The following is a 70,145-nucleotide window of genomic DNA, read 5'->3' as shown; positions in this document are numbered from 1 at the left end:
ATACTGAAATTGTTCTGCTTTTCTATCGTTCCTCTTTTTTACAGAGCGTGTGTGTGTGTGTGCATGTACCCTGTGTGACAACAACATTGTGTAGATCAGATGTTGTGTAAGTCCTGAGCCTCTGTGACTGAACATGTTTGTGGAGGTTAGGGAAAGTGGAGTACAGCCTTCAGTGATCCTCTGAAACGATGCAGCGCCTCCTGGGTTTGTCCCTGTTTCAGAGCGTGGTGTCCTGCACTGGTCAGCTCTACCACCTCTCGCTCCTTCATCTTTGTCCTCCTCCTCCTCCCCTGGCTTTGATGCCGTTCTTCACCTGAGGGTCATCTGTGAAAAAAAAACTGAGAAAAGTGTTTAAATTCATGGACGCAGATTTAAGTTGTTCCCAGTTGGTGCCCAGTCGAAGAAAAAAAGTCAAGACTGGGATCAGTCTCACAGTGTCGTGGTTGGGAGCGCTGCGCTCTACCCATGGAGCTAGCGTAGCGGAACACAGCTGGCGGCCTGTGAAATCTGCAGCGTGTTGTTCACGCTTCACCATGATCTCTCTATGAACTCGTTAGTGTGGTCTGTTTATGTACGGCAAGTGCTAATTAGTTGAACCTGTCTTGAATTGGTGACATTAGCCAAGCTTGGTGCCCCTTTGGTGAAACCCATAATCGCAGCTTGAATTGTGCCTAACGTAAGTCAGGATTTAGAGCCTAAGCCGAGCTTTACTGAGCGAGTTTTATGAAACAGCCCTTTGGACATTATTAGCCTATGTGAGGTTGCCGCTGGCTTGTATGTCATCAAGGTGTGTTAGATCATTTTGAAAGTGTCAGTTCAGCATAAATTATTTATTTTAAGTCCATTTTTAACACATACCTTTTTGATATCAACAAAATTTGCAATAATGGAAAGTCGATGTGCTATGATGCTCTGTGATTGATAAACATCGAGCAACAACAGTGTGTCCTTAATTTTGCAGAAGCGAAACAGCGCCCCCAATATAACGCTGGTGGTCAAAAAGTGTATTGCATCCCTACTGTAAGAGGCGAGCTTATCATTGAGAATGAATGGATGAATTCGAAGCCAGGGCCCTTTGGGCCAGCTCGGAATAGTCCGAAGTCTCACGAAGGTTTCCCCACACGATTTTCCCACAAAAACTGGCTTAAAATGAAGTGTTTTCCTTACTTTTTCTGTCTTGATGAGACGATTGCTCCTGTACAAAAACTATGAGAGCACAATAAAAAAAAAACTGACCTATGTTTTTGTAAATGCAAGTAGCCTATAAGGATGGGCTCTAGGTTATCTGGAGCGCTGTCCGTGGGGCGCGTCAGATGCGTGTCCATTATGCGTAAGCACACAGTACACACCCCCATGCGCGTTGCCTTGTGAAGAAGGACTTGTTTTTGGACTACAGAAGCACATTATAGAAACTGATCCAAAAAAATATATCAGACCGCAATGTGTGTGACACTGTTATCAATTCCCAGTGATTCACCAGTTGTTTTTGCTCAGTGTTGCTCTATGGCACGTGCACATGAGCGTGCACACGCCTGCTGTCACCTTTTTCAAAAAGCCCGAGTTTGCAGCCCAGTCAGGAGGCGCCCTGGTCATGGTCTCAGTATCATTGATCTTTCTCTAGTATTCTGGTCTGGACTACAGTAGGCCTAATCTTAAAAAAATGATGACATTGGGGTCCTGGAAATGTTGTTAAGGGTCATGGAAAAGTCATGGAAAAGTCATGGAAAAGTCATGGAAAAGTCATGGAAAACCTGTGCGAACCCTGAAAGCCGGAGGCAAACAGATACACTCAAAACGACTGTCGAAATAGCGGGACCAAAAAGTGCCGGATTGGCGGGATGTCGCAATAGAGGGGCATCGGAATGACGGTTTGTCGGAATGACGGTTCAACCCCATGGAGGTTATTGCGGGCCAGTCTTGGACTAACTTTGAACACACAAGTGGCTGTTTTCCTTCCAGACAGGTAATCTATTGTTCCATTTTCCTATATTTTGTGTGTACGCTTTTGCATTTCGACGCGTGTTACCGATAGTCACACGATTGCTGTTTTGTTTGTGGTGTAGGACAAAAGGCCGAGTCACGCTACAGCAGTGCCCGTAATGTCAGCCAACATAAACTGTACGCAACTTGTATAATATACTATTTGTATGTGATGTAAAAGTGTAATGATATACAGTGGGGAAAAAAAGTATTTGGTCAGTTTCACATAGACATTGTATTGGATTTTGGCCAAATACTTTTTTTCCCCACTGTATATATCAACCAAATAGTGTATGTGCTGGCCGCTAGCGTAACTGTGTTGACAAGCTTTGTTCGTTCGTAGCTATGAAAAGCTAGTTGAAGTATGTTCCGGAGTCAGTTTCACCTCCACGTTTGCAGCGTTTTTTGACTGAGGTCCGCAATGGTGTGTTTTGAATGATAAAGATTATGAAATGAAATGTTCTGTTTGGAATAGTAGGTGCTACAATGGACATGCTAATGGTTGAGAAAGAAGCTAGCTCGTCACCGTCTGAGAACTTCGCCATTCTATGCTGAAAACAGGTTCATGTCCAAGGATTAAAACCTCTTACCCCCCCCTCCGAAACCAAGTGCATATTTTTTGTCGTGTTTTTGTTTGTTCGTTGTGTGTTTTCGTCATGTTTTTGTTGCTCTCGTCTCTCACTCTTTTGTTGTGTTGTTGTTGCTTTTTCCTTCACTCTTTTGTTCTTTCTTTAGTGCCTTTTTTGTCACGTTTTTTTTTGTGTCACTTTTTAGTGTGGCTTTTTCATCACTTTTTCCATTGCTTTTCTGTCGTCCTTTCAACACATTTTCACTTTGAAATTTGCGTAATGCAAACTCTAGGAAATGTCCTCGGTTCTGGTGGGGGTTAAGAGGTCAACGCCCGTTGTCGCAACTCAGATGTGTTGTAAACGTGAAAAGAGAGGGTGTGGGAAGCCATTATGTAAGAGTGTGTGGTTTTTTTTATGTGCCTAGCCCCTTCCAAAATGTAGCATTAGAGGTCAATCTCATGTGTTTTACTTAAGCCAGATTTCACAAACATCTCATGAGCTTATCTAAGCAGCATTGTTTGTTTTGTTGCAGCTATGAGAATATGAAAGTGACATCCACAGCTATGAAGCATGGCATGACTGCTGATTTGCCACTTCTATCAGCATCATGTCTTTAAAGAGGGGGTATTCTGCTTTTCAGTCACACAGCACCAGTCTATATCTCACTACAATGATGACAAACCTTCTGTTGGTCTGTAAATGCAGTAAATTAGAATAACTGCCTTGTATAAAATGTCTCTCTCAAAATGGCTGTAGTGAATGTCTTGAAATAGGCCTCTGTCTCTTTAAGAACCTCTGACCCTTTCCGACACGCCCCCTCCACACGCTGTCTGTGGCATCAGTGGGGAGGGGGTTCTGCTGAGGAGCAGTGGTTGGTTACTCGGCTGGTGACCAAAGCTCGGAGGCGTCTCCAGGAGGTGGGGGCGTTCCGAGGAGGACTCAGGCAAACCTGTCCCTAAAATTGCCGCCATCAGAGTTTTTACAGATTACTCACAAATACGTGAATGTGCCAAGACAACACTTCAGGCATGTTTTTAATGAGGGAGTGACATAATAACATGATGGAAAGCTTGAGAAAGTCGATTTTGCATAATACCCCCCCTTTAATCTGGATCACATTCAGAATAGTGAGTCAAATAGGGCACATCTTCCACAATATTCGTTTTTCTCTGTGTTTTAAAGCATGTGTATTTTTTTCAGTGCAGATGACTTTGCTCTGGCTGGTGTTGGAGACCTTGAAAGGGGTCCAGTTGACGAGGCATCCATGCAGCAGCTGGATGTAAGGTATAAGGCCTTTTACTCTGTTTGAACACATGTAATGTCTGTTATCACATGTCTGACACTCTTTGTAAGTACAGTGCCTCTCGAAAGTATTCATACACCTTGAACTTTTGCACATTTTGTCATGTTTACATTCCTAAACATAAAGATTTTATTTAATTTTTTTTACTGAACGTTCACACACCAGTAACAGACAACTGTGAAGTGAAAGCAAAATGATACATGATTCTGTCATTTTTCAAAAAATAGAAAAGTGAAAAGTGGGGCGTGCATAAGTATCATACAGCATTTTCTGAGTGCATTAAATCACCTTTAAAACATTTCTAATGACTCCAGAATGTTCACACCTTGGCCTAATGGTTAAATAGAGGCCACCTGTGCGTAATCTACTCTCAGTATAATTTCAGCTGTTCTTTTAGGCCCTCACAGCTGTGGTCGGAGTGTGTTGGTCACTAAACAACATCATGAAGGTCAAGGAGCACCAGAGAGGTCAGGGATAAAGCTGTGGAGAAGTTTAAAGCAGCGTTAAGTTATACAAATATTTCCCAAGATTTAAACATCTCCCGGGGCAACTGTTCAATCCATCATTCAGAAATGGAAAGAGTAAAGCACCACTGCCAACACGGTCGCCCATCTAAAATATTAGATCAAACAAGGAGAGCACTGGTAAGATATACAACCAAGTGCCCCAAGATAACTCTGGAGGAGCTGTGAAGTCCTGCCGCTGAGCTGGGGGAATCTGTACATGGGACAACTATAAGTCGTATTCTTCACAAATCTGGCCTTCATGTACGAGTGGTAGAAGAAAGCCATTATTGAAAGGAGGCCATAAGAAATCCCGTTTGAAGTTTGCTAGAAGTCATATGGAGGACACAGCTCCATGTGGAAGAAGGAGCTTTGGTCAGATGAGACAAAAATTAAAGTTGCAAAACGTTATGTATGGAGCAAACCTGACACTGCTCATCGTCCTGAGTGCACCATCCCCAGTGTCAAATATACGGGGGGGGGGGGGGAGCATCATGCTGTGGGGCTGCTTTTCCTCAGCGGGGACTGGGGAGATTGTAAGAATAGTTGTGATGATGGATGGAGCCAAATACAGGGACATTTTGGAGGAAAACCTGCTGGAGTCAGCAAGAGAACTGAGGCTGAGGTGGAGATTTACCTTCCAGCAGGACAATGACCCTAAACACAAAGCTAAATCTACGATGAAATGGTTCAATAAAAACATATTAATGTGTTAGAATGGCCCAGTCAAAGTCCTGACCTGAATCCTATTGAAAATCTGTGGAATAATGTGAAAACTGCTGTTCACAAACGCTCTCCTTCTAATGTGACAGAGCTGGAGTTGTTTTGTAAAGAGGAATGGGCTAAAATGTCAGTCTCTACATGTGCAAATCTTGTACAGTCAAACCCCAAGACTTTCTGCTGTTATTGAAGTAAAAGGGGGTTCCACAAAATATTAATTCATGCTGTATGAATACTTATGCACACCCCTCTTTTCAGTTTTCTATTTTTTGAAAAATAACAGAATCATGTATCATTTCGCTTTCACTTCACAGTTGTCGGTTACTTGAGTGTGAACGTTCAGTAAAAAAATCAAAATCAAATCTTTATATTTAGGGTTGTAAACATGACAAAATGTGCAAAAGTTCAAGGTGTATGAATACTTTCGAGAGGCACTGTATGACATCGCTGGACTTGCTGTGCAATTGATTCTGAGGCGTCTAATGACATCAGGAACGCGACGTAAGTATTTTGAAAACTAAATACAATTTGGTCATTAGTTTATTCATTTACATTTTGTATTCCTTTATTTTAGCATTGACTGGTTAGATGTTCAAGAGACTGAAGTGGGCTGTCACGTGCTATTGAAAAATGTCCAGCATGTAGTACAAACAGCCGCACGTGAATGACAACCATCGACAATGTTACCTCCCCTGCACCCATCACCTGCGGTCTGCCCCAAGGGTCAGTTTTATCGCCACTTTTATTTTCTTTGTACATGATACCCTTGGGTTCAATTCTGGAGATGTATAACATTAATTATCATCTATGCTGACGGAAGCTTTATCTTCCAGTCTCACCAAATGATGCCTCATCCCTGATCACCCTCCAAAATTGTCTGGCTGAAATAAAAAGCTGGATGTCCGCAAATTTCCTACAGCTAAATGAAAAGCGTTCCTATTTGGACCAAAATCGGACGCCCTCACTGTTTCCCTTGGCTCCATCTCTGTAAATGGGCAAAATTCTGTCAGAAATCTTGGTGTTTTTATGGACTTTTTTAAACTTTGAGAAGCAGATTTCTTATGTTGTTAAAAATAGCTTCTTCCAGCTCAGACAGATAGCTACACTAAAACCAATCCTAACACAAAAGAACCTTGAAACATTAACACATGCCTTCATTACTAATAGACTGGACTACTGCAGCTCATTGTTCTCAGGCCTTCCATAATATTCTCTCAGCCGGTTACAGTTAGTCCAAAATGCAGCAGTAAGACCAAAAAGAGAGATCACATCACACCCATTCTCGCCCATCTCCACTGGTCACCTGTCAAATTCTGGATCCATTTTAAAATTGTACTGTTTGTTTTTAAATCATTTCACGCACTTGCACCAGAATACATCACTGATCTCCTAACCCCTCACTCTGCCCCCCGGTCACTCAGGTCACTTGGGTCCCCAACCAATATAAAGCCAGGGGCGATCAAGCCTTTTCTGTGGTGGCCCCCAAGCTCTGGAACGACCGACCACTCCAATTGAGATGGTGCTCCTCCGTAACACAGTTTAGGACACTTTTTCAAACTGGCTTTTGACTCCCCCTGAAAGTCTCACTAATGTGTTTATTTTCTTGTATTTAAAACTTTCTTGGGATATGTAGTGTTTTGGAAATTGTGTTGTAATGTTTGTCTATTTTTAACTGTTTGCTCTGTAAAGCACTTTGGTTGGACTGTCACGGTTACTGAATGTGCTTTATAAATAAAATGACTTGACTTGACTGATGGTGATAGTGACAGTGATGTGCCACCAATTTGTGTTCGGTATGTCAACAGTTCTTACTAAAGAAGAACTATAAAACATTACATCATTTTTTTCCCTATTATTCATTCTCACAGAAGTGGTGGTGCCTTGGCCGACTAAATCGACTTGAGGCAATATGAAGAAATGACCATGGAGAACACTGTCCATGACGTATCGGGATCGATCACGAGGAGGAGGAGGAGAGATCAGGAAAGCTTCCAGATGAGGGGTCCATCCTTCTTCACTGCAACGTCTCCGGTGTCAGTCAGTAGTCTTATTACCGGGTATTATTACTGAAGTTGTTCTGCTTTTCTATTGTTCCTCTTTTTTTCCAGCCACATTGGTGGACACTCCTATACAGAGCAGGTGAATGTGACATAAATAAGCTGTTACTGTATCTTTTCACACATTTAAGTAGTAAGAGCTTTATTTGTCATTGTACAATAGCACAACGAAATTGTGTAGATCAGATGTTGTGTTAGTCCTGAGCCTCTGACTGAGCCCGCTCCCATTCTGGGCCAACCTGAGCAGCATGTTTTTGGAGGTCAGGCAAACTGCGGTAGTGCCTTCAGTGATCCTCAAACAGTGCAGCGCCTCAGAGCCGGTGCTGGCCCTTCTGGGGCAGCACAGGAGCCGCACAGGAGCCGCACAGGAGCCGCACAGGAGCCGCGCAGGAGCCGCGCAGGAGCCGCACAGGAGCAGGAGCCGCGCAGGAGCAGGAGCAGCACAGGAGCAGGAGCCGCGCAGGAGCAGGAGCAGCACAGGAGCTGCACAGGAGCAGGAGCCGCGCAGGAGCCGCGCAGGAGCCGCGCAGGAGCAGGAGCCGCACAGGAGCAGGAGCCGCGCAGGAGCAGGAGCAGCACAGGAGCAGGAGCCGCGCAGGAGCAGGAGCAGCACAGGAGCTGCACAGGAGCAGGAGCCGCGCAGGAGCCGCGCAGGAGCCGCGCAGGAGCCGCGCAGGAGCCGCGCAGGAGCAGGAGCCGCACAGGAGCAGGAGCCGCGCAGGAGCAGGAGCCGCGCAGGAGCAGGAGCCGCGCAGGAGCAGGAGCCGCGCAGGAGCCGCGCAGGAGCAGGAGCCGCACAGGAGCAGGAGCCGCGCAGGAGCCGCGCAGGAGCAGGAGCCGCGCAGGAGCAGGAGCCGCACAGGAGCAGCACAGGAGCCGCACAGGAGCCGCGCAGGAGCCGCGCAGGAGCAGGAGCCGCGCAGGAGCCGCGCAGGAGCAGGAGCCGCACAGGAGCAGGAGCCGCGCAGGAGCCGCGCAGGAGCAGGAGCCGCGCAGGAGCAGGAGCCGCACAGGAGCAGGAGCCGCGCAGGAGCCGCGCAGGAGCAGGAGCCGCGCAGGAGCAGGAGCCGCACAGGAGCAGGAGCCGCGCAGGAGCCGCGCAGGAGCAGGAGCCGCACAGGAGCAGCACAGGAGCCGCACAGGAGCCGCGCAGGAGCCGCGCAGGAGCAGGAGCCGCGCAGGAGCCGCGCAGGAGCAGGAGCCGCACAGGAGCAGGAGCCGCGCAGGAGCCGCGCAGGAGCAGGAGCCGCGCAGGAGCAGGAGCCGCACAGGAGCAGGAGCCGCGCAGGAGCCGCGCAGGAGCAGGAGCCGCGCAGGAGCAGGAGCCGCACAGGAGCAGGAGCCGCGCAGGAGCCGCGCAGGAGCAGGAGCCGCGCAGGAGCAGGAGCCGCACAGGAGCAGGAGCCGCGCAGGAGCCGCGCAGGAGGGGAGCATGAGGTGAAGTATGAGGCGAAGTGAGCGCTGGGAGACAGCTGAGCGGGACACGAGCAGAGAAGCACTCGCGCTTTAGAAGTGACAGGGGGAAGGCAGTCGGTCTCTCCTGCTCATCCCCTGCAGACTGCTCCGTTTTGGTGTTATATGCGGCAAAGTAGGTGGAGAGTGAGTGAGTGCTGTCAGAGCCTGTCCCCGTAACAACGCGTTAATTAATCAGTGAAACAACACTGTAGTTTGACTGAGATGCGGGGCCCTTGTGGCTGGGGGTTCCTGTGCACGTTGCGTAGTTTGCATATAGGAAAAAACGGCTCTGCAGCGCCTCCTGGGTTCGTCCCTGTTTTAGAACGTGGTGTCTTGCACTGGTCAGCTCCTAAACCTCTTCCCTCTCCTTCTCATCTTAATCTTTGTCCTCCTCCCCTGGCTTTGACTCTCTTCACCTGAGGGTCATCTGTGAAACTAACCTACACAGACACGGGGAGAACATGCAAACTCCACACAGAAAGGCCTCATTCAGGTGGGAATCAAACCCGGGGCCTTCGAGCTGTGAGGCACGAACGCTAACCACTGCGCCACTGTGCTTATGTTCAGTAAATGTAAATCCTGCCTGAAAGCTGTAGTGCGGTTGGATGTTGCATTTTGTCGGAAATACAGCTCTCGATCTTGTAAACTGAGTGAGTTAATCATTTAAATCGACGTCTGCAAATCTAAACAAATTTTGTGGATTATATTTTAAAGTTCAACATAACCGTGCCGGACACATTAGACTCCAAATTCTTTTATATATTTTGCTTTAAACATAAAATAATTAGTTAATTGTTGGGTTAAAGCTCCTGTTGAAGCTTGCACATTTCTCCATGATATAAATGAACACATAGGCTACATAAGCACAGTGTATCATAGCTCACACTATTTCATCACCGTGCCATCAAAGCTGAACTTCCTCATCACACTCTGATCAGACACATTTGACATTGTTTCGGCGTCTTAACTCTATTCAGAGAAGAAGAAACGCAAATAACCAACAGTGAATAAGTTGCTTGTTAAGTGTATCTTGTTTTTGTGGCAGGGCGTCCGAGCCACTCTGAGGCGTGTGACACTAACACATGTTGAAACCTCTGTCCTCTTTATTTAACATAAACCTCTGTTGAAAGGCAATCTTTAAACTAAACGTAAGTGTGAGAAGATCTCTGAGCAGGATCAACGCAGGCAAAGCACCGGGCCGGGTCCAGACAACAGACCAGGTCGTGTGCTGAAAGGTTGTGCTGATGAACTCACTGAAGTCTCACAGACATTTTTTACACGTCTCTGCTGCAGGCTGTGGTCCCAACATGCATCAAATCAAATACCATTATTCCGGTACCAAAAAAAGTCACCATCCTCCTGCTTTAACGACCACCGCCCAGTAGCACTCACTCCTATTCTTATGAAGTGCTTCGAGCACCTCGTCATGGACCACATCAAGTCTGTTCTGCCTCCACCCTGGACCCAGACCAGTTTGCTTATCGGTCCAATCGCTCAACTGAAGAGGTGGTAAATAAGTTACATGAAGGCAGGTAAACACTGCCCCGCCCCCCGAAGTTCCTGTTGCTGTTTAACTTGCAAGAAAACACATCAACGGGCCGAAAAAGAAATACTGAGTGACCGTCTATAATTGAAAATTGTATGAAAGCGATTTGATAATGAGATGTGTCGACACATTCTTGTTACCGATATTATTGATAATATCAACTAATCTTTGCAGCCCTAGTCGGAATAATGATAAAACATATTTTAGCCAACATCTAATTTGCTAAATTCCACACAAAAAAGAACAAACTCCTGCTTTGGGAGCTTAGCTTTTCAGCACCGCAGCCCCGGGACAGCGCCTCAAATCCGTCGACTGTTTTATTTTATTTTATTTATTTTACCTTGTGTATTATTATTATTATTATTATTATTATTATTATTATTATTATTATTATTATTGTTATTATTGTTATTGTTATTGTTATTATTATTATTATTATTATTATTATTGTTATTATTATTATTATTATTATTATTGTTATTATTATTATTATTATTATTGTTATTGTTATTATTATTATTATTGTTATTATTATTATTATTATTGTTGTTATTATTATTATTATTATTTTTATTATTATTATTATTATTATTATTATTATTATTATTATTATTATTATTATTATTATTATTATTATTATCATTATCATTATCATTATTATTATCATTATTATTATTATTATTGTTATTTTTATTATCATTATTATTATGAAGCACCGGAAGTACTTTTGCACTCGTGTTGCTAGCTTGACAGCGCAGGCAGCGAGATGTGACTCGGCCCGTTCGTCGGTGGGTCTGTGTACTGCTGCTGCTGCTGCTGCCGCTGCTGCCTCTGTGTGTGTCCCGCTCCTCTTCGCCCTCCCAGAACCGATGGACCTCGGTGGACGCTCTTAGGTTTCCCCACGCGTGTTCGTCGATGAGCAGCGGACCATTTCTGCCAGAGTATGATCCGATCCGTCCTCTTCTCTCAGGTGGGAACGAACGTGTAGCCTCTGCTGCCATCTCTGAGTGATGCTAAAGATGTAGCCTCTCGCCTCCTCCTCCTCCTCCTCCTCCTCCTCCTCCCCGCTCTCTCCTCAGCAACGGCCGCACCTTTAGCTGGCTCTCTGTCATCCATCCATCCATCCATCCATCCTGCTGTCGGAGGGACTTAGCTAAGTGATTGTTAGCGCTGTTCATGGTCGAGTAGCGTTCATGTCAACAATAAGGAGCGGGACTATACCGACCAGTGCTTGTCTTTTATCGATGTGTGTGGCTGTGTATCATACTCGCTCTGTTGACAGGAGGACGTTTGTTTTTGGAATAACAACCAAAGATCAACGATTTAAATTCCAGCTCAACTATTACATGTTACTCGCACAAGTAACTTTCCCTTTAGTCTCAAATTATGGAATTACCTTTTGTTTTTAATATAATACAGCGGATGGTTAGCCTGTGTGTAGTAGACTAGCAAAACATGCTGTATTAACCTAGAGTATGTACACTGTGTTTAATTTTCTTAAACCTCATAATCCCCGCCTGAACCAAGCACATTTTTCTCCTGTTTGGCATTACCCAAATCTAAAATCTTCTTGGAAAAAATCATCTATATAGTGAGCATGAAAATGCAACAAAAAAGCGATGAAGGATTGACAAGAAAAAGATCTGTTTTGTAGATCTTAGCTTTCAAATGAGGCGTTACACTTGCCTGTAGGCTCTAGTCAAGAAGCTTTAAGGGGATATTTCAGGATTTTTGACATAGGGCCTCATTTCCTAGTTATCCAGAGTGTTGCTGATTCCTGGAGAGATTTTTTTTTTCATGCAGTTCTTATATTTGAAGAGTTTAGTGGTGCTAGGCTAGTGCTAGGCTAGCGCATGTGTATGGTAACTAGTAGCCTGCATTAAAAACCTCTTCAAAATCATGGGGTCGTCCTCCAAACGTTGCCATATCTGATTTGTAGAAAGCTCCTTTGTGAATTCCACGTGTAGTAATGCCGTCTGCAGGAAAACTACTGTAGATCCGGTAACCGAGCAGATCACTCCGCCGCTGTGTAATTACAACCAGGAAACTAATGCTGCTCAAATATAAGTTCTTTTAAATGCAAAATGGTTATATTTAAAAAAAAATATCCGGTCAACAGACATTTACATGGTTAGTCTGGTGTTGTAAGTGATTTGCCTCAGGTGCTCTGTGCTTGGGTCAGACTGTTTTCAATTCGGGCTACTAGTTACCATAGACATGCACTAGCCTAGCACTAGCCTAGCATCACTAAACTGTTCAATTAAGGACTGCATGAATAAAAAAAATAAAAAAAAATCTCCTGAAATCAACAACACTCTGGATAACTATGAAATTAGGGAATGTATGTCAAAATTCCTGAAACATCCCTTTAAGATTTGGATAATGCTGAAAATGCACTCGGTTAAGGTGGGGGTTAAGAGGTTAATTTTCCCTGTTGCCAAGCGTGGTGTCCAGTAAGGTAACACTAGTTAGCCAAAAGACAAACCAGTGGAAAGGAGTTGCATTCTACGATTATGTTTTTTGTAAAAACATAATTAGGGCTGCGCAATATATCGCGATATCATGTGAGGCAGTATTAGTATCGCAAAAAGCCACAATATATCGCAACATCAAGTCTTCATCGGCCTGAGATCGACACAAACAATGCTTTGAACTTATAAATGTGTAAAAGTTTAGTTTTAATGAAACATTTCCTAACTTGGTTCATTCTTAGTCTTGTTTTGGTCCTGATGTCGTGTTTTTTTTAAGTCTTTTGACGCAATTTGCTAAAAAACGTATTACTTTGTGTTTTATTAGAGTGGAGCATATCGTGTTGAAATGGTTTAGTGAAATAGCGTAACGATATCGTTATCACAAGTTTGCACAGCCGCATCGCATATTGCAATCCACTTCAATGTCTAAACATAATGGTAGTACATGTATTTTTAAATAGTTGCAGAAGAATCTGTGCACTGGGGGGTGGGATATAATATTTGTGGTACAGTTCAACCTCACCCAATTTCCAACAATGCAGTGACTCATTGTTTGTCCCTAATCTTTGCGATGTGTTTTGTAGAACCTGCACCAGAATTGCTTTCTGAGCCTGGCGTCCATGGCCTCCCCCTCGCGCAGCAGCCAGGCCCAGCAGCGCTCCAAGGATGTGGTGCGGCTCAGCTTCAGTCCGGAAACCTATGCTGTGTCCAACTCCTTACTGCTGGGCCTGTCCCGCTCCACCAGCGACACTGACCTGGTGTCTCCTGATGCCCGCTCCACACTCACGGCCAGCGCCTCACACTACACCGTGGGACAGGCTCAAGAGCTGGTCATTACATGGGACATTAAAGAGGATGTGGACGCTGGGGACTGGATTGGAATGTATCTCCTGGGTAATAGTTCACCTGTCCTCTCTTTTTAATAGTTAAGAACATCTGAATTCTTGTGCATCAATGTAATCCTTGATGTGTTCATGGCTTACCTGGAAAGTCTTCAGACAGACATCTGTATGTTGGGATAGGGGAGATTTTAATATCACTTATTAGACTTATAGACGTATTGAGCCTGTGGCTTTGACCTTTAATGCAATATAGAACTGAATGTGAACCGCTGATAGTTGACCTGAAGTTTTTCTTTGTTTTGGAAAAACCTTTCTAGAGACTCCGAGTGAACCTTGCGTTTGTCGATCGGATCAATCTCATGACAGAATCAGTTACAGCAGGGGTGGGCAAGTGTGATTGGTGGAGGGACGATTTTTAACACCGTCAAAATACCAAGGGCTGAACCTTCCAATTATGGCCGAAGTAAAGCATCCTCGTTCACATATGACCATGGAAATAACCTGGCACGTGACATCTAAGACTAATGTCTTTTGTGAATTGTCCCAGATTCAAATATATTTTGCCAGCCAATTTGAAATAAATACATGTTTACATATTTAGAGTATGTTAGCAGGTATTTGGTTCTCAAAATCATCCAGGGGGCCAGAGGCTCAATTCCGGAGAGCTGGATTTGACCCCGGCCCCTGGGCCTGGCTTACAGTATAGTTTTACATTTGTTGATAACATGCACTTGTATGCTGCTATGTACAATTGTATTGGTTTAGCCGTGCGATTGGCTAAACCGTGGTGTTCTAGATCCAATCAGCAATAACAGTCCGTCCTCTTGCAGTTTGTACCAGAGTCTCTCCAGATGGATATAACTGCAGGAATGTCATTTGCTCTGTAATATCAAAATGGCTTTTTTTTTACTCCAGTTAATTCAGATAACCACATGAATGCAATCTTTCCCTAGCTCTACATTACAGGCACCAGAGAAACGACAGTCTTGCAGCTGTGAAGTCATTTAACTGAAATGCACTTATGTATCAGAGCGATTAAGGATAGAATAAGGCAAAGATCACTGCTCTGTCTCTGGTGTCTGTCTGTGAGCCTGCAGTTGAAATGGCAGGAAGGAGGGCGGCGTTGTGGCATTTATATCATTTATATGGGCAGATTGGCAGAGGCATGGGGAGCAGACTGGTTGAATTTACACTCGAAGTTATAAAAAGGAGGACATTTTTTATTTAATTTTTTTAATGCAAGGCGATGTATTTCAATTTTAATTTACAAGTAATAAGTATCTCTCATTAAATGAATTTTCTTTTTCCAGATGAAACGTCTTCTGAAAACTTCCTGGATTATAAAAGCCGAGGGATCAGTGGTTCTCAGAAGGGACAGATTGTCTGGAAATTCGACACGAGCATCCCCTTCCCTAATGGTAAGTGTAAGCATGTCTGGAGCTGGGCACCGCTACATTTTTGTTTGATACCAGTACTTTAACGATATTTGGTTTTCGCTCCCGATGCTTGAACGATACTTTTTCCTATTCCTTTATTAAAATATTTGTTGTCTTGAACCAGAAAACAGAATAACAATGTGTGGAAGATCTGCAAATCTTCCAATATAGGGGTTTATCTCCAGTGTCAAGAAATTGGGAAATAATTTGGGTAAAAATGTTAGAAAATTGGGAGAAATTATTGCAAAAAAAAAACAAAAATGGCGTGAAAACAATTTTGGAAAACAATTGGGCAAAATTTGGTAAATTTGGGGAAAATAATACCAATAGCATCAAATTTGGGATCTGAAGATGGAAGATATTTTTTCGGTGCCTGCATTTTTCCGATTCTGCTAGTACCTAAACTTTTTTTCTGATACCCTACTGATATTGTTCAACGGTCCTCAGCCCTCATCATGACACATCGTTGAAACACAAAGAAGAATTTTCATTGACTGAAGAGTTGAAGAAATGTCATTGATGATTCTAAATGTTGTGAACTGCAAAGGGCTTACCGTAAAAACTGAAGGAAAATGTTTACTGACTTGGTAGTTTGCCTGATTTAGTCGCTGTAGTTGCATTCTCACTCCCTCGTCCTGTCCGTGTGCCCCCAGTGGAGACCCAGGTGTGCTTCAGATATTACCACGGCGTCACTGGAGCTTTGAGAGCCACCACTCCCAGCGTCACCATCAAGACCAGCACTTCTCCAGTATGTGCCAGCGGTTCATTTATTCATTTTTTATTAATTTCAATCGCTTCAGTACAAATGGGAATAGTAACAGTGATAAAGGGCATCTTGATTAATACCATAACATGATATGAATTGTTTGGGACTCATTTATTGACTGTCAAGAGAGAACAAAGATATTTTAACCTGTTAAGCCCGGGGTTTTATTTATTTTAGTCTCAGATCTTGGATCTTGGCGTTTGGTCACATTTGAGCCCCGCCCACTCTGAGTCACTGTGATCTGATTGGCTGCAGAGTTATACTGTAGGTCACACACCGTGAGGCACAGTAACAGGACACTAAATAGTGAGCTCTTTGTTTTCAGTAAAAAGTCTGAGGCCTCATTGCTCTTCAGTCACAGACTGAGAAGTGAAGAAGGAAGTCATGGAGATTCTGCTTTAGAACATTTCTCTTCTGCTGGACGTAACAATAAAAGATTGACATTCAAGTATTCCTTAGTGATAGGTGTGAAAATCCTGAATTTATGTGTTTAAAAAGTCAGTTAATTATTACTCTCACTCTAAAAAAATATATCATATCTGCTGTAGAGTCAGCAGATGGACAGATGTTACAGAAGAAGCTCATGAGGTTCATTTCTTCAACAGTTACTATAGTAACTATTTTCTCCAAAGTAAAAGTAGATCTACCACAGTCCTGTCCACATCTGTCATGGTCCACCATCACCCACCACGACTCTGAGGAACTGGAAAAAACATGACTCTCCCAGCAGATACAAATGACAAGTTTTTTTGTTTGTTTTTTCTACAGTGATAGTACATACAACTAATTCTTTAGATACAGGATTTTCACATTTTTTTGTATAACTGTTTGATAATTTTCATATCATTATGTTTTTAGTACATATTTGTGATATAACAGAAAATGATATAACTCTTCTATCCAGCAGAAGTCTGAAGTTCTGTCTAAAGCAGAATCTCCATGACTTCCCTCTTCACTTCTCAGTCTGTGACTGAAGAGCAATGAGGCCTCAGACTTTTTACTGGAAACAAAGAGCTCACTGTATTTAGCGTCATGTTACTGTCACTCATGGTGTCTGACCTAAAGTCTCACTCTGAAGAAAGTCAATTCACATTACATTGAGAAGGTTGGAAGGGCGCCCCCTTGTGTCCAGTGGCGTCCAACTGCCCGGAGCAAAACTGGCCCCCGATCGGGTGCCGTTAGGGTTGAAGAGGTTACTAAGATTTTCATTTCGATACAAATTTAGAAAGTTGAATTGTAGATTGTGTAATCCTTAGTAATTGTGTTCTACATGTTATTTACTTTGTTTCACTCCGAATCATAAGCAGATACAGTGTGTGTAAAAAATGTTCTGCTGTGATTGTAGGCGACGAAGCCTGTGGTGAGTCCAGAGGCGAACGCTGAACAGGGGAGCAGGAGGCTGATCAGCTTCAGTCTGTCAGGTATCAGTGCAGTCGGCTCTTCGGAGCCAATCCCATCTGACCAACTGTAGACACTGTCATCAGAGAAAGAGACGAGTTCAAAAAGAATGTGCTCAGATGCAAGTGAAAAGGCATTTGGCTTTGATGTACAAGAATCGTATGCTTTAGAAGCGCTGTCCTGAAAAAGGAGCGACTTGCATGTGACGATGGATATCTCTGTTTTAAATAATAAAATCATGCCAGAGTTGGGCCGGATCCTTGTGCAGTATTGAGCCAATGTTGGCTCGCTCCACACGCATGAAAGTGATTTATGTTTTACTGGCCCAGAGATGTTTCCATCTTTGACAGATTTAATCAGTCCTGTTAATCAATGTTTGTTTACATAATATTTGATTTGAGATGATGTCTACTTTAACCGCAATGACTAGCCATGGGTTTGTAAAATATGGCCATTGTCACATGATCAAAACCCAGGAATGACCTTATATATATTACATTTATTTCAAGTTACATATTTGCTACAGTTGAAGATACTGTCCTCGCTCTCATGTCCATTTTTTGCACTTGATTGGAGCCAGTTCATTGTTGCGTGGTGTGCTCATGGGCACACTACATAATCCGCTTTGGAGCCAGTGTGCAGTCAGAAGAGAAGCCCTCTTTATTTTAGCATCATCTTTATCTTTATCTCTCCAGAATTGTCCAAAAGGCTAGTATCCATCAATAGGCCAGATGTACAGAGGGCGATCTACAAAAAAAGTACAGGGTTCAAAGTAAATCATTATATCATCAAACATACTGTATCATGTAGAACGGTAGCAACTAACAAAAATGCATTACATATCATTTGTTGATTTTAATTTGGTCTTATTTCAAGATGTTCAAGCAATGGGAATAAAGAAGGGGATGTTTTTCAATCCCGACCCCTACCTGAAACTATGCATCCAGCCGGGCAAACACAGCATCTTCCCCTCGCTGCCTCACCACGGGCAGGAGAAGCGCTCTGGAGTGACCTGCAACACCGTCAACCCGCAGTGGACCGCAGAGGTGCAGCGTTTGATTGTTTAAGTATCGTCACCGAACCTTTACAGCCTCCTCTTACCAATGTGTGTGCGTGTGTTCAGAGGTTCAGCTTTGTGTCTCTTCCGACTGATGTCCTGGAGATAGAAGTCAAAGACAAATTTGCCAAAAGTCGACCGATCATCAAGCGCTTCCTCGGAAAGCTGTCTATCCCGGTTCAGAGGCTGCTGGAGAAACACGCCATCGGGTAAACGCCGCGTTGATGGCTGAGAGATTTGCCTGTGTTAAAGTTTTCCGTGTGGTTGCAGTGACCGTGTTGTGAGCTACTCTCTCGGACGGAGGTTACCGACGGATCACGTGTGTGGACAGCTGCAGTTCCGCTTTGAGCTGACCTCCTCTATACACCCAGGTACTACATAGGACTGTCCAGCAATAAATCGTTATGGAGTATGTGACAATATGCGTATCGTGTTGAAAATCTGTATCATGATACTCAAATGTTTATCTAATCATAGTCTTTATTTAGAATGTATCACAACATGTCCTCTAACTACTCCGATAAAAAGCCTAAATAACACATTGAGCTTATTCAGCAGAATAAAAACCTCCATTATTTTTTCTTAAAATTCTGAATATCTTGGATTATGGTCACTCACACTGTGATACACTTAAATCGCGATACATATCATGAAATCTGTATTGGGATATGTATCGTATCGGGAAGTAACTAGCCTAGTACTACGAAACTTTCTTTCAACACGGAGGTTGAGACACTTCTCTCCGTGTGGGCCCATGGCATTTTCATTTCTGATTGTGATGCATCCACATTGAGTTACGCTCGCTGTTTCTATTCAGGAGACACATCTGAGCACATTAGCCATATACTCACAGACATACAACCTCACGCGGTGGAGAAGTTTAATCAAATACCTTGTACTTCACACTGAGCATAATGAGTTGACATAGGTACACACAGTCATAAGAAAAACCACCACATACTTCATTTACTGTTATCCAAGGCAAAACATGCATGACAGATTATGACAGATTATGCTTAAACACTGCGTACATGACACTACCACAGTTTTAGAATTACCATGTAGCCTCTTCATCAGCCGGGTCCTCTTCAGTCTGTCCAAGAGAAGGTCTAAGAAATAAAGGTTGATTTTGCATGATATAGGCCTTTTAAAAATGTTTGCTATATTCATGAAAACGCAAGTTTCTGTACTTGATGTGTGTGCATTTTCAAAGCCCATCCCTGAACCTGTTCTAAGCAGTTTTTCCACTCAAACTGCATTTATTGTAGCATTGATTAGTTTACATGCTGCTAGCTGAAAATGGTTGCTTGTATCTTGTATTTACCACGTCTAAATGATCCTGCTGCCAATAGAGGGCACTACAAGCAACGAATGATATGCATCAAGTGTATTTTGTAAATAAACACAATCATTTAAATGATAAATATAATGTGGAATAGCAATACTGAGGTGGTTAAAAAGCACAATTATCCACAACTTCAATGTAAAAGGATGTGAGGACATAGTGTGTGTTTAAAACATCATGTGTGACACTTTGTATTTCCAGATGATGAGGACACGTCGCTCATCATGGAAACACCCGGCCCTGAGGCCAATGCAGAAGACCCTCCGCACCAAAGCCCTGAAGATGATACAGTCAGTGTTGGGGCAGACATCACCGAGCTCCCGGCGGACGGCCCTAAAACTCCCAGTCCTCAAGAGTTACCCGCTCCCTCTGCTGAAACCCCCCCTGCACAATCAGACTGTGTACAACAGGCGGTAGACCTAGCATTAGAGGGGGATGAGGAGAATATTGAAATAAAGGAGCCCCCAGACACGGACATGCAGGTCCAACAACAACCAGCGACTGGTGAAGGGGAAGCCGAGGGGCAGCAGTCACAGGCCGTGCCCCAGGAAGAGCAGGTGACAGTGGAGGCTAACGAAAACGAGACAAAGACCGAGTCACATGATGACGCCGTTGATAAAGGCTGCACAATAGAAGAAATCTCAGACAAGTTTGACGAAGTCCAAGAGACAAACATCCAGGCACCTACTCAAACTCAAGGAAACCCCAGCCCTGTGTCCTGCGGCTGCCAGTCCCTCTTCTCAAACTACAGCTCCCACACTCCTTCAGGACGCAAGGCACGCCCCTGTTCCCTGCCCGTGTCCGAGCTGGAGACGGTCATCGCGTCGGCCTGTGGAGAGCCCGAGACGCCCCGCTCGCACTACATCCGGATACACCACCTCCTGCACAGTCTGCCCTCGGCACAGGCCTCCAGCCTGGAGGAGCCGCTGGAGGGGGAGAGTCCACACTCATCCCCAGCATCGCAGACCCCCAAACTGTCAGAGGACGCTCCTGATGAGGACGAGGACGACACCACTCAGTCCCCCTCTCAGGTGAGACAGCTGAGCACTGCTCTACAGCCTTTGACTAAAGGGAAGGTCATATTATGGTTAGGGATGGGACGATAAACAATAGTATCGTTAATCGCGATAAAAATGCGGCAATTAATCGATCGCCACATTTTTTGATTATTGTGATTATCGTGCTAGAAGATAATCGCTAAATCCATCAGACAACCAGTGCCGGTAACTTTACTGGAAGTGGGTGCGTCTCCATGGAGATGTGACTAAAGTCAGCAGTATTTAAGATTTCAGTAGGTTAGTTCGGAATCCAAATCCATTCTTTGATCACCCACTGCAGAAAGAGCATTTTCTGTGTCGAGCTGCTCATGAGCTGCATGTTTTGTATTAATGACAACAGTATAGTCCAAAATGTGAGTCCAATGTGTGTACTTACTTTATGTGTCACTCAATGTGACATTTACTGCAGACAAAGAAGAGGAATATTTATTATTTGCCCAATCCCCATCATTTCTGCAGTTTCAGTGATTTTTTAAGGCAAATATCGTGATAATATCGTTAATCGCAATTATTTTGGCCAAGATAATCATGACACCAAATTTCATTATCGTCCCATCCCTAATTATGGTATGGTAAGATTATGCAAAAACACACTTGGAGTTAGGTGTGGGCCATATCGTATCGCATAATATTCTTTGCATGTGTACTCCAGCTGATTTGGACTGAAGTCAGGACCAGGAGATTGCAGCTAATGTTCCGCTCAGCTCCACTCAGCAGAATTAACACTGACTGTGTAGGACACAGTAGATCATATTTGCTCGGAAATTAGCATGGCGCTAAAATAGAATAAAACATCTTTGAATTAATCTTGCCATCAGGGGTAAGGCTGGGATTTTGAAGTAATTATATCGTCAAATATATCGTTATCATGATCTTATGATATAGATTTTTGGCCATACCGGTATGCCCTACTTGGAGTTTTCCCATCTATAATATCATTATTTGACTTTAGCATGTTTACACCATATCTGTGGAAACAGATGGTCCGGTTATGACGCTTATGAATCTCAACCGTCCATTTGATTGCAGAATAAATTGTAAAAGCTGGTGTTTTGCAGGTGACTGAATGCTCTGGCCGCTGCTGCCGCCGTACTCTCCCCCGCAGCCTGTCCATCGAGCGCCTGTCTGAGCTCAACCACCTACTGGAGCGCGGCGAGGGGAGAGGACGCCCCTCCTGCCTGGACAGCGAGGAGGAAGTCCCAAGCAGCTCCAAGACAGCCGGGGAGCACGAGTGTGAATTCTGCGACACGTCCTGCTACAGCACTTCTTGCTACAGCACCTCCTGTTACAGCACCTCAGCCCAAAGCCACTCTGTGTACGAGGGCAGAGAGCACGCCCGCCTCTCCTCCGCCGACTCCAACCGCCTCTCGGGCAGCACCGTCTTCTCCTCCCAGGACGAGGAGGAGGAGGAGAACAGCACCTTTGACGAGGGGCAGGAGGGAGGAGCAGGCAGAGCGCTGGCCCAAAAAGAAGCACGGCAGGGGGAGGCTGGAGTAGCCACTGTCCCGGGCGTGCAAGGCGGTCCAGGGACTAGTGACAGACATGGAATCGGTGAGTTTCAAAATCAACATTTCATTTTTATCGTGGAAATTTGAAAGAAGTTCAGAAGCATTAACACCTGAGTGAAGACTGAATGACAGACTTAGTGAGTCTGTCTGTGATGGACCTGAAGGACTTTTTCCCAGTGCTTGTTGGTCTCCGTCAGGGCTGCTCTTTGCTAGAATTTGTAGGCGCAGCCTGGAGTCGGAGGGTGTCTGATTTGTGAACCTCAGGATCTCATCTCTGATGTTTGCAGAGGATGTTGATTTGTTACCTTTATTGTTGTAGAATAATATCCCAATAATTTACTGTAATTTGCTGAAAATAACTAACACATCACCTTTAACAAAAGCACCAAAGTCAACGATAAAGGAACTAACAACCAAACAAACAAGTGTCTTAACAAAACTAAAGTCACTAAAATTGGCTAGCCTAGACAGGACCAGCATGCACTGGGGCGGTTTGCAGCCGAGTGTGAAGAGGCCGGGATCAGCTCCTCCAAAGCTGAGGCCATGGTTCTCCACCGGAAAAAGGTGGCTTCCCCCTTCAGGTCGGTGGAGAGTTCAAGTATCTCGGGGTCGTGTTCACGGGTGAGGGACTGATGGAGCGTGAGATCGACAGACGGATCGGTGCAGCGTCAGCAGTGATGCGGTCGCTGTATCAGACTGTTGTGGTGAAGAGGGAGCTGGATCGGGCCCGATCTTGTGTCTCAAAACGTATACGATAGTGTGACATTTTGCGCTCAGTAGGAGCGCACTTTGTGATCTTGCCACTCCAGACTTAGTGCATTTCAGTGGGTGGAAATACACATTTTCCTCCAAACAGATCAACTCCGCGTCCTGGAGAGGGGTTGTGGCCCGATCCGCGCCACAGCGGATGCTGTAGCTCTTTTTCTCTCCAGATGTGAACATTGTTTAGCTCACGATGGGGTAAGTAAAGTTTTTAGTTTGGGCTCTCACTAACTTTAGTTTAGTTAGTGAGAGCCTAAGGCTTAAGAGAGAATGCAAGGCAGCGCAATGTAAACGAGGAAGTGAATGTCAGCGGTGCTCCCATCAGTGCAGTCACCTCCTCTCGTGACACCCCCTCACAAGTGGCAGAGGCGAATGGCGCATATAGCTCCGCCACGAGCCTGCGCCCCTCTGTGGGCCACCACAAGATCTGGCCCTTTGTCTCTTAGCTGACCTGGTGTTGCTTCGGGATCCCCTCAGAACAGCTGGAGGATGTGTGTGTGGAGAGGGAACTCTGGACATCTCTGCTCAGACTGCTGCCTTTGCAGCCCACCCCGGATAAAGCGGAAGAAAATGGATGGATGGATGGATGAACTCAAGGAGAGAGATTACTTTCTCATTCTCGCTCAGTATTGATCATCAGGGCATTGTGGATTGGAAGTAAAGGACTGATGGAGTGCTATTTGGAGATTGGTTGGCTTGTGGAACTCCTGATGCAGCTGAAAGGTCCTTGGCAGGCAAAGTAAGTTATGACCCAAAGGTTTTTTAGAGGCTCCTCTGTCCCATCTCTGAGCTGTTTCTGCGGATCATTGGATTTCCCCTCTGGCCACTTTTCTCCAACATAAAAAAGTGCTTCAAGTAAAGGAGTCTAGACAGAGTTTGGTGATTTAGTTTCCATTGCTCTCTCTACTCGTATTAAAAGCAAATACATGTAGCTTTAGCTGTTATTCAAATTCTTAGTTGTTGTGTGAGAACCGCTGTTGTACACTAGAGTACACACACAAAAACATACACACAAACTGCAACAATGAGATGTTTACATGCATATTTCTTATGTGTCACACAAAACTCCCACCTCTACTGTTCAGTCAGTCTCAGGATAAAATACAATAGTTATTCATTCCACTCTGTCGCCTCACCCACATCTTTTTACTTTCACATCATCCTTTCCAACGTCATTCATTCGTTTCTTAAAAATGTGTCTCTGACCTTGTTCTGCTCTCCTATTTATCCACTGCCAATCTGTTAAGTAACTGTCCTGGATGGCCAGCTTTTTCCTTCACGCCTACTAAAGAATGAATGAAGAATCATCTATCGAATCACACCTCTTCTCCAGCACAGATAGAGGTTCTCAGGTCTTTGAGGTCGAGTTAACCCAGTGCCTGTCTCATGTTTGTCCTGTAGGCTCCGACTCTGTCCCTCCTCTTTGTCACTTTCCAGTCCTGCGCCCCGGCCATGAACTAAACCATTTCTCTCCTGCCATTGAGACAGCCTTGCCTCCAAGTAAGCACCTGCCCCAGCCTGGAGCTTACTGCTTATTCCCTGCATGCCATTCTCATTCCGCCAATTATTTCTGAAAAATCATTTGACGTGCCTGAGGACGTGGTATACTTTTTTAAAAACTTGGCAGAGAGCACATTCAGTTGGTTTATTTTTGCAATTAGTTTCTGGAATTGCTCTTTAAGAATGAGCAACCCAGTGCACTGTTTCTGCTTTCCCCGATATCTTGCTCCTCGACTTTGCTGCCTCTTATGTAATCTTCAATAACAGTGCTGCTGTGTCTTTGTTTCGTGTCCTGAAACGCTGTGCCGCTGCAGACTGGGAGGCCCGTGTGGACAGCCATGGCAGAGTGTTCTACGTGGACCACGTGCACAGGACCACCACATGGCACCGGCCCAACCACTCAGACTGCAGCAACAAGTGCACCCACGGCCTGCCGCGCTCCGGGTCCACACAGCAGATGGAGCAGCTCAACCGCAGGTAAGGCCATAGGCGGCCAGGTATGTTTTTCCCAGTGGGTGCCCAGTCAGGAGAAAAAAAACAAAACAAAAGACAGGTCAGAATCAATCTCACAAACTCGTGATTATGAGCCGGGGGATCTACCTATAGAGCTAAATGAGCCAAGCATCCAGTAGCCGCACCTATGTTAATGTCATGAAGCATCCTGCGCTAGCATGCTAAGGTGAGACGCTGCAGGTGAATAGGGAAAATATAATAATTCAGTGATAACAATTAAAAACTTCTGCTGTAGATAACTGATACAACACATTTTATGCCTAAAAATTGTCAGGCTCATACCTTGGGAAGCTTTCAGGACACGTGGATATAAAATATGTCAATATTTGTGAATGAGTGGGAGGGAAAGCCAGCTTTGCGAAGCAATGTTGTAGCTACTTTCAGGATATCACCAACTCACGACAAAACGACATAAAATAAGCCTCATACAGGGTATGTTTTGTCTTTTTTAATATTTTGACATGAAATCTATGACGCTAAATCTAGATAAACATATACATATTGACCACTGTGTGAATAATCAATATTTTCCCCTGCCCTGTCTCGTCTTAAATGAAGAGAGAGTGACAGCTTTCATTTTTTACAGGTTCTATTTTTATCATTTTGTATCGTCAATAATTTTGTAATTAGGGAATATTGGCCTGGGTGACTAAAGATTTTGGTGGATGCTCGAGCCCCGGCGCCTATGTGTCAGGCTTAGTTCAAATGTCGGCTACAGAAAAGAAAGCAGTGAAGCATGAGACTCTGTCACCCAGATACGAGAGTATCCAGAGGACGATGGCCACAGAGGATGAAGGGGAGAGCTCGCGGCCTGAGCGCACAGCAGGGTCGGACTCACAGGCAGAGTGGACTCCTACTGGTACTGTTACATATACTGTTACATATACTGCTTATACTGTAAATGTACTACATCCATGTGAAATGTGTGCAGGCCCTGGCTCTCACTCCAGTAACCCCAAACTGAGTCATCTGCTTCAGTCGCCTGCGGTCAAGTTTGTCACACACCCGGAGTTCTTCACCGTGTTGCACAGTAACTATGTGAGTTCTAAGGTGATACTTGCTGTTAGCTGCAAAAGACTTGCAGCTTTAGGTTTTATACAGTTGTAGTGTATCAGTAAAGAGCGTTGATTCGGCTGTGCTTTGCTGTGTGACAGGCAGCCTATCGGATGTTCACCAGCAGCAGCTGTGTCAAACATATGATCTTAAAAGTCCGTCGAGATGCAAGAAACTTTGAGCGCTATCAACATAACAGAGACTTGGTGATCTTCCTTAATAAGTTTGCAGACACCCAGGTGGAGCTGCCGCGGGGCTGGGAGCTCAAGACCGATCCTCAGGGCAAGGTAGGAGGACAGTTCTGACTCCTCATCATCTCAACACAGAGACTATGACCTAAACAAGAACTGCACAAGTGTCTGTAGATCTATGAACCCAGATGACAAGCAGAGGATGTGGCTGAAGGCACTGAATGTTCCCACATTCCTATATTTCTGTGGCACTGAATCTTCATAGAATCCTCCCGTGGGACTGTGAAGATTCTCTGGCGGACTTGTCTTGTATGACCTATACAGTTTGTTAACTATGGAAAGAAACACTTGGAATAGATGAGCATGCCTTTTTGTCCCTGTGTTTTACTCTTTTATATTTCATTGAAGCAACTGAACTATTATCTTTAAGGATCAATACACTATGCTGATTCTGATTAAAATTACTCAGACATTTAACTCCTCAGATCCAAATGAAGTTCTTCCTCTGCACTGCAAACCAAAGGAAACGAAAAGCCCCAAAGAAGTGTTTGGTTCTCACATGTGGCTCAGTAACTGAATAAATATTCCATGTGGGGAGTATCCCGAGGGTCATGGATGACTCCACTGCTGTAATGGCTCTTGCTGCGCGTGTGCAAAGGGAACATTCAGTGCTCTCAGCAGCAGCATTTCTCTGTGAATTCATGTGTGGATGGAAAGAAACTCTACATTACATAACTGTGTTACTTTTCCATTAGTCCTTCTTTGTAGACCATAACAGTCGAGCTACAACGTTTATCGACCCTCGAATCCCTCTGCAAAATGGCCGCCTGCCTGGATACCTGGCTCACAAACAGCATCTGCAGAGGCTGCGCAGCTACAGCGCTGGAGAGGTACGCACACACTCCCTGCACACAAGGATTTACATGTCTACATTCTATTTGACACATCATTCTATTTGTACAATTCGTTTGCAAACCGGACAGACACTAGTACAGACGAAGCAATGTCCTGCTTAAATGATGCTGTGAGATCAACTTTAAACTCAATGTAACGATGTTTGCTCGCAGGCGTCCGAAGTGTCCAGAAACCGTGGAAGTTCTCTGATGGCTCGGCCGGCAAACATGCTGATCGCTGCAATCCGAAACCAGCACTTCGACCAGCAAATGTCTCCTCCTTGTGAGCATTTATTCATCTCCATTAAGACTGGACTAGCCATGTTTTGCTTTGGTTTCTCTAATGGGGTTTTTCCCTTTCTCCAGCCTACAATGACAAGATAGTGGCCTTCCTCCGACAACCCAATATCTTCGACATGCTGCAGGATCGTCAGCCCAGCCTCAGCACTAACCACGCTCTCAGGTACCACTCTCAGATAGGGCTGGAGGATTTTTGTACAGCAGAAGATAAAAAGACTGATCTGATAGTTGAGCCAAGCGATGCTGGTAGTGCTGTAAACCTGGGACCCTTGATACAGTTTGTTAAGCCCACTGTTTCAAACACTTTCAATTTGACAAACACATTAGTGCTAGTTTTTTTTTAACATTTGAGGCAACTAGCAAAGATAAAGTTCTCACTTTCGAGCCCTCTTTTAGAACGTTGCATTTGTCTTGACACGGATGTGGCTGGACTATTGTAACGCTGCGCCCGTACACACCGGCTTCTGCCAGTCCTCGCTCACACGCCTGCAGCTCGTTCAGAACGCTGCTTTTTGTTACTTTTTTATTGCATTGTTATTGTATTCATGTTGCTTTTCCTGCACATTTTTTTTTTCTCTGTTCAAATTTTTTTTTTGTACAGCACTTTTTAAATCAAGATTCAGGCAATTTAAACCAGTACTATGTAACTCTTGCCCCTAGAGGCCATAAGCGCAACTGCAAGTTGCGATTTTTTAACTTATTAATTGTCTTGGAGAGTAAATACTACGCTGACATAAAAGGCGAAGGGACAGAGGGATATTGTGCATCCAATTATACAATGGAAATATTTTTTTTCACTTAAACTTGGCTGTTAATATTGTTTAAAGTGATGCTAGCCTGCAGTTAGCTTCGCCCGTTAGCATGTTAGCTTCTTCTTCATGATTCCATTAGTGTGTATTGGTGGCTCCGGTCCGGTGGCAGTCAAGTTGCAGACATGGTTTTCTGGCCAGAGACACCAGGGGGAGATGAACCCATAAACACTTGTATTACCCCCACAGGGACTAGGAAAAGGATTTTTAAGGTAAACACGTTGCTTAGTACTGCTTTAAACATGTCCTGGTGCATAAATGTTGGAGAGAAACTAATACAAGAACCAATTGAATGTTTTAACATGTTTGGAGAGGTCGAAATGACAGGGTTAACGGTTTGGAGTCATAATAAACCCATGAGGATATGAAGCATATTTTGGTGTTTGCCAAAGATACTAAATAATTCTGCAATGCAGAATCTGAAAATGGCATCCGTTTTCTGTATCAGGTCAGGTTTTTGTGCTGTATCGATTTTCCACTAAATCGGATTCACCTTTTATATTGGGAGTGACTATATTTTGTGTACCAAAATGCACAAATGTAAATGTCGTTCCAACCAGCCCCCCCACACTGGACAGACCGGCCCCAGGACAAAGACATTATGAAGACAATACCCCCACCTGATTGAGCAAAACCAATGTGATTTTTGGATCAACACTGGCCCAAATCAGCTCACAAAACTTAGACAGAAACTTTGTTGTTGTAAACTAGGAAGTAGAATTCTTGCAAGTGGTTTTAGAAAATTTTCATAAATACACAAAAAAATTTCATAAATACACAAAGCGTTTTACTTATCACTGGTCAAATGATTTACATAATGAATCAAAGTCACTGCGTATGCTTGAGAGTGTTATTATTAGGGAGGCAGTGGGTGATCCTAGGGGATTTCCACATCGACTCCAGACTAAAGGCTTGTCAAATAACTTTACAACTGTCACCACAGAGTATTTGACAATGACCATTTAAGATTGGCTCATCTAGGAGATCAGTGTTTCTCCCTTGGTGGGGTCGCTGTACCCTTGTCAGTGGGTTGTGAGCCTCTCCCAGAAAACATTTCCTCCAAAAATATAGCTACTGCAAGAGTTATTTGATTATTTTTTTTATCATGGCTCCAGCTTTTAAGCTTATTAAACCATAATTTTAAGCACTATTTTACATTATGTATAACAAATGGCTTGTGATTTTATGGTTATGGTGGCCCGGACACCATTCCAGCTGAGTAATGTAATGTACAGTATATACCGATAATCTCATATGCTCTAAAACATTCTTCTTTCCACTCTGGGTTGAGAGGATAGGGGCGAACAGGGGGCACTCATGAATAATCTATGGACTAAAAAGCTCTTCTGTTTCCTTGACAGAGAGAAGATCCAGTACATCCGCACAGAGGGCACTGCGGCGGTAGAGAAACTGTCATGTGACGCAGACCTGGTCATTCTGCTCAGGTAAGAACACCCATTGATCATTCATAGCCCATATCAAACGTATCCTCAGTGTCTTCATGACCCTGGTTGTGTTGCAGCTTGTTCGAGGACGAGGTGATGTCGTACGTGTCCCCTCACCCCGTCCACGCCGGCTTCAGCTTCTCTCCGCGCTGTTCCCCCGGCTCGTCGCCACAGAACTCGCCAGGTCTGGGTTTTTTACCACAACTTAACGAGAAAGTGGGAAAATGATCTGCAGTGTTGGTAAATCTGACCATTCTTGATCTAGAACTTCTGTGAAAACAGGAATGACTGATATATTTATTATTGGGTGGGTTTCCACGGGGCGTTAACAAGCATTATAAGTCATTAAATTAATTATGCCAGAATTAAGGCCTCAAAGGGGCTAGATGCAAGTTGGCCATTTTATACTCACTACTGCCACCTCAGGTCTTATGTGTAACTGCACCTTCTATATTAAGCTTGTGCATGACGGCAATTCAAACCCGAATTAACACCTTTTTAGTGACAATGCAGGATTTTAGAGGCAGTTGTGGTGAACAGGTCTGAGCTCATTCTACACATTAGGACAATGCTGGAACATGTACAATTTTAAACTCCGTATAGTCTCTTTAAAAGTAAAAAAAACCAAAACATTAAATTAGATTCAAATTGGCATTAAATCAACGTTTTATTGGAAAATTAAATATTAATGAAATATGATATATATAAAATAGGAGGAAAAGCGTTTTAGTTTAGTTTTTCTTGTCTTGTTTTAAGAGGATATAAATGGCCTTAAAGGGATATTTCAGGATTTTTGACACAGGCCCTCATGTCCTAGTTATCCAGAGTGTTGTTGATTTTTGGAGATATATATATTTTTTCATTCATGCATATTATATTATAAGAGTTTAGAGGTTCTAGGCTAGTGCTAGGCTAGCGCATGTCTATGGTAAATAGTAGCCTGCATTTAAAAGAGTCTGACCCAAGCACAGTGCACCTGAGGCAAATCACTTATAACACCAGACTACCCATGTAAATGTCTGTGTTGACTGAATATTTATAGAACTTGAGCAGCATCAGCTTCCTCGGTGTAAGCTACGCAGCGGCGGACTGATCTGCTAGGTCACCGAATCTACAGTAGAATAGTAGAGGAGCTTTCTACAAATCAGAAATGGCAATGTTTGGAGGACGACCCCATGATTTTGAAGAGGTTTTTAATGGAGGCTGTTAGTTACCATGACATGCGCTAGCCTAGCACTAGCCTAGCAACACTAAACTCTTCAAATATAAGGACTGCATGAATTGAAATATATATATATCTCCAGAAATCAACAACACGCTGGGTAACTAGGAAATGAGATCCTATGTCAAAAATCCTGGAATATCCCTTTAACGTCAATAACAACAATCAGTGCTGATTTTGCAGTTTTGTTTATTTGGTTGGGACAGGAAGCGCTCGCCAATGAACACATTTGGGACCCATGCTCTACAATCTTTACTCCGATTTTTTATCGGTGTTTGTGGCATTAAAATATAGTAATTAGGCGTTAAAAACAGCATTTCATTTGACTTGCTTCCGCCTGTATAAACCCTGATCTAACTTTCTTTTAGAAAATCTGTTTTTCCTTTGAGAAAGAACCCACTCAGTGACATTGCTCAACCATTTTGACTGCGTACATTTGTCAAAAAAACAAAAATTATGGGAACACAAAGTCAGCAAGAGTTTTGATTGAATTCTTAAAGGCGCATAACGCAACTTTTCTTGAAAAAAAAAAAGAGTTGATATTTGTGTGTATTTGACCTTGTGGTGACCCAACAGCTGTATGAGTGGTCAGCATGAAAGAGACCATCTTATTCCAGTCTATCACTTATCCCCAAGCATAAAACAGCAGTAGTGAAGAATACATTTGTTTGTAGAGGACCTAAACAGTGACCATTTGGATAATATTGTGCACTTTTGTCCGTGTGGAGCAGGCCCTCAGAGAGCCAGGGCGCCCGCTCCGTACCGCCGAGACTTCGAGGCCAAACTCCGAAACTTCTACAGGAAGCTCGAGGCCAAAGGTTACGGCCAAGGACCAGGCAAGATCAAGTAAGCTCCGCAACAGCTCACTTTGACTCAACAACAAAGCAGACAAAAGAACTACCTTCCGATGTTCCTCCTTAGGTTACTCGTCAGGAGGGAGCACCTGCTGGAAGGAACGTTTAATCAGATCATGGCCTACTCTCGCAAAGAATTACAGCGGAGCAAGCTCTACGTCACTTTTCATGGAGAAGAAGGGTGTGTGTGAATGATTTTCTGACTTTCTTTCAAAGGCTGAGGCTCTCTTCTCACCCCGCTGCGTGTTCTCCTCAGGTTGGACTACAGCGGCCCCTCCCGAGAGTTCTTCTTCCTGCTGTCCCAGGAGCTGTTCAACCCCTACTACGGCCTGTTCGAGTACTCGGCCAACGACACGTACACCGTCCAGATCAGCCCCATGTCGGCCTTTGTAGAGAACCACTTGGAATGGTAGGAGGGTTCATGCCTTCTCTGTCAGGGAATGTCACTAATGGTAAGACTGGTGGTCCTCATTGACGGCGTGTTGTTGACTGTGCGCAGGTTCCGTTTCTGCGGCCGTATCCTGGGCCTAGCGTTGATCCATCAGTACTTGCTGGATGCTTTCTTCACCAGGCCGTTCTACAAAGCTCTTCTGAGACTGTGAGTGGTGTTTTATGACATTTTTGCTTTTTAAAATGTGCGTATTCTTGTCTTTGGATTCTCAATTGGCCCAAATTATGCTAAACTTACTTTTTTGAGCTTTTAACAATGTTGTTCTCTGATCGAAAAACAACTGGGATTGCATTTTGTTTCAATTATGCGTCCATGTTCAGCCAATCTCTTTCTAAAGAGCTCAGAACACTCTTTCAACTCTTTCGTATGGTGCACTCATCGAAACAGGCCCTTCAGTGCGGTTCGTTTGTGTAGTGTGAGTGCAGTCAACGCGTGCCCCGGTCCAGCTCGGTGTCAGACTTTGGCCTGCTTGGAGTACCCTATTCCCAGCGTGTGTCAGTGCCACTGTGCTGCGTTTACCTCCTGATGAACGAAGAGAGCAGCAGCTGTGGTCGTCTCCTTTGCCACCGCTGCTCCTCATGTAGTTTGCTCCTCGCGGCAAACTTGAATTCAGTCTTTTAAGTCCCGCAACTATTCCAACAAGCTGCAATTTCCTTGCAACTATTTCTTATTTCTGCAACTTCCCCGCATCTAAAGTTCATTAGTCAAATTGGTGTGGTGTCCATGGCCTGACTTTACGGGGAGCCGCCTGGGCTCCTTCCGCCCTGTGTCCGAGTCTCATTTCTCTGCTGCTGTACCCTGATTTAGCGATAGGCTTTTACCTGACAGATTAATGCTGCAGGTACATTAGATCACTTGTAATTTGGTGCATTCATGTTAAAGGTATATTTCAGGATGTTTGACATAGGGCCTCATTTCCTAGTTATCCAGAGTGTTGTTATTTTTATTTTATTTATTTATTTTTTTTTTTTTTTTGTAATTCACGCAGTTCTTATATTTCAAGAGTTTTGTGGCGCTAGGCTAGTGCAAAGCTAGCACATTTCTACGGTATCAGCTAGCCTGCATTAAAAACAGTGTGACCCGCTCCACAGAGCACCTGAGGCAAATCACTTATAACACCAGACTAACCATATAAATGTCTGTGTCATTAGAATAATTTTTGGATATAACCTTGCATCACATGAATGATCGCATTTTGAGGGACTATTTTCTAGCAGATCACTCCGCCGCCGCGTAGCTTATACAGCCACGAAGCTGATGCTGCCCAAATATAAGGTATTTTAAATGCAAAATGGTAAAAATTACTCTATGGACACAGACATTTATATGGTTAGTCTGGTGTTATAAGGGATTTGCCTCAGGTGCTCTGTGGAGCGGGTCACACTGTTTTTAATGCAGGCTAGCTGATATCGTAGAAATGTGCTAGCTTTGCACTAGCCTAGCGCCACGTAACTCTTCAACTATAAGAACTGCATGAATTATAAAAAAAATATCTCCAGAAATCAGCAACACTCTGGATAACTAGGAAATGAGGCCCTATGTCAAAAATCCTGAAATATCCCTGCAAGTGTTTATTTGCAACGTAAAGTTTTAGGAGTTATAAGTAAGGATTAAACAACTCGGAGCCGTGCATTAGACGGTTATAACGCACGACGCGAAGTGCATTATAACCGTCTAATGCACGGCTCCGAGTTGTTTAATCCGCTTATACCAGGGTCCCACAAACGTAACATTTACTAAACTCACTAAATATGCCAGACTACGGGACTATTTTGTGTGGGTTATTAGCCGATCACTGAAGGCTGGTCTCAGAGCGAGTCATTCTCCGCAGCTATTACGAGGATCTCAGTCAGGCTCAACGACACAACATCAGCACAGAATCACAACACAACAGGACTAACCCGGAAACACTTTTCCCTGGAAGTAAACACCGATATGCGGCACTCGTGGGCAGGAGTTATTTCACTTTTACACTGTTTAACCTGAAGCTAGCTAGCTAGCTCAACCAGCTCAACTGTTTATGGAAACAGCTGCGGTGGAGTCGCTCACACCTGGGCCCCCCCAACTGAAACTTTTATGTTTGACTTTACTAATCCAGACACATAGGCTTAAATGCAGGATCATTTTATGTACGCCTGAAAATGATGAATAGCCTTAACCGTTTTCAATAGAAATGTAAAGCTCATATGTTATTAACAGTAGCTAACCTAGCTGCTCACTCTCCTCTACAAACATTTATCAAACGTTTTGTTTTGGCCAAAAACGTTGAAATTAAACAAAATCCATCTCATACGTTCCTGTCAGTCACTAATTACGCCTTTATCTGATCCAGCTGTGTCATGCGTTGCTATGGCGATGCCCACAGCGGAGTGATATCCCAGTGATTTAACTACCGGACTACGTGTGCAGTTATACCAAAATAATGCACGCTTGTTAGCACCCACCAGCCAATCAGAATCCATAGAGGAAAGGCTCAGAGTGACAGGTGCCATGTCTGCTCTGCCCACTGCCTCAGCTGAGCGGAGGACAGGGGGACGCCACAGCTTTATTAAAAACACCTATTTTAGTTTTATTCACTTATTTCTCATTACCCCTTTTCTTTAAACTGCAGCAAAATACAAAGAAAAGTGGAGTAAACTGATGTGAGAAAGGGGCTGGCAATCCTGCATTGTTTCATGCTGCTTTCATATTTTCTTCTTCCCGCGGCTCGGTTCGTTTGTGTAAGTGTGAGCACGGGCCGACGAAAGGCATCCAGACCTTTCCTCAAACGAGCTATAGCAAGGCACGGTTCAGATGTCAAGTGTGAGTCTGACCTTATTTAGTTGTTTGCACATCTACACTACCAAGGCGTAAGATCTGGAGATGAGTCCCCAGACGCCGCTCTCTAGCCTCTGCTCCTGACTCCAGCTCATGTGTTGCTGATGTGTTGCTGATGTGTTGCTCATGTGTTGCTCATGTGTTGCTCATGTGTTGCTCATGTGTTGCTCATGTGTTGCTCATGTGTTGCTGATGCGGTGCCGCTTTGTGCGTCGTAGAGCCACAGACTTGTCGGACCTGGAGTACCTGGATGAGGAGTTCCACCAGTCTCTGCAGTGGGTGAAGGACAACGACATCACCAACATCCTGGAGCTCACCTTCACCGTCAACGAGGAGGTCTTCGGACAGGTCTGACAGGCGGATCGGTCCGTAGAATAAAGAACTGCAGTGAGCTAACTTGCTCCATGTCCCGGCAGGTCACGGAGCGAGAGCTGAAATCCGGAGGGGCAAACGTCCAGGTGACGGAGAAGAATAAGAAGGACTACATCGAGAGGATGACCAAGTGGAGAGTAGAGCGAGGGGTGGTGCAGCAGACGGAGGCGCTCATCAGAGGCTTCTATGAGGTCAGCTCATTTCAAAGACTACTTAGTCAACAGCGACGTGCACTGAGGTTTGCAGCTGGTGAAGCACATGTTATATAGACTCCGATAATAAAGTCAACAAAACTGTAGGAAGATCCAACTTGCAGTCTCTGTGTGAATGTTCTTTACATTGAAATAACAACAGCGTTTTCCAATAAAAAGTGGATATTCAACTGCAACACGACAGGAAAAACATTCTTCCTCATTGTGAATCCCATGGCATTTGACAGTGCACCTTCACAGCGCCTCCTACTGTTCACAGAGCCAGCATTATTAGGCTTTATAAATGAACAAAACACATATTGACTTTTTACTTGGAGCCTTTATAGAAAAGTAGTGGAGTCGACAGTGATGTTGTGGAGTAAAAGTAAGAATTAAAGTGCAGATCCTCAAAACCTCGACCCAAGTGCAGCACTTAAGTAAATGTTGTTACTCCGGGTAAAGGGAATATAAATATCTACGTATTTTCCGGGATATCATTAACGATAAGCCGGAGTGAATGTGTTGTGTGGTGTCAGGTGGTGGATTCCCGGCTGGTGTCGGTGTTTGACGCCCGTGAGCTGGAGCTGGTTATTGCTGGGAGAGTGGAGATCGACCTCAACGACTGGAGGAATAACACGGAGTACAGAGGAGGTATGCCACAGGTCACTTTGGAACATAGTCAAAGCACAGAATAAAACCTGCTCCTGCTGTATATGTATTTCTCTTTCTTTCTTCTTTCCCCCCAGGCTATCACGACGGGCACATCGTCATGCGCTGGTTCTGGGCGGCCGTGGAGAGGTTCAACAACGAGCAGCGTCTGCGCCTGCTGCAGTTCGTGACCGGGACGTCCAGCGTGCCGTACGAAGGCTTCGCCGCGCTGCGAGGATCCAACGGTCTGCGGCGCTTCTGCATCGAGAAGTGGGGAAAGGTCACGTCTCTGCCCAGGTCTGACAGACTCAAGTTACCAGTTAGTCACATTTGCACACACAGTCAAGACAGACTATAACAAAAGCAACAAAAGACAGAAGTTTAAAGACATTTTATTTTTCCCCCTAATAATAATAATTTTTCTTTTCTTTTTCGTCCTCTCGATCGGCTAAGGTGCATTAAAAACAGTGCTAATTTCATTGACTAAAATGTTTTGTCACAGTTTTAGTCAAAGTAATATTTTTGCTGACTAAAATGAGACTAATACTAAATGAAAATGTGTTGTTTATGAGACTAAAACCATGATTAAAATCCTCACATATTTTTGTCAACTAAAAAATGACTAAATAAAAATGAAAAGAAGAGACTACTATCATCCAGACGTCCAGTGACAGTTTGAAAAAGCCTCCTGTCATAATCACACACAAAAAAATGATTCAAATAATCAACAGTTGTAAACAAAAACCTATGGGAAAGATAAAAAATTGGCATTCAAAATTCACAGAAAAGATCAATTGATGGAGCAATCAACGAAAAAACACTGAATAAAAATGATGAAATATAATAATAACAATAGTTATATAATAAAGGAAAAAGAAAACCGATACACAAAAAATAATAGAATAAAGAATCTCTACATGTAGGAGTTCACACGTTTGTAATGTTGGAGAAATTAAAAAAGTCTATTTTGAAAAGTTTAAACATAAATGGTTAAAGCCACACTGCGTAACGTATTAGATATTTTCATAATTGAAAAACACCTCATAAATATACACACAAACAAGTGCCTTTGCTGTGAGCGGCTCATCTCTCCTAAGACTGGCTGTAACTTTACTGGGAGTGGGTACGTCTCCAGCTCGTTTCCATGGAGATGTGACTAAAGTCAGCAGAATTTTTAGATTTAAACAGGGTTGGTTCTCATGCTAATCAGTTTTTTGATTATCCACTGCATTTTCTGTGTGGAGCTGGTCATTAGGAGCATATTTTGTACTGATGGCAACAGTATAGTCCAAAAAGTTACGCAGTGTACCTTTAAATGATGTCTTGTGTAAGCCAAAGCTGAGAACCTATATTTTGATATAAGATCATTTTGGTGAGCCTGAACCATAGACTGTGAAAATAATGGACGTCTTATGCTCACTCCTCCCCGTTTACCAGAACGACCACGGTCGTGGGGGAAATCATGGTGGATTTACAGACTCCGCCTCCCCAGCTCTGACGAAGCATGTTCCTAAAAAGGGCATAAGGGCGGGATCTTCACCGTAGACTCGGCCCTTGCGTGACGTGTAGCTCGCGCTGCTCCAATGCTAACAGTCTGAGCCTCATTAAGTACCAGATTTCAGAAATTCTTTTTACGAAAACCAGCCTGGTTTCTTATATTGTGATTAACCCAGCGTTATCACAGGAGGAATATCTAGCCTAGTCTAGTGTTGAAAAAATTGAAACCAGGCGTTAAAGTTGTGTCTAAACTCCAATGCTTTTCAATGGGGGCCTAGTGGCGATGTGGAGGTACTACAGCAATGGTGGCCCCCAGTGTCGTGGTCATGAAGCAGAGCAGCCAGCGCCCATTGGCCTGAACCTGCAGAGGTCAGAGGTCCGTCTGTGCTCAGCTGAGGTCTGGGACTCTGGAGATGGGTCGATTCCACTCGGTCCCAGAGGAGGAGCGGACATGTTGTTTGTGTCAGTTACATGATGTTGAAAATGAATTACATTTTGTGTTTCATTGTCCTCTACCATGACCTGAACAGGTAATTATTCTGTAAACTGTCTGATGTAGCTGTATTTGTTTGAACTGTCAGATGAGGAAAGGTAATTTGTTCAAGTAAGCCATTTTATAAGTTAAGTTTTTGTTAAAGAGGGGGTATTCTGCTTGTTTCAGTCACATAGCACCAGTCTATAACACACTACAATGAAGACCAAACCTTCTGTTGGTCTGTAAATGCAGTCAATTAGAATAACTGCCTTGTATAAAATGTCTCTCTCAAAATGAAATAGGCCTCTGTCTCTTTAAGAACCTCAGACACGCCCCCTCCACACGCTGTCTGTGGCATCAGTGGGGAGGGGGTTCTGCTGAGGAGCAGTGGTTGGTTACTCGGCTGGTGACGAAAGCTCGGAGGCGTCTCCAGGAGGTGGGGGCGTTCCTAGGAGGACTCAGGCAAACCTATCCCTAAAATGGCCGCCATCAGAGTTTTTACAGATGACTCAAAAATAAGTGAATGTGCCAAGGCAACACTTCAGGCATGTTTTTAATGAGGGAATGACATAATAACATGATGTAAAGCTTGAACAAGTCCATTTTGCATAATACCCCCCCTTTAAGCACTTGGCTTCATCATGAGAGGACGTCTTTTGTTCAATGTTTTTCTCTAATGTCTTATCAGCCCATGCAGGCTGGGCATCTTTGAGGTGCAAGACACCAAATAAGAAATAAACTAAGCTGTAAAACATGACTTGTCTTGTCTCCCAGGGCTCACACGTGTTTCAACCGGCTGGACCTGCCCCCGTACCCCTCCTACTCCATGCTGTATGAGAAGCTGCTGACCGCTGTGGAGGAGACCAGCACCTTCGGCCTGGAGTGACCCTCCTCTCCGGCTCCTCCAGAGCTCCACTGGGGGGGCAGCGTCTGCACAGGCACTGCTCCACTTGGAAAGATCGAAATCAATCAACGCTGAAAGAGCAATTCACCTTTTTCTAGCCGTCAGAATATATACAATATACATGTAAATATAAATACAAATAACGCACTCTTGACAATACACGTAAAAATACTTGGAGGTGACGTTCTCCTCCCGTCACTAAATCAATTGTAATTAAAGATAGTGTAATTAATTATTTTGATCCAATGATAATGCAGGATTTATGGAGATTTTGTGACTTTGAGCGAACACAACAGCGCCCCCTGATGTGGACTGTATGCAAGTGTTTTTTTAATCTACATTTTTTTAAACAGTTTTATTTCAAAGGTTATCGTGTGGGCAATATGTAAATGTAAATGCAGCCCTGTTTTTTTTTTTTTATGAACTCAATGCTATGGCTCAAGACGTGTTCATCTAAGTGTTCTATACATAGATATAAAATATTATTGTAACTCACATGTTGAACTATCTAAAAGGAAATCATTATGGCTTACAGTTAAACACAAGCGACATAACAAGTACGGGACTCGGACTTGTGACTCCAAGTTAGTTTAGGGCTGGAACAATGAGGGCTTTTGGTTGTTGGCTCAATCCTTCACATCACTAACCGGAAACATGGCTCTTCCTCCAGAACAAGCTCGTCAATGATCCACGTCATGAACTGAAGCATCTGAAAAGTCTGTAAGTGGTGACGGACATAATGTACATTCACCTGCAGGTACAAAAACACTCCTTTAACCTTTTAACCTCTTAACCCCCGCCTTAACCAAGCACATTTTCTCCAGTTCGGCTTTGCCCTAATCTTAAAGCTTCTCGGCTGGAGAGCAAGAGTGTAATGCCTCATTTGAAAGCAGTGTTAATTTCGTCGACAAAAATATTTAGTCTTAATTTTAGTCAATGTGATATTTTTGACGACTTAAATTGGACTAAAACTAAATTAAAAGTTTTTCATGAGACTAAAACTATGACTAAAATGTCCAGATATTTTAGTCGACTAAAATAAGACTAAATAAAAATGAAAAGGAGAGACTAAAATCATCCAAGCGTCTATTGAGCGTCTGAAAGAGCCTCATATCATGTAAATTCACTGTCAAATGATCAGCTCTGAGCTTTGTTCATGTGGAGCAGCTCCATGAAGTCAATGACCCTGATTTAATATGATTATAATGAATATCATAAATATAAGTCGACTAAATTAGTCTTCATTTTAGTCGACTAAATTGACATGCGATTTTAGTCGACTAAAACTAGACTTGAAACTTTTTTTTTAACTAAATCTTGACTAAAATTAAAGCAGTACTAAGTAACTCTTCCCCCTAGAGGCCATAAGCGCAACTGCAGGTGCCGTAGCAAGTTACGATTTTTTAACTTATTAATTGTCTTGGAGAGTAAATCCGACGCTGACAGGAAAGGCGAAGGGAGAGAGGGTTACTGTGCATCCAATTATACAATGGAAACATTTGTTTTCACTCAAACTTGGCTGTAAATACTGTTTAAAGTGACGTTAGCCCGCAGTTAGCTTTGCCCGTTAGCCCGTTAGCTTCTTCTTCGTGATTCCATTAGTGTGTATTGCTTTCTCCGCACCGGTGGCAGTCAAGTTGAAAACATGGTTTTCTGGTCAGAGACACCAGGGGGAGATGAAAGACCCCCCAATCATCCCATAAACACTTGTATTACCCCCACAGGGACTACGGAAAGGATTTATTAAGGTAAACACGTTACTTAGTACTGCTTTAAATTACATTTTAGTCAAAAGACTAAGACTAAAACTAAAATAAAATAAAATATGTTGTCAAAATTAACACTGTTTGAAAGCTAAGACCTACAAAAGTGAGCATAACTTTTTTCACCTCGTCGTCACCGCGTTTTTGTCACTTTTTTTTCCGCTTTTTTTGTCACATTTGTCACTTTTTTGACGCTTTTCCAGCTCGTTTTTGTCGCCTTTTTATGTCACATTTTTTGTTGCGTTTTCATCCTCTTTCCCGTCTCTATTTTGACACATTTTTCAAGAGGCTTTTAGGTTTGGGTGAAGCCGTACTGATGGAAATGTGCCCGGTTGAGGCGGGGGGTCAGAGGTTAAGACGGTTTCATGTTGTACAACAGCAGAATCAGTCAAAAATGGGTTCTTGCACTAGGCGGGACTTGGTGTTGTTTAAGTGTAGGTATGTTGATATGTTCATGTATAAAGGGGTTACAATGGTGTAAACAAAGTGCAATACTACAGTACACTTTTTCACTTTACCACTGTGTTTGTATGCGACTATAGTACAATCCTTACTGCCTGGTGTCAGCAGTAACACATGCTCCAATAAGACGGAACACAAAAAGGACTGGTACACACTTTTCAAACACGAAGCTGTGAGATTTTTTCATTTTATTGTTTACTTGTTGATTTCCTTTGTTAAGTTATTTATTTATTGATGGTATTTATTACTCGGCTTAGTGTTGGGGGACGTCTCTTGTACTGGAACTGTTAACAAACGTCTTCCACTTGCTGTTTTTTTCTAAAATGCCTTCTGTTTGATTCTGGTACACAATATTACATGGTGTAATATGCAAAACTGGACTTTCTTCTGAATCCTGCTACACAACAAATCCTTTAAAAATCCATTTCAAATGAGCGATATGATTGGCACGGCACTCGAGGAAACTGAAGTGTCTTCTTTTCATTTTCTCCTCTCTCGACTTTGATGAAATGTTTTCAGCATATGCTTTTTTAACATCACTGACATTATCTGTCGTGCAAAATGGGATTTGAGTTGATCATTTTTTTCAACTAAGTATGAAAATGAGATCAAGACAAAGGTATCAAGACAGTTTTGACCCTGTTCGTGGGGATCATTCCTGCCTGGCCTTTCAAAAGATTATTTGGTTTTGATTTGTCGTAATGAGACCCATGAATAGACCTTCCTCACGTACATCACCCGACATACAGGGGCCTTACAGGTACCACCAGGCTGTGCATCTTTTCTACTCTTTTCTAGTTCTTTCTACTCTGTGGTACATTTGTTGCCTTCACTGCTAGCCTTGTTCATTTGTCTCATCTGTCTTTGCTGTTTAAGGTTTGTTCGCAGTTTCTTCATTCAACATGACATTTTATAGAGCTGCATGACTTTGGGAATGTCAAGTGGAGATGGCATCGATGGTTATTATTTACTGTCACTCAGAAGCTGTCAATAAAGAAAACTGCAAATAAACGTGTTCACATTGTTTTCTCTTTATCAGAGGTGGTTCACTGCTCCTCGATCAGTCCCCCTGGGTCAACAGGTATGGAGTGTATCCACTAGACTAGTGCAGTTGATGTTCATAAGGGGCCCCATGAGAGTTAATGTTCATAAGGGGCCCCATGAGAGTTAATGTTCATAAGGGGCCCCATGAGAAGCTTGAATTGAGTCGGAGCCGCACCAACAATAACTCAAACTTATTCTGCCACTTTATCCTATTGTGCATTACACTAAATTATGTATTTTGAATATCTGATGCTGGTATTTAGTGGGAGTATTATTTTCTGAAAATATTGAGCTAATCTATTCTTATACTCGTTCACTTCTACCATCGCACTGAAAGCACCTCTGTGCTTCCTTCAAACGGAGTTTCTGGGAAGTGAAGCGATAGAAGGGGTCTCCGTGGGGGCCAAAACGTACATGGGGGGTGTATCGCCGGGGTCCATAAACAAAAGCTCCTAAATAATGTGTTTTGATTGGGAAAATACTATTGAGGAAACTTTTTTTCAATAATAAATAGTATATTGTTTATAGTTTGTTTATATCCTGATCTCTCATTTATGTCAGTGCCCTCTGCTGGACACATGTGAATTCTTTCCTTTTATTTTTATTTAAGCGGCCCCCTAGTGGCTGGAGAGAGCATTCTGGTCATTTCTTTCAAAAATCATAACATTGCAAAGGAATGGGCTAGGGAGGAGCCTGAGACCATCATATATCACTGCTGTATGGATCGATCAGTTCCAACTGTCTTTTAATATTGTCTTTTCCTCAACCATTGTTGTTGAATACGTATTAAACAAGCCAAAAAAACGATGACATTATGATCAAGTCAGTCATTTTAACAGACTAAAGTTGTGATTCTATACTTTTTCTGTACATAAAAATTAAATAAATGTTTTCAGGGAAAGGCTTGCAACCCACTGAAAACAACTAGAACTATAAAACAGAACAATAATGTGTTAAATGTGCATCTTTATTTGAGCTGAAACGACCAGGTCATGTCCTTGAATGCTGTCCCTGGACCAACAACATTAAAATTTGGTCTGTAGTATAATTTTTCCTGCTTTTGACACTGTTGCTTTTTCCCCAATACAAGTGGGAGTGACAGTTGCTCCAATAACAGAGGGGTTTGGCGATTAAAACTTTTTTTTTGTATCATAAACACTTATGTACTTAATGTTGGCATCACATTCGACTTTAGTGTCATGTGAAGTTAATATCGGCCATGCCCCACTTTGTGAGAATTATCTCAGCTGTTTCCTCACCACTCACTCAAATGAGCGTCAGCCAAGACCACATCCTGTTGTGCATGTTTGACTTAGAATAGGCTCTGCTCAGTGTTAAAAAACACTGGTCATCTGACACATTTTTTCTGTGAAAATAAGCAATGAGAGTAAGCCACTAAATTAAAATGTTAGCTGTAGTCCCAAGTCATTTCTAACTTTCCTCTAGCACATTTGTAGCATCCCAGTTCTTCACAGGGAAGAATTTCACAACAGGAAGAGTTACTTTTCAGGGTCACTTTAACCTCTTAACCCCCACCTGAACCAAGCACACTTTCTACAGTCAGGCTTTACTCAAATCTAAAAGCTTCTCGAAAACAGTGTCAAACAGCAGCACAAATGAGCCGAGAAAGAGGATGAAAATGCAACAAAACCAGCAACCAGCAAAAAGCAATGGAAAGAAATTTTTTTTTAAAGGTTACAACAACACAGCAACAAGGCAAGGAAAAAGATCAGTTCAGTTTTGTAGGTCTTAGCTTTCGAATGAGGCCTATAGGCTGTAAACCTTTAGGTTTGGGTAAAGCTGAACTGGAGAAAATGTGCTGAGTTAAGGCGCGTGTTAAAGGAACAGGCCGCCGTTCTTCTATACCGAGGTCTGTTCTTCCCTGAGCGTAGACGAGTTGATGCGTGCCTGTCTGGTCTTTATGCGTGTGCTCAGTCAAGCAAAAAGACCAAAGATGTTGTTAGCATGTAGCCTCTCCCAGTATATTCCAATGGACCCAAACAGGGGTGATGTCAGAAGCGACGAAGCTCTTCCACGTTTTCCCTATTTAAATACGGTTACGTGAATAGTTACACGATCAAAGTCACACAAAATTAAACGTGTCGATTTGGGAGGAGGCATCGTGGAAGACCCAGGACACGCTGGTGGGACTATGTCTCCGAGCTGACCTGGTGTCGCCGCGGGGTCCCCCCAGAACAGCTGGAGGAGGTGTGTGTGGATCGGGAAGTCTGGGTGTCTCTGCTGAGACTGCTGCCCCCAAGACCCGGCCCCGGATAAAGCGGAAGAAAATGGACGGATGGATGGATGGATTTTGTAAGTGGGTATACAGGGGTACTAGATTGTAAGGCGTAATAATGAGATGATTGGGGGGTCTTCTCCTGGTGTGTCTGGCCAGAAAACCACAATTGCAACATCACTGCCTACGGGTCGGAGTCACCAATACACACTAATACTAATAGAATCTAATGGGCAAAGCTAACTGCAGGCTAGCACCACTTAAACAGTATTTACAGCCAAGTTTGAGTGAAAAAAAATATTTCCCTTGTGTAACTGGATGTACAATATTCCTCTGTCCCTTCGCCTTTTCTGTCAGCGTAGTATTTACTCTCACGGACAATTAATGAGTAAAAAAATCGCAACTTGCTATGACAGCTGCAGTTGCGCTTATGACCTCTAGGGGAGTTACTTAGTACTGCTTTAAATATGGAAAACTTGGAAAAGCTTGGTCGCTTCTAACACCCCTGTTTGGGGCCATATACGCTGGAGAGGCTAAATGTTAACAACATCTTTGGTCTTTTTGCATGACTGAGGGCACGCGTAAAGACCAGACAGGTGCGCATCAACTCGTCTAAGCTCAGAAAAGAACATATCTCAGTATAATAGAAATGCAAGAAGAAGCTAACCTGAGAGTTCATGATATTGATGTAAATGCTTTATAATGAGATGAGCTGTGTTTTCCATGAGTGTGGAATATAGGACAAAACATGTCGTTCCAATACCCACCTGAACGGATCCCATTTTCTCCAGTTTGGCTTTACCCTAATCAAAAAGATTCTTGGGAAAAAAAAACACAAAAATAGCCACAAAAAATAAGAAGAAAGCAAGGATGGAAACGCGACAAAAATGTAACAAAAATTTAACCAAAGAGTGACAAAAACTCAACAAAAATGTGACAAAAACTCAACAAAAATGTGACAAAAACTCAACAAAGATGTGACAAAAACTCAACAAAGATGTGACAAAAAACTCAACAAAAATGTGACAAAAATGCAACAAAAATGTGACAAAAACTCAACAAAAATGTAAAAAAAAATTCAACAAAGACTGACAAAAAACTCAACAAAAATGTGACAAAAACTCAACAAAAAGTGACAAAAACTCAACAAAAATGTGACAAAAACTCAACAAAAAGTGACAAAAACTCAACAAAAATGTGACAAAAATTCAACAAAAATGTGACAAAAACTCAACAAAAATGTGACAAAAATTCAACAAAAATGTGACAAAAACTCAAGAAAAATGTGACAAAAACTCAACAAAAATGTGACAAAAATTCAACAAAAATGTGACAAAAACTCAACAAAAATGTGACAAAAACTCAACAAAAATGTGACAAAAACTCAACAAAAACTGACAAAAATTCAACAAAATTGTGACACTTCCTGCCCCGCTGTATCCACACCCCTGCCTGCTCCGCCTCAGCATCCTTTGTCTGAAGAGGCGGGCTTTACTTGTGCGCGTGCTCCGCTCTGACAGGAACAGGCCCGTGTGTCTCCCATGGGTGTCTCCTCCGCCTCCGCCTCACCCTCATCCGCTGTCTTGACTGTCTTCTTCGCACGGATGGAGCACCGAGCTCGACCAGCCGGTGCCCGGACCAAATGACCGCCTCGTAGCGCCGCCGGGACGCCTTCTCTCCCCCCCCTGCCTGGATGCTCTTGTCCCGTCCCCGAACATGACGAACGCGCGGCTCTGGCTGGCCCTCACACTCGGGCTGTTCCTGGAGGTGAGTGCCTCCTGGGTTTATTATGAGGAAGGGGGATTAACGGCGCATGTTTTTTTATTATTATTATTTCTAAGAGAATCGTGCTGTAAAGGAGAAAACACCCGGGGAGGGAATGGAGCGCTGATGTTCATGACCGTTTGGAGAGCGCCTGACAGCCTGCACATCCTGCACATCCTGTCTGCGCTCGCTCTCAGCCTCTTCCTTGTTGTGGAGATGCAGGAGTGTGGGCGCTCTCTGGGTTACAGGGCCAGGAGGACAAACGTCAGGGTCTTTTGTTTTGTTCAAATGGCCTAAATGTTCCTATGGGGCACCAGGAAACACTCCAGCCCGTGTAGGGGGGGGGGAGTGTGGTAAGATGAAGCACCCATTATACACTGGAAATAAAACATGGATAAACAAAAAAGAGCCCACTGTGAAACTCAAAGGGAAGTTATGGCCTGATCACAACAGCCTACTTGGTGTTGGTCACTATCTGGGCGGTTTCAAAGAACAAACATGGGGGTCCATAAGAAACCATAACAAAACAAATTATTTTGATTTACTGAATTTAATTTATTATTTTATTTTTTTTGGTGGTTCTGGGTTTGGCCGAGACGAGAATCTCTGAAATGAAATATTACACTTAAATTATTTGTTTTTTTGTTTGTTTTGTTTCGTAATATATAGTATGATCATTTTTCTGCATAAAATGTCTAATAGTAAACATTAAAATGTAATAAAACTATATATATATATATATATTTACCTTTGATGAGACTAGATGCAACCATAGACTGTAGAAAAAATGGACGTCTTCTGCTCACTCCTCCCCGTTTACCAGAATGACCACGGCCGTGGGGCAATTCATGGAGGATTTACAGCATGTTCCTAAAAAGGGCATAAGGGCGGGATTTTCACCATAGACTCCGCCCTTGCGTGGCGTGTAGCTCGCGCTGCTCCAATGCTAACAGTCCGAGCCTCATTAAGGACGAGATTTCAGAAATTCATATTACGAAAACCAGCCTGGTTTCATATATTGTTATTAACCCAGCGTTATCTCAGGAGGAATATCTAGCCTAGTCTAGTGTTGAAACAATTGAAACCAGGCTTTAAAGTAGTTTTTAACGTGTCTAAAGTCCAATGCTTTTCAATGGGGGCCTAGCGGCGATATGGAGGTACTGCAGCAACGGCGGAGCAATGGCGGCCCCCACGTTTGTGGTCAAAAAGCAGGGCAGCCAGCGGCCATTGGATGCAAGTTGGTAATTTTATGCTCACTACTGCCACCTCAGGTCTTATACGTAACTGCAATCCCTATATTAAAGGGATATGCAGTTCTTATATTTGAAGAGTTTCGCGGCGCTAGGCTAGTGCTAGGCTAGCGCATTTCTATGGTATCAGCTAGCCTGCATTAAAAACAGCCTGACCCGCTCCACAGAGCACCTGAGGCAAATCACTTATAACACCAGACTAACCATATAAATGTCTGTGTCCATAGAATCATTTTTGGAATATAACTGACCTTGCCCCTCCTGGAACCGCCACCTTAAAGGAATAGGCCACCGTTTTTACATACTGAGATATGTTCTTACCTTAGCTTTGACGAGTTCTTTAGGACCTGTCTGATCTTCACCCGTGCCTTCAGTCACGTAAACACAGCACAGACGGCGTTAGCATTTAGCCTCTCCCTCTCTCCTCTATAGCTCCAAAACAGGTCAAGATAGAAGCTACCAAGCTCTTCCACGTTTTCCCTATTTAAATATGGTTACGTGAAGTGTTCCACTACAAAGTATAATTACACAAAATTAAACAATGTGGATTTTCTAAGCGGATAAAAGGGGGAACTATATTGTAAGGCGTAATAATACCAGGAGTAATTTGGCATCTGCACAGTAAAGTGAAGATTACTGCGCGGATTTCAAACTACTCCTGGTATTATTACGCCTTACAATATAGTTTTGGAGCTATAGAGGAGAGAGGGAGAGGCTAAATGCTAACGCCGTCTGTGCTGTGTTTACGTGACTGAAGGCACAGGTGAAGACCAGACAGGTCCTAAAGAACTCGTCAAAGCTAAGGTAAGAACATATCTCAGTATGTAAAAACAGTGGCCTGTTCCTTTAACGTGGTGGAGGGGTTTGAGCCCCCGAATGATCCTGGAGCTCTGTTGTCGGGGGCTTGGTGCCCCTGGTAGGGTCTCCCATGGCAAACAGGTCCTAGGTGACGGGTCAGACAAAGAGCGGTTCAGAAGCCCCTTATGAGAGACCAACAGGCCCGGTTAACCATGAGGCCGTCCTTCTGTGGACCCACCACCTGCAGGAGGAGCCATAAGGGGCCGGTGCAGTGTGATTTGGGCAGATCCAACAACTGCCCCCACGACCCGGCAACGGAAAAGTGGAAGAAGATGGATGGATGGATGGAACTGACCTGCATCACATGAATGATCGCATTTTGAGGGACTATTTTCTAGCAGATCACTCCGCCGCTGCGTAGCTTATACAACCACGAAGCTGAAGCTGCTCAAATATAACTTATTTTAAATGCAAAATGGTTCAAATGATTCTATGGACACAGACATTTATATGGTTAGTCTGGTGTTATGAGTGATTTGCCTCAGGTGCTCTGTGGAGCGGGTCACACTGTTAGACCGTAGAAATGCACTAGCCTTGCATTAGCCTAGCACCACGAAACTCTTCAAATATAAGAACTGCATGAATTACAAAAAAAATATCTCCAGAAATCAGCAACACTCTGGATAACGAGGAAATGAGGCCCTATGTCAAACATCCTGAAATATCCCTTTAAGCTCGTGCATGACGGCACACCTTTCTGAGTGACAGTGCAGGATTTTAGAGGCAGTTGTTGTGAACAAGTCTGAGCTCATTCTACACATTAGGACATGGCTGAAACATGTAGGAGGAGGAAAATACTTAGTTTAAACATTTTTAAACTCTGTAAAGTCCCTTTAAATCTGGAGGTTCTTCTGACCCCGCTCTTAGGTTAAAGTGAGCCTCAACGACCACTTTTTTTTTTAAGACGAACATTGATAAAACCACATATTCTAGATGATTTTCGAAGATGCAAACAAATAGAAAACATCCCAAAATGTGTGTAGATAGTAACATGTGTATTATACCGTTTTTACTTTTTACACAATAACCACCTGGCTCGACTTCCCCCACCCTCCTCTAAAGCTGCCCCGAAAAAACAGGGATATGCTTTGCTGTGCACTTCCCGCTGTTCTCCTCATGATGGTGCGTGAATGTGTTGCAGATGATTGAAGCCAAGAAGTACTGCTGGTATTTTGAGGGAGGATACCCCATCTACTTCATGTGAGTACTCGTGCAGCCTACATTACAGGGGTGCCAGAGTGTGGGGGGCACAGAGAGGAATTGTACTGTAGAAGTCACAGTATTAGCTGACGTAGTGAGAGAGGTACCTCAGCATTCAGTAACAAAGGCGTGTAGAAGTACTAGGGCTGGGTAGTGTTCGATACCGAGCTTCAAAACCCTGTGAAAGGCGGATAATTTTCTTGTATTGTTGTGAATATTCTTGTTTTGTTTAAGTGAACCTGCTACCCACTGTTTTGTAAATGTGCTTTATAAATACACTTGACCTTGACCTCGACTTTGATACCTGAACGATGCTACCTTTACTAAACATTGGGCAAAAATGGGTGGGGGAAAAGTGAAAAGGGGCGGGGTTTTAGGCACCTTTTTCAACTTGTCACTTTTCAGAGTCGCAGTCACAGAAAAAAAAATCGACTGCAAGTTCATGAAACTGATACAAATGCATTCTTAAAGGCACAGGCCGCCGTTTTCCATGCTGAGATATGTTCTTACCTGAGCTTAGACGAGTTGACGCGTACCTGTCTGGTCTTTGTGCGCGTCTGTGGATGAGCGTGGTCGCTTCCAACTTCACCCCCGTTTGGAGCTATAGGAATACATTGGGAGAGGCCAAATGCTAACAACATCTTTGGTCGTTTTGCGTGACTGAGGACACACAGTTCTTCCATTCTGTGATATGTTCTTACCTGAGCTTAGACGAGTTGATGCGTACCTGTCTGGTCTTTGTGCCCGTGGAAGAGCGTGGTCGCTTCCAACTTCACCCCCGTTTGGAGCTATAGGAATACATTGGGAGAGGCCAAATGCTAACAACAGCTTTGGTCGTTTTTCGTGTCTGAGCGCACACACAAAGACCAGACAGGTACACATCAACTCGTCTAAGCTCAGGTAAGAACATATCTCAGTATGGAACAACGGTGGCCTGTTCCTTTAAGAACCTTTCACACCAAGTATCAATGTCAAATGTTTGACCATAACATGACCATCAGGCCTGATCCGGGTCTATCTGTAAAATGATTGTATACATAAATGATTGTATACATAAATGATTGTATACATAAGTGATTGTATACATAAATGATTGTGTACATAAGTGATTGTATACATAAGTGTGTGTTGTGCGTTGCAGATGCCGCTCGTACGAGGACTGCTGCGGCACTCGCTGCTGCGTGCGGGCGCTGTCCATCCAGAGGCTCTGGTACTTCTGGTCAGTTCCACCGTTTCGCCGCACTCAAATTCAATTCAGTTGTCTCTTACTGGCCGATATATGTATTATAACTTCGGGCTTCGTGCATACTCTATACATTTTTTAGCCCAGAGTTTTCCAGCTGTGGAAGATGGAAGTAGGTGAGCTTAAAGGAATAGGCCACCGTTTTTACATACTGAGATATGCTCTTACCTCACTTTAGCCGAGTTAATATATCCCCGTCTGGTCTTTGTCCGTGCGCTCTGCCAGGCTAACGGAGCACATACGCAGCCTCTCCCACATGTCACATAGCTCCAAAAAAGCTCACGATAGAAGCTACCAAGCTCTTCCACGTGTTCCCTATTTAAATAAAGTTACGTGAAGTGTTTTCATGCGAAGTATATTTACACAGAAATGTAACATGTCGATTTTATAAGCAGATAAAAAGGGGTACTATATTGTGAGGCGTAATGATACGAGGAGTAAAACGTCCGCGCAGTAACTCCTAAAGGTTATTGGCGGAAGTGAGCGGGGAAGTCTTTAGGAGTTACTGCGCGGACGTTTTACTCCTCGTATCATTACGCCTCACAATATAGTCCCCCTTTTTATCTGCTTATAAAATCGACATGCTACATTTCTGTGTAAATATACTTCGCATGAAAACACTTCACGTAACTTTATTTAAATAGGGAACACGTGGAAGAGCTTGGTAGCTTCTATCGTGAGCTTTTTTGGAGCTATGTGACATGTGGGAGAGGCTGCGTATGTGCTCCGTTTGCGTGACAGAGCGCACGGACAAAGACCAGACGGGGATATATTAACTCGGCTAAAGTGAGGTAAGAGCATATCTCACTATGTAAAAACGGTGGCCTATTCCTTTAAGCTGTGCTCAACTCATTTCTAGCCCTCACAATACCTCCTTCTACACATTCTGATTGTTATTGGCCAAAAATATGTACTTTGCTCCAGGAAAATGAATCCGATACGTTATAAAATCTGAAACGTCAATGGTTAAAAGGTCTTTCGATATTCCAGATGGGGAGTTAATAGCATTTCCTTGTTGGCAGAGGTCTGCGTGTTGCATTACTGAGAGTGTGTGTGTGTGTCCGTGTGTGTCCGTGTGTGTGTGCGTGTGTGTGTGTCTGTGTGTCTGCAGGCTGCTGCTGATGATGGCCGTGCTGTTCTGCTGTGGAGCCGGCTTCATCATCCGCCGGAGGATGTACCCGTCTGCTCTGAGGGACGAGCCCGCCTTCAACGTGTCCTTCACCCGACACCCCGTCAACTCCCCAGGTGCGCTCAACACAAAACTCCTGCTTATTTACAGGGTTTCAGCGGGGCATTCAAAAGCATCAAACTTTATTCATGAATTGTGCCTAAATCAAGGCCTTAAAAGTCATTAAAGTCAAACTGGCACATACAGTGGGGAAAAAGTACTTGGTCAGATCCCATAGACTTTCTTATGGATTTTGAATACTTTTTTCCCCACTGTAAGTTGTGTTTATGTTTATTATCTTTCCTCTGTTGATGAAATGTTTGTCAATCTTAAGAAATTAAATATAATAATAATAATTAATATAAATAAAAAAATGTCTGCGTTTGTGGCATTAAAATCAAATATTTGGTCATTAGAAACATTAGAAATGGAAATAAAGAGCATCAAATTTGACTAACTTCTGCCTGTAAAAACCCTGATTTAGCACCTGGTAAAAAGACCGTATGTTGTTTTTTTCCACGCTTCTAGGAATATGTCAAAATTTCACTTTGAGTCTTTCATTAAAGTGATCATCTGTGAGTTTGCAAAGTGAGGAGAGAGAGTGACATTTCAAAGTAAACAATCAAACTCCTCCTTCTTTAACCAGAAAGCCCTTCTTAGTTTGCAAAATGACGTGAGTGGGACAATCCCTCCTGATTGGACCTGACTGGCTGGTTCACAGAAAAAGCTCGTCTCATTGGTCGGTGCAGGAGGATACTAGACTCTCATTAGTTACTGAGATCCAGGAAAGAGGGACTTTACAAAAAATATATACAGTATATGTAGTTACTTATTTTACATCAAAATGCAAGACACATTTTATAACATTTGTAAAATATTTTGCCGTCCAGACTAGAATTTTAAAGGTGCATTATGGAACTTTTTATGTGGAAAAATATATATATATTTTATTCCGTATTTGACCTTTTAGTGACCCAGTGGTTAGCATGGCGCCTTGACTTCCCATCACAGAGGCCTCCATGATGCTCCAGGATCAGTTGTTTTAAGAGTTTCTGGTAGGTTTACACTGCGGACGGATGCTCTCAACAGCAAACCTGCAAAACAATTGACTCTGGACTCTGGACTCTGGACTTTTTCCGTATTAAAAGTTCTATAATGCAACTTTAAAGTGATCATTTTTTTGCCTAGTAAACTGTAGAATGATGTAGTGCCCTAATCCAGAGGTCTCCAATAGGCGGCCCGCGGGTCACTTCCAGCACGTGAGATGATTCAATCCGGCCCAGTCTCTTGCCTATTCCTGTGTGGAGTTATGATATTTTAAAGAAATAACCAGAACGCTCACTCCAGCCACTAGGGGGCATCTTAAATAAAGAAAGGACTGACATAATACGAGATCAGTAAGGGTTAGTGCTAGATCGTCTGCTCGGGAGGGACGGTCTGCTGTGATTTCGTACAGATCTATGAGTAAAAATACAAATAATTCTAACCCTAACCCTAAAATTAACCATTTCCCTGGCCCTAAAAGCTGCTTCAAAACACAGGCAAAAAACGAGAAGAAAATGAGGATGTAAACGCAACAAAAAAAGCTCAAAAGTGACTAAAAGAAGCGACAAAAATTATAAAAACTCAACAAAAAAGTGACAAAAATCCAGCAAAAAAGAGACAAAAATCCAGCAAAAAAATGACAAAAATCCAGCAAAAAAGAGACAAAAATCCAGCAAAAAAATGACAAAAATCCAGCAAAAAAGAGACAAAAATCCAGCAAAAAAATGACAAAAATCCAGCAAAAAAGAGACAAAAATCCAGCAAAAAAATGACAAAAATCCAGCAAAAAAGAGACAAAAATTTAGCAAAAAGTTACAAAAATCCAGCAAAAAAAAAGACAAAAATCCAGCAAAAAAAAGACAAAAATTCAGCAAAAAGTGACAAAAATACAGCAAAAAAAAGACAAAATCTCAACAAAAAAGAGACAAAAATACAGCAAAAAAAAGAGACAAAAATCCAGCAAAAAAAAAGACAAAAATCCAGCAAAAAAAAGACAAAAATCCAGCAAAAAAGAGACAAAAATTTAGCAAAAAGTTACAAAAATCCAGCAAAAAAAAAAGACAAAAATCCAGCAAAAAAAGGACGAAAATTCAGCAAAAAGTGACAAAAATACAGCAAAAAAAAGACAAAATCTCAACAAAAAAGAGACAAAAATCCAGCAAAAAAAAGAGACAAAAATCCAGCAAAAAAAAAGACAAAATCTCAACAAAAAAGTGACAAAAATCCAGCAAAAGAAGTGACAAAAATCCAGCAAAAAAGTAATAAAAAAGTGCCAAAAACACATAAGGGAAATAAAAAGTGACATGGCATAGAGGAGAGAATGGATTTGGTTTTGGCGGGGGGTAAGAGGTTATCTCATGTTTTCACAGCAGACTGTCCCTCCGGAGCATACGATCTAGCACTAACCATCAGTAAGAGATCAGTTTCTCCCTGACCACTGTCCTCCTCTCCGCAGTGTCCCAGCAGCCCGTCTCTGTGCAGGCCTACAGAGTGAGCGGGGTGCCCGACGCCGCGGTGTACCCCGTCGCCTACCCGCCCCCGCCCTCGTACTGCAACCACCCCCCTCCATCCTACGAACAAATATTCCAAAACAACGACAAGACGTAAACTCCACTCGCAGGGCTTTTGGAACTCGTCCACAGAAGAAGAGGAACCATGTTTATAGGACGATTTTAATGTTTCCGGGGCACCAACATTTGTCACATCCGACAGACACAGCATGGCACTGCAGAGGCTGAAAGTACCCTTTTTTAAAAACACATTTCCGAGCCGTTATAGCGCTTTATTACTGCTGAGAGTGACAGGTGGGTAATATATTGTCGATGACGTAATACTGAAGTTGTTGATTGGAAAATATGCAAAATTACAAAAGGAGAATTGCAGTTTAATCTTACAAAAACAGAAGTAGACACTGTTCTTTCTTGTTTTTTTAACAAAGATGCTCTCATGGACATTTTAGCACATTTCCGATGTTTTGTCAAAGTATATCATGATTATTGATGTCAAGAAGGTCTCCCTAAAATACTGAGAATACATCTTCCATCTCTGCGACTCTACCAGGGTCTGGCTACAAAACAAATAAGGAATAACTGAGCCGAGGAAATGGAGATATTGTCAGTTGTTGTTGTGAACATATGACTATAATGAACTGCTCATAAGGCTCAAACTGCAAACTGTGTGTTTGTAAAGTGCTGCTTGGAACAGTCTAGTGCTGTTTTCTTCACTTTTCTCAATGGAATGTCAGTCTTCACTCGGTAAATCAGAAATTCGAGCCACAGTGCGGAACACTCCGGGTTAATAAGAGCGAGAACATGCAGGCATTGCCAACGATCAGCTGGACACTGACAGTGACTAACCAGTAGGGCTGGGGACTGTTCAAAAGTGTTCAATACTGGGTTTACGATACCGATACCTGAACAATGCTTTTTTCAATTCCTATACCCAAATATTTCTCGTCTAGAACCAGGAAACAGAAGAATCATGTTTTAAGATATTCAACTTAAAATATGTGGTTCATCTCCAATGTCAAGCAATGTGGGAAAGATTTAATTTTGGTAAAAGTAAGGGGAGAATTGGGAGAAATTGTGGCAAAAATGCAGAAAGTGGTGGGGGAAGTTAGGGAAATAATGGTGAGATAATAGGAAAAATATAAGTTATAGAAAATTGGAAAAAATAAGGAAAAAATTTGGAAAACTTGGAAAAATGGGGCAAGCATTTTGGAAAAAAAAAGTGTGGGAAAAAAACATTTTATTTGAGCTGAAACATCCAAGTCACTTCCTTTAATGCTGTCCCTGGACCTACAGCATCAAAACTGTACTATAACAGTACCTAAACCTTTTCTCTGATACCATACCAGCATCGTTACCCAGCCCCACCCATGATGTTTGAAAATGAAGCATTTCAAAGCAGACCCTGATCTTCAAGGGAAGTTGGACTTGCTCCGACTCTTCTCAGGGTCAAAAACTCACACACGAGACGTCATCAGCTCTGAATTTGACAATGCACATGTTTCTATCCGGAGTTATTCCTGTCAGCGGTGTGTCATTAAGTGTTAAGCGCACTTACCTCACAGCTAGAAGGGCCTGGGCTCGATCCATGATCCATTGAGCGGCCTTTTTGTGTGGAGTTTGCATGTTTTCCCCGCACTATCAACCTAAAACATGAACAACAGTCTGCCACAGCGACTTGGAAGGAACGACAAAGTGCACCTTACCACCTTAACCTGAACTCCCCGTCCGTTCATCTCCTCCTGAACCGACTCACCGACTTCTTCACAGGACAAAGGGGTGGCGACAACAGCCCCACCATAAAGGGAACCTGATGACCCTTTGCCCTTTCTTTTCTCTCTGATTTTCCGATGGACTAACTGTAGCCTGTGGAGTCGCTGGATAGCAGGGCTTGTGTTTTGCATGTCGTGTTCTTTGTACAGACAGTGGAGAAATGTGGCGTTTGCACCAAGCACAGACCGGGAAGTGTTGGGAGTGAAGTGTGGCGGCAGTGCCGGGCTTTTGGAAAATGGAAAATGAATAAAAAAAATACTGAACTCACAGTTTTGATGCAGTGCCGTTGATTCCTGTTCAGATAATGTCGCACTTTTTAAATAAATTTAGATTCACGGAGAATGACAAGTGATCCTCCAGTGTTTTCTGAGCCATTGACCTCTTAACCACCACCTAAACCGAGCACATTCTCTTTTGTTTGGCTTTACCCAAATCTAAAAGCTTCAACAAATACGGAAAAGTCTGATCCCGAGCGCAACAACAACAAAATCGTAAAGCAGATTTTACAGAGCTAGAAATTGAATATAAAAAATGTGCCTATTGCGTCTGTATGACTATGAGGAAGTGGATATATATATGAGCACTTTCATAAGTTACAATTATTATTTAATTATTGTGCAAATGAGGTCATTTTTAATGCAGACAGAACCTCCTAGACCTCAGAACTCCATGACTTCTGTATCCAGCGTGCATCTTCATAAAACCAAAGCAGGCTTTGGCATTGTGGGAAAAGGTTCCCATTTCCCGCATTATGGGAACACAGAAGCGCAGCAGAGTCCTGAGTCGATATCCTGTGCTCTCGGCTCTGTGTAACCGTCTGGCAGTTAGCAGGAGATGACTAGATACAGAAGAAACAGTTCCACAATAGGTTGAATCGATGACCAATCAGGAGACAGTCCTGCCCCATGAGGTTCCATGCCAAAACGCAGCCAAAAATGTACTGTCCATCAAAGCAAAGTATTTAACAAAACTACTAATATTCTTCAAATATTTCCATTTTATTATACTGTCTGCAGCAGTATGATACATGGGCCATTTTAAAATAGAAAATAAATATCTCTATTGCTATTGTTCAAACTCTGAGAATGTGAATCCCCATTAATTCATATGAATCGTTAAAGTCAGTGATATGAGTGTTTTGTTTTTATGTAAAGACTTGAAGTCATGTGGTACGACTGTGATTTACCTTAAAAGTAATACATTTCCTTAAAGTACTTCCATTATTATTTAACATGTTCTCTATCGTTTAAAGTATTAGGAAACAAAGTATTTGTATTACTTTTATTTTTCTTTGTAAAATATAAAGTCATTTATTCTATAATGTCATAACACCCCTCTTAAATAAAGCTGACAGACTGATCAAAGGTTTTTAAGAATACCATTCACCTCAACAAGAGGTGTGCCTGAGATAAATATTTCAGCAACAGAAATGTGATATTTATAATTAAATACAGGTTTTGCCGTTATTAGTCGTACCACATGAGCCAAATGGCAAAGAGTCACATACATGTACATACATTCCTATTACCCTACAATATTATGTTAAAGACTAAACTAAAAAACATCAAATCATTAACTAAATGTAGTATTTTCCAAATCAGTTATAAGAGTAGTAAAAAAAAAAGGGTGTGATTACTTCCTGAACTCTGTATTTATATAATTTAGGCAATATATATACAGTGCCTCTCGAAAGTACTAACACACCTTGAACTTTTGCACATTTTGTCATGTTTACAACCATAAACATAAAGATTTTAGTTTGAATTTTTTACTAAAGGTTCACACACAAGTAACAGACAACTGTGAAGTGAAAGCAAAATGATACATGATTCGGCTATTTTTCAAAAAATAGAAAACCGAAAATAAGTATTCATACAGCATGAATGAATACTTTGTGAACCCCCTTTTGCTGCAACAACAGCAGCAAATCTATTGGGGTTTGACTCTACAAGATTAGCACATGTAGAGACTGACATTTTAGCCCATTCCTCTTTACAAAACAACTCAAGCTCTGTCAGATTATGTTGTGGCTCATTTCAACAGCCACAGTGAGCCAGAAGGAGAGCGTTTGTGAACAGCAGTTTTCAGGTCTTTCCACAGATTTTCAATAGGATTTAGGTCAGGACTTTGACTGGGCCATTCTAACACATTAATATGTTTTGTTTTTTTTAAACATTCCATTGTAGATTTTGTTTGTGTTTAGGGTCATTGTCCTGCTGAAGGTGAATCTCCGCCCCAGCCTCAGTTCTCTTGCTGACTCCAGCAGGTTTTCCTCCAAAATGTCCCTGTATGTCCCTGTATTCATCCATATTCACAACTATTCTTACAATCTTCCCAGTCCCCACTGAGGAAAAGCAGCCCCACAGCATAGCTCTGAGGCCCTCACAGAACAGCTGTAATTATACTGAGAGTAGATTACACACAGGTGCCTCTATTTAATGGTTAGGGCAAGGTGTGAACATTCTGCAGTCATTAGGAATGTTATAAAGGCAATTTAATGGCACTCAGAAAAATGCTGTATGATACTTATGCAAGCCCCACTTTTCACTTCTCTACTTTTTGAATAATAACAGAATCATGTATCATTTTGCTTTCACTTCACACTTGTCTGTTACTTGTGTGTGAACGTTCAGTAAAAAAAATCTAAATAAAATCTTTATGTTTATGGTTGTAAACATGACAAAATGTGCAAAAGTTCAAGGTGTATTAGTACTTTCCAGAGGCACTGTATGTTGAAAAGAGAAAAATGTAAAGGTTTTCCTTCAAACACCTTCTCAAATATATCCGGCGCTCCCCTGAAAGCACAAACTCCTCACAAAATACAAAGAAGCACACAGGAGCGTTTATTCTTGGGTTGCATATAAAGACAGAAGCGTACTGTAAACAGACGGGCGGGCGCAGGGCTGAGGCATGCACTCACATTCAGTAGGTCTGTGCATTCACGGGCTGTCGGCACAGTCGCTGTATACGCCAACACGGAGCACCAAAGCAGCACATACCAGTCCAGAAGAGCACGGGAGTAAGACGGGACGAGATGGTGGGTTCAGGAAGCATTCATACCCTCTATGCGTTCAGAAAAGGTCAAATGAGGACTTTTTATTCTTGAAACAGCAAAATTCAGGTTCATATAAAGGCTGTGTCTTCTCTATCGTGAAAAAGGAATGGAATTGATCATAGGCATCAAGTTTGGGAAGGTTCAACAACTATGATTGAGAGCAATTGAACTGGCCTGGATTTGTTCTATAACCTGAATAAATCCTTTGTTTTGTTTTCAGATTTACCTAAGGAACAATATCATGATTCATTCTTTATGTTTTAAAGAGGTCGGAAAACTTAATGAACCCACGTTTCATCCTTTTGCATCCTTCAACAAAAAAAAGCTAAAAAAAAAAAGGTTTGAATCACTGGGATGCAAAACATGTGGCAACAAAAGAGTCAAGTCGAGGATGTTCATTTTCTAATCTTCTTCCTCTTTTTTAAGCTTCTACCTTATGTCATTTTGGCAGCTTTTACGCTGGAGGCCTTTCCTTAATACGAGGGAACACAACAGTAGGGCTGGCACCGTTACATGATACCAGTGTGGTATCGGAAAAAAGGTATCGGTCCAACCGGTATCGACATGAATCAAGACACGAAAAAAAAATCTTCTCTATTTAGATCCAAGTTTTGATGCTGTTGGTCCAGGGACAGAATTAAAGGAAGTGACTTGGGGTTTTTTTTCAGCTCAAATCAAGATTTTCAGAGCTTCCTCACATTATTGTTCTGTTGTCTGGTTCTAGATGACAAACATTTCAGCATAGGTATCGTTCAGGTATCGGTACCGTAAACCAAACTCATCTCAAACTCCAGGATATCCAGTGAAACGACGTCACCTCTTAGAACAAATGAAAACGTGACTGTACCAGACGCGTTTACACACCTATTGTTGAGTCAACTTTCTGAGCGGTAAACAGGCACACGACGAATAATGCCTTTAAAGCGAGGAGGGCAGTGCCATGGCAGTGAAGACAAGCGGGACAGGCGAAGCGTGGACTGAACTGTGCAAGCCGCTCAAGTGTTCTCTTCGTGGTGAGGAGGGAGCGGAGCTGAAGAACAGTAGGACAACCAGTTACACCGAGCATGCTCTGACGACACACACAAAAAACAGTCCCCTCTGGTTCAGTCCACACCAGGGTCCAGGCTGAAGGATGCAGCGGGCACGAGGGCCGCTGATGAGTCCTTTTGTCTCTGAAGCTGTTCGTATCAGAGCTCGAAGGCGGGGAAACAGGAAGCTTCGGGGTTTGCCATCTCGGACAAGTAGTGGATGGTCCCGGCCATTCCTGAAACCACACAGACCCTGCTTTAGCTTGAGCTGACATAATGTTCACATGCCAAACAGAAATGGTTCATTTTAATTCTTATTCTTGATTACGGCGTGTGGTAGTGTGATGTCAAGTCAGTTTATTGAATTTATAACTTGGTAAAGACGACTACATTCTGAATGCTTTTGCTGCTCAATGAATGTGTATTCTGTTCTGAAACCACAATGACCTTTGATCTGACCAATACCTTCAAACAGAGAGTATGGTCGGTCTGGGATTCGGCAGCCATGGGTGCCATAGTCCAAACACCACTCAGCAAACTGCACAGAACACTGTGTTAGGGCAAATCGGAGCTCACACTGACTGAACAGGGCACACAGGGCAGACAGACCTTGCAGGCCCGGTACAGGTACTTCTGGTCGCGGGTGGCTTTGTACATGGAGAGGAAGGCGTAGCCGTTGCCCGCGGTGCCGTGGCAGATGCCGTAGCCTTTCCGCAGCAGGCCACGCTGCCAGATGACTTCAGCACAGTCTGAAGCTTCTTTCAAGTACTTCTCCTCTTTAAACACCTGTGTGGCAGACACATTGGCTCAGTATGGTCATAGGGATCAAAGGGATTAACAGCAACACACATGCCTTGTGTGCCATGAGGAGCATGTGGATGACCCCCGGAGCCCCGTGGCACCAGTGCACCAGCCGGTCAGACTCATTGCTCAGAGAAGAGGGGAAGTTTCCCGAGCGGAACCTTTTATGGCGGATGTAGTCGATACTGGGTCGAACCAGTTCGGCCAACATGTCGGGGTGGACTTTGGCCCCGGGCTGTGACACACACACATACAGAACAGTTAAGACCCGCTGTGTCTGCAGTACAGTTAACAGAGAAAGCCTAACCTGCAGGAGCATGTAGTAGATCCCCGCCAGGCCATGGGCTGCACCGACATACTGCTTTTTGTGCCATTCGTACAGTAGGGGGCAGCGTTCAGACTTCTTCTGTTCGGCAGAGTAACTCTTTCCTGACTCCATGATTATTGTGACCACCTGTAATACACATTTCAGCTTGTCATGTAGGAACAATAATGCAGGAACATTTATCTGCAATGTCATCAGGTTCAGGTTCAGGTTCAGGTTCAGGTTGTCTTTATTAGTACCCGTAGGTAAATTAGATGACAGTGGCATGTAGGCATCTCATACAAACACACGTACATTCAACAACTACTGTAACCAATACAAGTAAAAAATGACATATAAATAAGTGAGTACTAAATGCAGAGTACGAGCTGCCCTTAATGACGGCGCGACATGTCATTATGAAGAACATCTGCTGCTGGGATAAAACTGTCCCTGTACCTCTTTGTTCTACATTTTGGAACCATCAGCCTCTGTCTGGATGGCAAACACTGGAAGAGGCCATTTAATGAGTGCATAGGACCCTGCATGATGCTGGTGCTTAGTCATGTCATTGCTACAAACCAGAGCTGATTCAGGAGCCTAATGTGCAGGGTCAAATGAATGACTAAACAGTGAGGTCACCTGTGAGATAGAGGCCTCATCCACAGCCTCAGGGCCAATCTCTCTGCACACATAGAGCAGAGCGAAGAGGTACCCAGAGCGGCCGTACAGGATCTCGTCGGGCATGTCTCCATCAGGGCTGAGGACTGAAGCCTGCAGCTGCAGCAGGCTGCACACAGCATACAAACACGTTTACTAATGTCTAATCACATGGAAGTAATAGACAAAGCTGCACAAGTCTGCAGAGTGTGACTCACCGGGTCAGGCAGTCTTTGCTCTCGGCGCTGTTGCCCAGTTTGTGGTGCACCACAGCGCCCACTGCCAGAGGCCCCGCGTCTCCACAAAGAAAGGTCACTTTACGCCCATTCAGAATCCTCATACTCCTCTTCACATAGTCCAGCGCCCTCTGCAGGTCAGAGGCCTCCCCGGACACTCTGTGCAGCTGCAGGTACAATAAGGCAATACCTGCAGAAGAAAAGACAAGGCATGAGACATTTCTCCAGAGAAGAAGAAGAAGACGGCAGGTGATTCACCTATCCATCCTGTGTAGGCTGAGAAGTCGTGAGGGTCAGCGGTCTTCAGACCCTCCTCCATCTGCTGAAGAAGGTCCTTTATCTTACTCTGCACCTTCCTCTGGAACGATGAGCTCACCTTAATAAGGACATGCAATCAAACATGTTCAAAACAGCATCTGTAAATGTGGAATCTAGTGACAGATCAATCCGATCATGCTACTAACCTGCAAAACAAGTACATGTCAAAGCATTTGTGAAGCTATAATAGTTTATGGACTTTGCAACATTATGGTTCGAACAGGACTGGTCAGTTGGGTTTGTTTATAGATTGTTACCAACACCAGCTGGTCTAAAAATCTAAAAATCCACAGAAAATATGTAAGTTGTCCCTGGGGAGTGTTTCCCATAATCTATTTACCAAATGACTCCAAACAAACTGTATCAAATGTGCTCCTTTGATCCTGGTAAAAAGCTCAAGCACTGCATAAAGAACAGCCCCTGTTGTTCTAGAAACACGATCATAAATCCCACCAAACGAGCTGTCAGGGCCTGTCAAAGTGACTGCTCTGGAGCTAAATGAGATCCAGCTAAAGTTAGCTTAGCTGCACTTTCTCCAACACATGCCCAGCTGACTGCGCTTCATTACCTTTCCATCTGCGTCAATGGGCTCCGGAGGCTCTGCGTCTGCCTCGGAGGGCGAGCTGGCTGTGCCTTGGTCCCAGTCGGGGAAAGGGTTTGGAAAAAGACGCTCCTCCATCTCTGAGTCTGAGGACAGCAGCTTCATGCGCTTGGACATGTTCTCTCCCATCCCCACGGCGGCTGCGAGGGGACAAAACACACCGGAGAATCCGTCAGAGCAAGGCGGCCTCCAATATGCTGTTCCCTGACGTTTACATTAGATACATGTATATGAAAAAGGCAGTGATGGAGGACAGTGAACAGTGTGGTCATGTGGACCACACTAAACATACAACAGGTGGACTGACATCAATGAAATACTGCTGACTTACCTAAAGGGCAAGGCGCAGATCGCTGGTTCTCCGGTGCGGGGCAGCTGGCAGGGCAGGGGTTGTGGGCTCAGCCCCGCAGTGCTCCGGTCGTGTGCCGATGTCCTCCCAGTCACTGTTCCCAGTCAGAAGTGGCATCTGCGCGTGCTGTGACCGCTCCTGGTGTCTCCATCCTTCTCATCACAACTGCTGCTGCTGCTGCTGCTGCTGCTCGGCAAATCCCAGTGTTTTCTCCAATCAGAGGCACCGCTGTACACGGCCCCCTGTCACTGTGCGGTCCTTGCGCGCGGACAGATGGCACCGACTGGTGCGCCTGTGCACTGGGATGCACACAGCCCCGAGCAATGCCCTTCTTTACAGTCAGAACAGACGAGGACGAGGTGGAGCTGGAGTCAGAGTTAACGACACAAAGAACATTTCTTAGAATAACATTTTTGGCCAGCTTGTGCGTTGCGTAATCTAGGTTTAATTCTAAGCGAATTATTTTTTTATTTTCTCTACATTTCTACCTCTTCATGATGACTAAGGCTGCCATAGAACATCTACTGGACCTTTATGCCTGTATATAAGTAATGTGTGTCTTTGTTATTATGTTTATTTCTAGGTTTACATATCTTTGATGTAATGAGTCTTTCCCACCAGGTGTGGCAGCACAGCGCCTGTGGAAGACCGAACTGCGCATGCGCACCTCGGCATATACAACAACAATGGCGGCGTCCGTGACGGTGCGCTGCTTCAATGTGAGAGACAGAAGATGTCCTGTGAGCTGTGCCCAGAGGCTCGCGGCGCTGTTCTCGACCAGGCCTGGAGCGGGAGTCACGCGGGCTGAGGGCGACACAGGTGTGGGGAGTGTGAGAGTGTCAGGGGGGGCTCATATAACACAACACTGGACATGTGAACATTAGCAGCTTATCGTGAAGGTGGTGCCAGTGCCTGGTATATTTTCTGGTTATGTTGTTTTGTATTGTTTTGTTTTGTTTTGTTTTATTTTTGCGCCTTTATTTATGCCTACTGTATATTTATAACAGCATTTATGATTAAAGCCACTGTACCTGATTTAGATTCTAGGAATGGAACGACTGTAGACATTGTATATTGTAGACATTTATGGGTAAAACTCTGTCCATTTAGATATAAAGTATTAATTTCATGAACTTGCAGCACAGTTTTCTGGCATTTCTGTCAAAGTGACCCTGCAAGTTGAGAAAAGTGCTCATAAACTGGTCCCTATGAAGAATTGGGATGGTACAAATATATGTTTATAAAATAAGGAATGAGTTTGGACCACAATTAACACATTTTAATTAGTGTCTTCCTCTGTCAGTGCTTGTAATAATAATCATAATCAGGTGTAGGACCTTCAGCTAACTAACAGACCAGTCCAAACCTTTGAACGGACAATCCGACACCTAATCGTAGGTGTTTAGTTGAACTTAAATGCATACAATTGTTTTTAATGATGCATATGTGTTAAAGTCTTAACCCCCACCTGCACCAAGCACATTTTCTCCAGTTAGGCCTTACTCAAATCTAAATGCTTCTTGAAAAAAGTGTCAAAGTAGCAACAAAAATTAGACATAAATAAGATGAAAACGCAAAAGAAAAACGACCCGAGGAAAATTAGAGGAGTTTTGTAGGTCTTAGCTTTCAAATGAGGCACATGAGTTACACTGGCCTATCGGCTGTTACCTTATGGATTTGGGTTAAGCTGAACTGGAGAAAATGTGCTTGGTTGTGACACACCCATTTGTAGTAATAACAATTGTCTGACCAACCCTATTAAGTAAGTTAAAGATTAACATTACGTGTGGCCAATCTATGTTTGGACAACAACAAAAAAACACTTCTTCCGCTTTCAGAGAAGAAGAATGTGCCAAAGTCTTTACAAGATCTCCGAGCAGAGCGACAGGCACAGGCTGAGAGGTCAGTCCTGGTCAGCTGTCACCCCAAAACCAATGAGAACAAGTTCCTCAAGTATTTATCCAGACACGGAAACATCAACAAATGCTTTTTCTACGAAAGCTTTGTAAGTAGTGCTTATAATGACATCATTTGTGTGGAGTTGTGTGGTTCGACATTACAAATGAAAGGGACTACATATCTATGACGTGTTTTACGACCACTCTTCTCCCAGGGCACCTACGCAGTGGTGGAGTTCTCCAACCAGGACGGGGTGCGGTCTTTACTTGAAAGCGCAGCTATCCCCAGAATCAGTCACGAGTCCGTGGTGCCTTTGAGGTCCCGACTGCTGTCCCTGCGAAACGCCGACACCGTAGACACAGACAAACAGAGCGCCCCCCAGTGCCAACCGCAGAAAACCGTGTCCATGAACGAGCTCATCCAGCAGCTGTCCTCGTGCACCAGTGTAATTGACAATAATAGTTGGCAGCATGGCGTGATCAAAAATGTGGCCCAGATGGTCAGACATGTCCACTCACTGTGTTTTTGTTGACCCAGGTAGAGCAGCAGATCGTGTCCTTAACAGAAGCCCAATCACTGACAGATGAGAACACTCGCCTGCGCTTCCTGGTCTGCTCTCTGCTCAATGACATCGCAGCAGCCTACTTCCCCGAATGCTCCATCAAACCGTTTGGCTCCTCCGTTAACGGATTTGGGAAACTGGGCAGTGACCTGGACATGATTCTGGACCTGGATGGCACCGGTGAAGGCAACGCAAACATGGTAATCGCTTAAGATCGTGTTTTCTTCCAACTGTTCACTGGAAGTAGAGGAGATATTTTTGGTATTGGAAACAACAAAGCAAGCCTGCGTTTGTCCGCAGCTCAGGTCCGGCATGTATATAGAGTACCAGGTGAAGAGGGCTAGCTCGGAGCGGGCGGTCACTCAGAGCGTCCTGTCTGTCATCGCCGAGTGTTTGGACCAGTTTGGGCCCGGCTGTGTCGGGGTGCAGAAGATCCTCAATGCTCGCTGTCCCCTGGTCCGCTTTGCACACCAACCCTCGGGCTTCCAGTGCGACCTCACCGCCAGCAACAGGTAGTAGTTTGTCCCAATATAGTCCACTTACCCATTTACATAATCGACAATAATCTTATACTGATATACTGATTACTGACTAAATAATTTCTTACTATAGTGTTTTAGTCAGTGGTTGTGAGATTAGTTCTTATCTTTATCCAAAACATTCCCAAACATAAGCCTCCTAAACTGAGCCACAAACGACTCTTTACTCATTACAAGCAGCACTGCTTACCCTCATCTCTGTGGAATCAGAATCCGGAGGTGAGGGAGTTTCTGTGATCAGTGCATAGCAGCGAGGGAATGGAGTGATTAGCGCTGCGGCTAACGCATTGCTAAAAGAGGAAAAAGCAGCAGTCCTTTGCGGTGGTTGTGTTGTAAACGCTGATATTTTCAACCACGATCTACCACGCAGCTTAACTAGGCTGAGAAGTAAACAAAAGCACGTGGCGGAGCGGCGAAATACAAAACCATCTCATATATCTCACATAACAACAGAGAGGAACAGACAAGTGAGCAGATAACGTGACAGATAGTCATCATACAGGGGATATGGAGGGAAAGAGAGGCAGAGGAAGACTTAAAACAAGACTGGACAATGTGATGGAAAGACTGGAATGACTCTGAAGAACTGTCTTGTAGTAAAGAGACATGTACGGCTGGGCATCGTTAAACAGTATCGAAAAAAAGTTGAGGTACTGCCGGTATCAAAAAAATAAAAGATCAGATCCAAGTTTTGATGCTGTTGGTGCAGGGACAGCATTAAAGGAAGTTACTTTTTCGTTTTAGCTCAAAGAAATAATACAAATTTCAAATAAATGGTCTTTTATGGAATAAATTAACATTATTGTTCTGTTTTCTGGTTCTAGATGACGAGTATAGGTATTGAAAAATTGTTCAGGTATCGGTATCATAAACCAAGTATCGGTAAAGCACCGGTATCAAAATTTACGGTACCCAGTCCTAGAGACATGACGAGATGGAGCCTAGTCAGTCAGGTCACCAGTGGTCGAAGACAACCTGATGGACGTCCTCTTCAGAGTATAAAAAGTAGCAATGGTCTGATTAATGAATATTTAAAAATAAATAAACACATGCTTTCCATTCCAGTGCAATTTACCATTTAATAGTTTTGCATTTCATCCATTCAAAGTCTACTTCAGACCAAGTCCTGTTACTACCACAGGAACGGCTACAGACCTTTGTTTTTTCCAGTTCCAAGTCGATATTAAACTCTGCAATTCATGCAATCACAGTTGGCCCTCTTCTAGAAAACAGTATCATTTTGGTGTGAGTAACTTTTCAAAATGGTTGTTGAGTGCTCTCCTGGTGGGTGACACTCACCTCTCAGGCCCAGCTGTCCTCCCAGATGGTGCATCATCGAGCCTGTCACCCAGGAGTGACGAGGCCGTCCACTTGCCCTCTGTGTTACTCTGCAGCAGGTGTGAGCAGCCCTGAATTTTCATTACAGACTGACTACCCTCAGTTAATGTGGACAGGGCGTACGGAATCGGCAGAGTTTAGTCTCTGAGGTTTATTTACGACTTCTTCTTCTTTTAGTTTTGGTTTATTTGAGCATATGAATTTCTTTTTCTTCACTTTATGCAGGTCACTTTAAACAGTTACAGATGCTGAAAAGGATTAGGCTGAACAAAGAAAGTTCATGTGCACGGCCACTTTCCCCACTATCTGTATACTAAACATTTACATTTCACTATGGTTCAACACAATGGCATCTATTAAGGAAAATGACATGTATTCTGCATACATTAGTAATACTAATCACAGTATTAACCACAGCTCACGTTGTTATGGTTGACATTAGATTAACATTATAGATCTTACATTATTCATTCCTGAGGATTCTAATTACAAAGCGCAACAGACTGTATTGTGTAAAATGACTGTCATACCCAGGCACAAACACACAAGTGCTGTCTAGGATCAAGCTACGTAATAAATCTATAACCTGTCGCCTGCAGGACCCCAGTCTGTGTCCACTGTAATAAGAGAATATACACAGCTATATGCATGTATCTGTTTATGAATCACCCTTTATCCTATTGCAATTACATTATTAACCATACAATTAGCAGTATCACCTTACGATTAGCATCATTGACAAGGAAGAGCTTCTACATTTCACAGCAGCTTATTAACACAGACTGATGCAACTTACAAACCACTGTTTGAACTCTTATAATGGACACAAACAATGGGCTTCTTTCTGTAAGTTTTCATACAAAAGCAAGAAACAAAAGTGACTGTTCTCGGTCTAACTACGAAATGCCTGCACTAATAATTCAAGCTTGATTAACTTAAAGGGGCTAGATGCAAGTTAGCCATTTTATGCTCACTACTGCCACCTCAGGTCTTACGCGTAACTGCAGCTTCTATATTAAGCTCCTGCATGACGGCACTTTGAACCCGAATTAACACCTTTTTGAGTGACATTGTCAGGATTTTAGAGGCAGTTGTATTGAACAGGTCTGAGCTCATTCTACACATTAGGACCCGGCTGGAACATGTAGGGGATGAAAATACTCCGTATAGTCCCTTTAAGGTTTATGGTGAAGTCAACATTGTAAATTGTACTATCAGTGCTGTCATATCAGTATTCTATCCAAACATCATATTTGGAGACATAAATGAGTAATAACATACTCTACCATTACAGTATAAAAATGCAGTGTTTGCTGTGTTCCTCAGGGTGGCCATGCGCAGCACTGAGCTGCTGTACCTGTACGGAGAGCTGGATGCGCGGGTGCGGCTCCTGGTCTTCACTGTCCGCTGCTGGGCCCGCGCTCACGGAGTCACCAGCTCTATCCCCGGGGCCTGGATCACCAACTTCTCCCTGACCATCATGGTTCTCTTCTTCCTGCAGAGGAGGAACCCACCCATCCTGCCCACACTCGACCAGCTCAAAGAGCTGGCAGGTAGGCTGTGCATGCCAAGCCATTTTTAGAACCACACATCATCTGGAAAAAAATGTTTAGGAGGATCTACAGAACAAACAAAAAGTGCTTTGCTTTGTTCATGCCAATTTGAATAATTGTTCAAAAATCTAGCTACAATTTGAAACCCTGACACAATATGATTTTATGTATATTTCCACTCCGCTGTTTACAAAAAGTCTTTATAATTCAAATATCACGAGCCCCTGTTACCTGCTGTGCCTCCAGAACCCTCGGAGAAGTGCGTGTTTGATGGGAACGACTGCACCTTCACCAGTGACTTCCACAAGATCAGTTTGGAGACGAACACGGAGACATTAGGTGGGCTTCAGTACCTGCACCTCTGTAGTACTGTGTGCAGACCTACACTGCGTTCCAAATTACTGTGCAAATTATATTTCTGTGTCAAAAAGGTAGAAAGTTTTTCAATGAAACTCATGGATGGTATAGTGTGTCAGGGCTCTTTGAATCACTGACATCAATCTCAGAGACCTGGGATGATTAGTTGTCAGGTTAAGCCCAGTTAAGGGAGAACTAGTGAAAAAGGACGGTATTAAGCAGACCACCATTTTTAAGCAATAAGGGAAAGAAAAAGGATCTCTCTGTTGATGAAAAGCGAGAAATAGTTGAATGTCTTGGTCTAGGTATGAAAACCCTCGA

The 70,145-nt window shown here is 43.3% G+C and overlaps 4 protein-coding genes across 6 annotated transcripts in view; 3 read left to right on the top strand and 1 right to left on the bottom strand.

Annotated features, from left to right (window-relative positions):
* The first annotated feature begins 10,902 nt into the window (after positions 1-10,902).
* Positions 10,903-39,698, top strand: LOC306977535 (E3 ubiquitin-protein ligase HECW1-like). 2 transcript variants are annotated; one of them, XM_079575899.1, is made up of 28 exons: positions 10,903-11,103; positions 13,189-13,498; positions 14,757-14,864; positions 15,536-15,630; positions 16,994-17,069; positions 17,923-18,092; positions 18,170-18,312; positions 18,374-18,474; positions 19,650-20,479; positions 21,565-22,057; positions 24,591-24,753; positions 25,545-25,648; positions 25,721-25,827; positions 25,944-26,129; positions 26,789-26,923; positions 27,101-27,209; positions 27,293-27,389; positions 29,397-29,480; positions 29,558-29,664; positions 31,434-31,548; positions 31,624-31,737; positions 31,813-31,965; positions 32,056-32,154; positions 35,043-35,172; positions 35,241-35,387; positions 35,924-36,038; positions 36,134-36,332; positions 38,782-39,697. In XM_079575899.1, the coding sequence occupies exons 1-28, from the start codon at positions 11,077-11,079 to the stop codon at positions 38,891-38,893; spliced, it is 4,629 nt and encodes a 1,542-aa protein (XP_079432025.1). In that variant the 5' UTR covers positions 10,903-11,076; the 3' UTR covers positions 38,894-39,697. The 2 variants fall into 2 exon arrangements, with proteins under 2 accessions (XP_079432025.1, XP_079432024.1); XM_079575898.1 differs by having other exon boundaries at positions 25,545-25,827; positions 38,782-39,698.
* A 6,191-nt stretch (positions 39,699-45,889) lies between these two features.
* vopp1b (VOPP1 WW domain binding protein b) lies at positions 45,890-54,968 on the top strand. The gene is made up of 5 exons (XM_079576529.1): positions 45,890-46,183; positions 49,430-49,488; positions 50,630-50,707; positions 51,843-51,976; positions 54,400-54,968. Exons 1-5 carry the CDS (start codon positions 46,133-46,135, stop codon positions 54,549-54,551), a joined length of 474 nt encoding a protein of 157 aa, XP_079432655.1. The 5' UTR covers positions 45,890-46,132; the 3' UTR covers positions 54,552-54,968.
* A 5,093-nt stretch (positions 54,969-60,061) lies between these two features.
* Positions 60,062-63,900, bottom strand: lancl2 (LanC lantibiotic synthetase component C-like 2 (bacterial)). 2 transcript variants are annotated; one of them, XM_079575721.1, is made up of 10 exons: positions 63,559-63,900; positions 63,195-63,367; positions 62,567-62,684; positions 62,291-62,498; positions 62,055-62,202; positions 61,416-61,562; positions 61,161-61,343; positions 60,917-61,093; positions 60,773-60,845; positions 60,063-60,543 (listed from the first exon to the last, which is right to left on the bottom strand). In XM_079575721.1, exons 2-10 carry the CDS (start codon positions 63,354-63,356, stop codon positions 60,467-60,469), a joined length of 1,293 nt encoding a protein of 430 aa, XP_079431847.1. In that variant the 5' UTR covers positions 63,357-63,367; positions 63,559-63,900; the 3' UTR covers positions 60,063-60,466. The 2 variants fall into 2 exon arrangements, with proteins under 2 accessions (XP_079431848.1, XP_079431847.1); XM_079575722.1 differs by lacking the exon at positions 63,559-63,900 and having other exon boundaries at positions 60,062-60,543; positions 63,195-63,364.
* Positions 63,901-64,262: 362 nt separating this feature from the next.
* The window catches only part of mtpap (mitochondrial poly(A) polymerase), a gene marked incomplete at its 5' end in the record, with an annotated part of 9,562 nt that continues 3,679 nt past the window's right edge, over positions 64,263-70,145 (top strand). Inside the window, 7 exons of the mRNA XM_079576269.1 lie at positions 64,263-64,395; positions 65,415-65,581; positions 65,690-65,920; positions 66,013-66,237; positions 66,338-66,549; positions 69,241-69,467; positions 69,714-69,806. Of these exons, the coding sequence (XP_079432395.1) occupies positions 64,263-64,395; positions 65,415-65,581; positions 65,690-65,920; positions 66,013-66,237; positions 66,338-66,549; positions 69,241-69,467; positions 69,714-69,806 (1,288 nt within the window). The remainder of the gene's footprint in view (positions 64,396-65,414; positions 65,582-65,689; positions 65,921-66,012; positions 66,238-66,337; positions 66,550-69,240; positions 69,468-69,713; positions 69,807-70,145) is intronic.

This window comes from Gobius niger (assembly GCF_951799975.1).
Source record: "Gobius niger genome assembly, chromosome: 18".
NCBI classification, from domain to species: domain Eukaryota; kingdom Metazoa; phylum Chordata; class Actinopteri; order Gobiiformes; family Gobiidae; genus Gobius; species Gobius niger.
Note: the sequence above shows the minus strand (reverse complement) of the source record. Positions and strands in the feature narration are given on the sequence as shown.

Bases quoted from the DNA above. Each gene is read 5' to 3' on its own strand.
- LOC306977535 (XM_079575898.1), top strand. From the start codon at position 11,077: ATGATCCGATCCGTCCTCTTCTCTCAG. The intron at 15,631-16,993 runs GTATGTGCCAGC...CTGTGATTGTAG, and splicing joins TCAAGACCAGCACTTCTCCA to GCGACGAAGCCTGTGGTGAG. The intron at 27,390-29,396 runs GTACCACTCTCA...TTTCCTTGACAG, and splicing joins AGCACTAACCACGCTCTCAG to AGAGAAGATCCAGTACATCC.
- lancl2 (XM_079575721.1), bottom strand. From the start codon at position 63,356: ATGGGAGAGAACATGTCCAAGCGCATGAAGCTGCTGTCCTCAGACTCA. The intron at 62,499-62,566 runs GTGAATCACCTG...TTTCTTCTGCAG, and splicing joins AGCCTACACAGGATGGATAG to GTATTGCCTTATTGTACCTG. The intron at 61,344-61,415 runs GTTAGGCTTTCT...TGTGTGTCACAG, and splicing joins TCTACTACATGCTCCTGCAG to CCCGGGGCCAAAGTCCACCC.
- vopp1b (XM_079576529.1), top strand. From the start codon at position 46,133: ATGACGAACGCGCGGCTCTGGCTGGCCCTCACACTCGGGCTGTTCCTG. The intron at 46,184-49,429 runs GTGAGTGCCTCC...AATGTGTTGCAG, and splicing joins CACTCGGGCTGTTCCTGGAG to ATGATTGAAGCCAAGAAGTA. The intron at 49,489-50,629 runs GTGAGTACTCGT...TGTGCGTTGCAG, and splicing joins GGATACCCCATCTACTTCAT to ATGCCGCTCGTACGAGGACT.